The sequence below is a fragment of the Camelus dromedarius genome, chromosome 4 (genome assembly GCF_036321535.1).
Source record: "Camelus dromedarius isolate mCamDro1 chromosome 4, mCamDro1.pat, whole genome shotgun sequence".
Lineage (NCBI taxonomy): Eukaryota > Metazoa > Chordata > Mammalia > Artiodactyla > Camelidae > Camelus > Camelus dromedarius.
Window position 1 is genome coordinate 13,671,285 of NC_087439.1, and position 72,089 is coordinate 13,743,373.

The window sequence follows — 72,089 nt, forward strand, 5'->3', positions numbered from 1 at the left end:
GGGCAGAACATCTCATTGAGAGAGCATCTCCCATCCCCCTAGTCAGGGATACAGAGATGTTAACAGAGGAATGAGATAGACATTCTTCTTTTGTTGTTCTCTTAGGAGAAACCCAACTTGGGTTCCTTGTAACCATGAGCATCTTACATAGAAAAGAAGACAATAGGAGCAAGCTTTGTAGCGAGTGGCAGGGACCCCTTTTTCTAATGGAGCACTGTCTTGTAAAATGCAAGGTGAAAACAGAAAGCTTGACTTTTTTTTTTCCATTTGCAGAAAACACTCCAGGGACTAAGAAAAAAAAATAGCCTCTCATTTTTTAGTGTTCAATTTTTGACAAAATAACAATTGTAGAAAATCTACTTTCCTTCCCTGGATGTTCTATTTCAGTTTGCAGCTCCCTGGCAAGCTTATTATGACAAGATAGACCTGGAGATGGCTGACATTCTTATGAAAAATACACACCTTAATGATACATTTTGCGGTGTATGATTTGAGATGCTCATCGTTGAGTGTGCATAATGCTTGGAATCATCATTGTTTTGGCATCAAGATATGATTGATATTAGATGTTATACCTACTACTTTACGTCTAAGAGGCAACTTTTAAAATTGGATTCTTTCGAACATTTACCAACTGTACATTATTATCTCTGGAGGAATGAATATTTGGATAATTGGGAACGCTAAATCGTTGTTGTAGGGATTTATGATTTGGATAAAATTGCCTTCTGCAACATGAATTTTTGAGAGACTGGAAAAATTCTTACATCCCAGAAAGACTCAGAACTTATGAAGTGTATCAAGATATATTCATATTTATACCGAGGCTTTATTGCATTTTTCATTTAACAGATTTGTGCCTCCTTTGATCTCTGATCCCAAAAGACTCAACCCAGCACACTACCATATCAAATTGAAACACGTGTATTTTCATGCTCCACGAAATGCAACTTTTAAACACAGAACACTGTTTTACAAAATGTCTCCTGTGAACTTAAAAGATTTTCATAGCAGAGGGCTTGAAACCTCATTTCTACATTTCAAGCCCCTTCATTGCTTCGTGTTTTTCACTGCACTTACAATACCACCGTTTCTGCCTCAATCTGTTACCATAGCTCAGGCTGCACTACTAGAAAAATAGACGAGTTTAACTTTCAGTGGTAGGAGTTCATTCCTCATCATTGTACTTTCTGGCACTCATTCACCTGCTATAGTCTTTCATGGTCTAGATCACATTGCTGAGTTCCAGATAAATTTAGGTATAAACCAAAAGGTTAGAAATCCCGCACAGAAGTTCTGTCAGTCATGATGCCTTCTCATCTCTTGTTCCAACAAAGACAGATATTGATGGAGCTCATTTTATACGTGAGATATTACTCTAAATACTGTATTGAATTCAAATAAGAAAGAGGTATAACACCTGACATCAGTAAGTTTCATGAAGCATCTTGCCTCATAAGGGCAATGTGTATTTGGGGTTTGCCCGAGTGACTCAGTCAATACTTGAAAAAAGGAAATCAGAGGTGAGAGGATTTCTGGGGAACAAAAGAGTCTTTTGCTAAATAGGTCTGGTGTTGAAATTCATCTTGCCTGTGATTTCAGAATCAAAAATATAGACTTCTAGGGAGACCAAGAGTTTTATCTTTGAAGTTCTGATCTTTGAGCTTATTTATCTGAAATGGCTTCTAAAACAATAGAAATTGTTATTTATGTTGTTATAAAAATGCAATAAATACCTGGGTCCTAGAGAATTTTATATAAATGGCTATATACAGTAATGAGAATTACTGGTGGATTTAGTTATCAGAAGCTTCCCCCACCCCAAAAAAAAAATGGTGGAAAGAGGCATGAACAAGCACTTTCATATTTTTCTATTTCCATTGGTGGCAAGTTCTCTCTTTTCCCCAAAACTAACCACTCTGTCAGAGCATTATATAAATTACGAGGCTGAAGCATCCTTAGACGCAATGTATGTGAGCAGTTTTCCCCAGCACTCAAAGGTTCAGGGGGGTGAAGCTGCCATTTGAAGTGAGGTGAAGGCTGACACCAGTCTCCTTCGGGCTCCACGTCACAGGGCTTCTACCAGAGATGCTCAACTTTTATCTGATTTTTTTTCGAAACATTGAGCTTTTGTTTAATATTGTTTTTAACAAAAAGTTTTTGAAAAAAATTCTTTTAACTACCACAGTATTCCAATTAGGCAATTTTAAAAAATGAGAAGTATGCAAATGCATAGAGATTAAACAATTTCAAAACATCACAGGTGAGGATTTGAAAAAAAAAATTAGGAAGAAATTTTAAATTAAATTTTGACAGTAGAAAAATCATTTTGAATAATCCCTGTTAGGGCTTATCATTGATTTTGCTTTTTCATGTATCCAGACCATCAGAAGGATGGAAATTGTGTTTTTACCTTGCAGCTCAACACTCATTAGAATAACTACACCTTTATGTACAAGACTCCAAGATGGATCAGTGTAAGAAAACCCAACTGAAACAAGTAAATTGCAATAATCAGCTACTTAGATATTATCTGAGCCAATGTTTTTAGAAAACACATCCATAAAATACTCTCAAAATAAGTGAAAGTTTTAATAAGATTTACAGCATTGGGGAAACAAACATAAAGTTGTCTTAGAACTTTGTGTCTGACACCTTACAGAATTCTGTTTGTCAGTAATTGGAATATTCAGGTTAGTTAAATATAGTTCTGCCTTGCATTTTATCTTACAATTCAGGTGTGAAAGATTTCCCACAGAGAATATATTTCCAGTTTGTTGGTGTTTGATATAAACGTAGTCCAGGTAAAACATAAAAAGAAAATGTCACTACAAAGAAAACTATAATAACATCCGGAAAAAAAGCTAGATTAACAGATGTCCTTTATTTTATTTTTTTCAAATGATGTCATTTAGTATGCCACAAATTGCAAACAAACCAGCAAACCTATAAACACCACCTGCTGGAAAGCAGAGAGTAACTGTAGCCTAACATAATAGGATGCTTATGAACTTTGTGGTCATCGATAGAATGAATTACAAATTCAAGCTCTGAAAGATATTTTTCTGAACCTCCATTTCCTTGTATATTGAATGGAGACAATGATACCTGTAAAGATAAGGTGATAATGATGTAAAATGATGAAATACACAAATCTCATAACCAGGTCCTTGTCACAAGGTCTTGTAGACAATACTGGGTCAATTGCATGCTAATAGTACTACCAAAACTAGAATCAGTAGTAGGAATGACAGAGATGGTAGTAGTTGTGCATTTCTAGAAGTAAAACAAGGCAGATAGAAATAACATCCCAGAATCTCTCTCTCTCATATTCCATAAAATGATAATAAATTTATTTTTAAAAGACAGATTGCAAATTGTCAAATAAAATAAGAAGTCTGTGAAGATTTTCTTCCAAAGAAAGAAAGTCCATATTATCAGATCTTCCTCTGTTCCGCCTATGCCATTTGTGATTAATGGTTGTATAAAATGGAAACCTCAGTAACTCTAATAGCTATTAAAAAACACTACGGATGCTCAAAAAATGGCATAAACCTATAACAGAAAGAATGGGAACAGAGTGATCCATGGACAGAAAATTCCAACAAGTGCTGGAAGATGGAAAGGGTGTGAAGTAACATTGAGGGATGCAGTCTCAACCTTTGCCATGAGCACAGGGGCTACGGTCAAAGAGGGTGTTGTTGGCAGATCTTCAGAGACACTTTGTATTTAGAAGTCAGGCTACCCAGGGGACCAGAATAAATTGCGGGTCTAATAGAGCCCACAAGGGTGGAAGTAATTCATTCCTTGTGAGCACACGGAACAAACCCTGAAGTCTGATATCTAAGTCTAGATAAAATGTTCACCTGCACAGGTGTGTATTTAATGTCTGGGCAGAGCAAAGGCCTCTTGAGGAGAGCTCTCCCTAACCTGATGCTAAGAGCTCTCCCAGCACAGCAGCCAGCTTCACCCCTGGGTTTGCCTGTTAACTGCCTATTTTTAAATAGTGAGCAACTTGACCTTTCTATTGCTCCACACATCCATGTGCATCCAAAGCTAAGGATCCATACACTTTTCAAGAAATCCTATAAGATGAAAGAGGCTGATAATTAAACAGAAGGAAAGAAAAAGAGCCAAAGAAAGTAGCTTCAGGGAAATGGACACGTTTTATATAGAGACAATTTCAGGATCTTATGAAACAGAAAAATCACAGAACTAGATATTAAAAGTTCCATTGCCAAAATGAAATAAACAGTAGATGAGACCAAAGACTAAGGTGAAGAAAGGTACCAGAGAACAGAACAAAAATCATATAGAAAATGAAAGAAGAGATTGAAAAAAACCCAAAGAGGACCAGAGGATGAACATATATGGCTGTTCCAGAAAAAGAGAATAGAAAAAAAAAAAACTGGGGGAGAAAATTATTAAAGAAACAATTTAAGAACAACTTCCACATTGGAGAGAATACATGGGCATTCAAATGAAAATTATATAGTGAGTGCTAAGCAAACTGTCTGAAAATAAAATCAGACATCTAGATGTGCCAATTTTAAATTGCAGGATAAAGTGAAGGCCCTGAAAGTGTCAAAATAGAAAACAAAATAAGTCTGTAACAAAGCTATAAACTAGACAGTGGCCTCAGCCTTTCTCTTAGCAACAATGAATGTAGGAAGACAAGGAAAAAAAATACCTTCAGAATTATGAAAGGAAAAGATTTTCAACCCAGAGTAGAATACTTTGGCAAGCTATAATAAAGTGAGAATCCAGGGTAAAGACATTTCATCTTGAAAAGACTCAGAGAATTATCTTTACTCACAGTTAGGAAATTACTCAAGGATATATTCTAATAAATTACTCAAGGATGTATTCTGGTAAGATAAGAGGTTGATCTAATTAAAAGGAAGATCTAGACTCCAAAGAGCAAGAAAAGTCCTGTGATGACAGCTGTGTAACAGACTTGAAAGTCTAAGTTGGACCATAAGGAAGAGAGTCTGGGAGGGATTTTCCTTGAAGAAAAGGGGATTCTAGGAATGGTGATCTTGAAAATGTTAAAGAACTGGAGAGACAGCAGTTTAAGTACCTTGCTTGAAGTTGCACATGTGACCAAAATAGAACCATGAGTCAAAAACAAAACAAGAGAAACAGAAACCTTTCTAGGAGGATGGGGATGAAGGATGGGGAGGTCACACAGGAGCAGCATGTGAGCTACTTCCTAATCTTTTTTCTAATTTCTGGGAAGTTAATCATAACTAAATCCTGGTATATAAAGTAAAAGCAGTAACTATGTAGTGATGTGAAATAAGACACCGTGAAATCAAGCCTAAAACAAAATGGTAGCCATTGTGTCCAGGAGGAGGGGTCACACTACTTTTCAATATGAGCTTGTTCTGTTGTGGTGGTCTTCATGTGAGAATAATTTGGATTAAAAAAAAACAATAAATTTAAATGGCCATTTAATGTCTCCAAGATGGATTTCCCATCAGCACCTTGAGACGTATTTCATGTGCAAATGCTTTATGACTGAAGGGTTCCTGGAAGAAACCAATAGCAGAGTTATCTGTGCTGGACAAGGAAAGAAGAGTCAAATGGGATGATTTTAGGTGAAAGTCTTGGCCTCAGGCTGGTCCTCTAAGATCTTGTCCTGACTAAAGGCCAGGGGGCTGGGCTTTCCCACCCTGGTCCAGTTCCCAGTCTATCTCTGCTAAGGGCTGTACTGGAGGAAGATGAGAGGGTCACATCCTTCCCATGTTTTGTGTGTCTGGTAATACAGGCAGAGTAGCCCTGAAACAGTTACCTGAAGAGGGGCAGCTGCAGGCCTTTAGAAACACACAATAGTAAACGGGAGGGATACACAGAAATGGAAAGCAGCTCTGCAGAGATCTGAGTGGAACACTGACAGTGTCCACTACAGAATGTAGTTCAAGATCATTGGATTTGACATTCCAGCCAGTCTTAGCTAATTTTAGTGGTAATGGGTCATTCCCCCATCCTCCCAACACATTGTAATAAGCATCTATTGAGTTCTTACCTTCCCTGCCTTCCAAAAGCAGAAACGAATAAATTATACACAATTTATTAAATGTGACCACAAAAATACACTGTAAGAAAGGCAGGCATTGGACCCAGTGAATGTGACTGAGTGGTGCTTTGGAAAGTAAGGGCAGAGTAGTGTTCCAGGAAACGTTTCTAAGGTATTGAAATAGGGATAAGTCTCATCCAAGCAAATAAGTGAGGAAAGGTCTTTCCAAAGAGAAGTCACAGATGGGAGCCCAGTGCAGAGAGGGAGGTCCGACTGAGCCTGGCACATTCTGAGAACTGCAGGTACTTCAGTGTGGACGTAGCATCCCCTCATCAACCACTTTTAACAGGCTATTTGCTAAAAGCAAAAAGTTAGATCTGATCATGAAAGTAGACCCAGTAAGATCCCAAATGTGTTAATCTTTTCACATTATTTTGATCTTCTACATATACTTAAAAGTAATCAAATTTTGTAATAAATCACTCAATAGATTACCTTCAGACCTGCAATCAAGTTGCCCTTTAAAAGCTCGGTCTACTTCTTAACAGAAAACACACTGTGAAAGCATCAGTTCACCGTAACAGCAGAGTGAAGAACAGATAAGCAAGTCCACTTCAGTCTAGCACTAGTGTTACCATTCACTTTGGGTGTTTGATTCTTTCTACTGGTTTTGCTGCTAATTCTATAACTTCTCTATCCTTACTACTTAATGCCATATCACTTTGGGCAAGTCGTTTCACCTTTCAGAGACCTATATTTTCATCACTATAAAATAAGAATATACATGGTTAACTCACAAAGTTATCATGTGAATTGAAGAAGTGAAATTATACACACAACACAGATAACCAAGGACATGACCCATACGAGGTGCTAGGCAGTAATTGCAGTCTCCTTCCTTTTCCAGATTCTGAACCCTACCTACCTACTATAGCTTCTGGAAAAGACTATTTCTTGACTGAGTTCTATGTTCCAGATACCTTGATTGCATTATATACATTATCCATCTTCAAAAGAAAAATGTAAGATGGCTTTATAATTGTTCCATTTTACACGTGAGGGAGTTAAGGAAAAAAGAGATTAAGTAGGTTTCCTAAGGTCACATGCTGGTTAGGAAACAAATCCAGGGTTCAACCTAGGTGATTCTCACTAAGAACTTCAGTTCTTTTCACCCAAATAAAGATTATTGTAGCATGTGAGGTAACTCAGAATCAGCCTTAAGTGATGCTTGGATGTGAAAATTTATTTTAAATATTCTCAAGAAGTACTTTCAAAAAATCAGAGGAAAAGAAAACATCAGCACATATTTGGGCATTGGCAATGCTGTCCATGTTGGCTGGCAAATGCGATCCTTTTCTATTTTTACTGGGTGGCTAGCATATATAAACATTATATGCTGGACACTTGAAATAAACATAATGCTTCTATGCTGATGCAAGGTGAGTCACCCTAAATTCTTTAAGTTGTAGGGAGCATTTGATGATCATGTTAAATTGTTTGCAGCCTAAACCAAGGCACAAGATCAGAATTTGTGGCACTCTAACAGGAATTGCAATTTCTCAGTAGATGGGATTATCTTATTCTAACTCATGCACTGCTTGTGGAAATTTTCTTTAGAAAGAAAAAGAAAAAAGGAGTTCAGTGGTATGTCGATGGGGTCCTATAGGAGCTATCCTGAGATACTGTTAGGACAGCAACAAGTTTAGAATGGAGTAACATCTATGAATGCAAAAGGGAGGAGCGGAATGGGGCAAAGGCTGTCAAGAGAGTGTGATGCTAATCCAACAGAATCTCAGTGGGCTGAGTCGGGGCTAAGGAACAGATATTAGAGTCATCCTGAAGTGAGTAGATATCACTACACCCTTATAGCATGGTCCTGCCCAGTCACTGGCTGAGGCCACCCCAGGAGAGCATGACCTCAACCCAAAGTTGAGGCATACTTGAAGAAATTAACAGCAGGAAGCTATCAGTTAGTCCCACTCCCCTTAGTTGGGCAATAAGTCTTTCCTTGAAGGGAGATTTAAGGGTTCCATCTCTCTGTGTCTGCTGCAATCCATCTCTTGTACCCTGTGGATTCACTTTTCCATGTTCTTTTGGAGAACAGCTACTTGTGAGGAAAAATATAGGAAAATAAGGTAATGACTGGAATTGCATCCCCCTTCCTTCCCTGTTCCTACCTCATGGCTGCAACTGGTACCCATCCATCTCTTTCCTCCTTCACCCTTGTGAGTCCCCATTCCCTCTAGCTGTCACTTCTGCTGGTCTCATTGGGTAGTCCCAAACCCTCCTTCTTGAGGGATCCGAGTTCTTGGCAACCATATTCTTTTCAGGTTAACGTCCTGCACTTGTTCATTCACAGTTGCAGTTGCGCGAGGAAGTATCAAGAGGCACCCAGCTGGGTAACTTGTATCCACAGCTGTTCTGCCTTCACCACGAATCAGGTTCAGTGGTCTATTATGATGGTGACTCCCTTTCTGCCCTGCTCATCCCTGGACCCAGGAGTCCAGGATACAAGGTGGTTGTCATAGCTTTTAGTTCAATAGGATTCTTGTTCTTTCTACCCTCTTTGTGGACCGGGATCTCCAATCCTGTAGAGCCAAGAGTTAAGGGAATAAGAAGCATAGTCTCCTACTGTGTCAAGGGATTGGGAATGGTATTAATTGGGGCCACTTCTGCTTCCATCCCCTAATTCCTAGACCTATGTGTTCTTCCTATTGGAGACACCATGCCATAGAGAGGCTGTGAGTCCTGGAAGACAGGACTCCAGACTCCCAGAGTATTGCCTTCCAGCTGGTACTTCAGTTGCACCTTCACAGGCAATTATGATGCTGCTTCTGATGAGACAACTGGTGAATCCCAAGCTCATGGACCCACTCCTGGTCCTCCTCTGCTGTGAGGTGGGACCAGTCAGGAGTACCTACCCAATCCCATCATAAAAACAAGTCATGCTGTGTATTTAGTTGGTAGTGTCTCTCTGGTTGATGCTCTCTCTTGGGTTCTGATAGGTAAAATAAAGACCTTCACAGTTTGTGTCTACTCCCCTAGGTCCATTCATGTGTCTCTACTCCAGTCCTTTTTGTCTCTCATCTTCCGATCTTTGTACTTTAGGTCCCTGTCCAGCCAACCTGGACATTTGTAACTTTCCATAAGTCTGAATACATTCCAATCCTGGGCCACTTATTTACATAAAGTGGGTGCCTATGTGTAGCACCAAAAGCTCTTCCCTTTGGAAAGATTTTCCCTTGCCACTGTACATCATGGCCACTTCTGAGTGACTACAGCTCAGAAGGTGAGGTGGACCTGGGGATGATAATTAATAACTAGTCACTAGTTGCCAACACACTCCTCAGCTGGGCAATGAGCCCTTACCTGACGGAGAAGCAATCTGCACATCTTCATATCTGCCACAAGTGGCTATTTATATTTTAATTTACTCATCATTCTTTTCTAATTCTTTTGGTAACACGGTCAATAATATTCTCTCCAGAGAATTTGAAACTAGAGTTATGAATAAAGAAGGGAAACATTAGCTCTTGGCTAATGCAGTTATCCACTTTTTTTCCCCTCCGTTGCAGTGGGGCACTGGTGCCTGTCTTTCTAAAAGTCTTAGCGTTCCATGATTCTACAAGTTACCACTGTATCTTTACAACAGATTCCTTTTCTGTTTCATAAGTTAACCAGAGTAAATTTCTATTACTTGCAATAAAAATCCCTAAACTAGAGATAATGGAACTCTTATAAATTGCACAACTAGACCTGAAACTCTAGGAGAAGGGATATTTCTGTAACCGGAAAAAGGCATTTCATTCTGGACAGATGCAAATCTACTGATGCACAGCTTGGCGAGCAGATGGCCCCTTTGTACTAATGAGGAAAAGAAATCCCTTCAAGTGGCCTTCTTGGTGGCTCCCTTGTGCAGGATTCAACCTTGAATACCTTTGCTGAGTCAATGCTTCAGGTAATTCCTGTCAGGTAACAGAGACAGAAGGAACATAACATAGGATGGAAACATTTTTGAAATAGAGAAATATAATGTTTGTTATGATCCATGCCTAAGATGGACCCCACTGATGGTGACTTTCAGCCGACAGGATCAAGTAGCAAAAATGAAGTCACTCATTTTCTTGGATATGGTAGAAAACAAATTATTTCAAAATGAGGGAGCAGGGAAAAAGCTACATAAGAACAAGATTTGCTTTTGAAAAAAAAAGAAAAAAATACTTTAAACAGTTGGCTTTAACACAGAAGTGCAAAAGTTAACCAAAGCAATTATCCCAGTTTCATCATGGAGAGAACCGTTAAAGAGAAGAAAGACTCCATCTCAGAAAGACACAACTTTAGCATACACTTTCAAAGGGGTTCACTCCAATTTTTATTTTAAAAGCATTTTAAAATGCACAACTTTATAAAATGGAAAGCTTTGCACAATTCCTTAGAAGAATCTATTTGATGAAAGAAAAGCAGCTTGAATTAAAATGTTATGACTCAAAATGAAAAGTTATCATAGGAAAGCACAGAAGACAACTTTTTTCATGCATTAGTGGATAATATGGATGGTAATATCCATGTCCCTAAATGGACAAGAAAGACCTCAAGGTCATCCACTCAATTTCCTAGCACAGTCTTGTCTGTCTGCAGGCAGATGGGATGTTTTTGTCAACAAGCATTAAGAAAAATCCCATGGCCCCCTAGAAGCCACTTCAGGACAGGACCACAGTGAGGGTCCGGCTAAGCACAGGTTGAGCCCAGGTAATTAAACACTGGTAAGAAAGTGAGAGATGAGTAATATCCCATGACACTGAACATGCTAATTGAATAAATGTTTACATTCTGGAAATGTACTACCTTCTTATTGGACACATTTTTTATTGAGTACCTGCTACAGTAGATAGCCACTGGCTACTTCCTCAATTTCTATTTGAGATTATATCATTCCCAGCTTATACAGAATGAATCCTGGAAGTGTAGTGTTGCAAGACTATCCTCAACCCAGATGTACAGGAGAGAGGTCTAGGAGATTTCCTCTACACCATGTGAGAAATTGATAATGATTGTTGTAGATTAGTCAAGTCGCTGTTAACTTGTGGCCAGTCTCATGTTTGAACATGGATCCTTTGCTTAGCAAGGCTGCAGCATTAGAGACATGGCTAAAAGATCAGGCAGGTGTTACTTGATTGCTTTTTCTTGTAACAGGAAGTTCATTCATCACAGGAATAAGCTGTTCTGTCTTCTGAAAGAAGAGGAAGACCTGCACTGTTGTTATGAGAGGCCCTTTCTGCCCAAGGAGTTCAATCCCTGTGGAGGAAACTTCATTATTATGAATCATTTCAAAATTGCAAGAGTTAGATTTGCTACCTCAAGCTCTAACATTCATTCAGGCAGAGGTAGTGAAATGAAAACCTGGGCAGCTTGAAGACTGGGACACTGGAGAAGTCTGATCTCCCAAACCTTCCTCACACAACTCCAGGAGAACAGTCATTGTTTGCCAAGTCGGGCGATCACTTCAATGTAGAGCTGGGATGCAGCCTGGGATAAAAGGACCGTTAATTTTCACCTGGTGTCCCTGGTCCACTTTGGTCAGTCTACCCAAGGAGGATTTTAAGTTGAGGGTTAAAAAGTTAGAAATACCTATTAGGAATGGACAGAAAAGCTCAAGCTCATTACTAGCCACAAACATAGACAAGATGCCATGACCTCTGGGACATGAAATTAGTAGAAGATACAAACTTTGAAAATGAAAACAGACTCCATTTTTAAAAATATGAGACTGCAGACATCTTTTAAGCCTTATCTCTCCTTGTTTCCATCCTGCTCCACATCTGGGCAAGCTACTAAGTCTGGGCGTTCCCTCCATTAAAGCCAGTGGAGATTCAAACCACACAAGCCCTCACCCATGTGTGGGAATCCTCACCCCACCTGCAACCCCTAACTGCAAACACCTCAAGCCAGTGAAGGAGTATAAAGCAAACTAACAAACTGACTTCCCTGGTGGGAAACTGTCTACTGATTCATTCTTTACTGAGAATGACTTTAACCCAGAGGCTGTGCTCCAGGAAGGAGACAACAGGCTGATTGTCTCAGAAGAATGGACAGACCTTCTGGAGTTCCTCCTGAAGATTCATTGAGGTTAAGAGGAACGTAGCACCCATAAAATGCCCTGATTACTATCACCTTTTCTGTTCCATCCAGTTTTTCTATAAACCCTCAAGACCCCAGCCCCAAGATAGGCTCACAGTCCTTCAGGCACCAGCCTGCTATGACTCCCTTTGCCAGGCAAAGCAATAAAGCTGCTCTTTTCTTTGTGCCCAAAGCTCTGCCTCCAAGTCCAAATTTGCTTTTTGGAGTGCAGAGGCTGAGTTTTCAGCAACACCAGTCCCTTTTTTGGCTTTCTCAAGGTATGTATCAATCATCTTGGGCTATCTGCCCACCTGTCCCCAGAGAAGCCCCATTATTATATAAGTGATAAACCTTTTCATACCTTCCAGGTGTGTGTGTGTGGCATCATCAGTCTCAAAATGCAACTGAAGTTTTGGAGCAGGGGACTTTCCTGCCTTTGGAAAGTGACCCAAACAGACCTGCAGCCTACTGAGACTTTAAGGAAGATGTATTGCCCGTGAACCTCAAGTCTGACTCCCAGTGGCTCATAATGTGGGACAAGTCCAGACCCCTGAGTTTATACCACATGGAAACGGGCTGTTTTTCAATATTTGCTACTTTGAAGGACTACTTCCCCAAAGGAAGGTTACATGTGACCATGGAGAAGAGATAAGTGGGCATGAACCATTTACTATGAAGAACAAAACCAGGTTTCAGCTGGTGGACTGAGAACTCACTTCTCCAACAAGACAGGAGGACTTTGTTACTGTGGTCCAGGGGATACTCTGTGCTGTGGACCAGTTGACCATCATTTCTCCTTCCTAAGTGTTCCTTCTGCAAGTGGTATTTTTTTAAATTTCTTTGAGATATTTTATTTATTTTATTTGCTTATTTGTATTCAGGTAAGATGGATTTATAATGTGATATAAGGTTCATGTGTACAACATTGTATTTCTACAGCATACACCAAAAATGTAGTTTCCCTCTGTCACCATACTGTTGATCCCTTTTACCTGTTTCACCCCTCACCCCTCTGATAACTACCACTCTGTTTTCTGTATCTAGCTGTTTGTTTTTGCTTGGCTTTGTTTGTTCATTTACTTTATTTATTAGTTTTTTTAGTATTCCACATATGAGTGAAACCATATGGTATTTGTCTTTCTTCATCAGACTTATTATACTCAGCATAATACCTTCAAGATCCATCTATGTTGTGGCAAATGGCAAGATTTCACCTTTTTATGGCTGAGTAGTATTCCACTGTGTATACATACCACATTCTTATCTATTCATCTGTTAATGGACATTTAAATTGTTTCCATATTTTGGTTATTGTAAGTAATTCCTCATAAACATAAGGGTGCCTATATCTTTCTGAATTAGTGTTTTTGTATTCCTTGAATAAATACTCAGAAACATGAGAGCTAGATCATATGGTAGTTAAGCAAAGGAATCATTCCTTATAGCTAAATTAGTTGTCTTATCTTCACCAGAAATCTGCTCTTATTCCCATAATACCAGTGATTGTTACCACCAACCTTAAGTAGACTGGACATTGTGATGTCATCCTTAATTCCTTCAATTATGTCATTCTCCACAAATAATATTGTAGATTGACCATCCAGATGGCTCTCACTTTTTCCTCACCACTACTTCAAGACACAACAGCCTTCCTTCTAACCTTCCATTCATGATCAACACTTGCTTCTTCTAATCTGACTTCTCCAGATCAGGCACAGTGACCCTTCCACCACTCAAATCTGCTCTCACTTCCTGCCTTACTCCCTCCCTTATCATTTTCTTCTTCTTCCTCTTCTTCCTCTTCTTCTTCTTCTTCCTCTTCTTCCTCTTCTTCTTCCTCTTCTTCCTCTTCTTCCTCTTCTTCTTCTTCTTCTTCTTCCGCTTCTTCCTCTTCTTCTTCTCCTCCTCCTCCTCCTTCTCCTTCTCCTCCTTCTCCTCCTCCTCCTCCTCCTTCTTTCTTCTTCTTTCTTCTTTCTTCTTCTTATAAATAAAGGCAAAGCTGCTTAACATACCATGACATATAAGAGAAGGCCTGGCAATGATGCATTTCCTGCGTCAGTGGTCACTTTGCATCACTGTCCCCCTTGCTGGCCATACTCCAGCCCATCAGCCTGCTTGTCTCCATAGTGACCTGTGGCTCCTAGGAGACATTGGTTTCTCATGCTGTGGCCTCTCCCTGAAAAGATTCCTGACTTTGTTTTCTCTCCCACTAGAAGCCTTTTCTGACCTTAACAACAAAGCCAAATCTTCCTGGTATTTGCTCTAAAAGTATCATGTACCTATTCTTCTTAGCCTTTTTATTATTATTATTATTATTAAAGTACAGTCAACTACAATCTGTCAATTTCTGGTGTGCAGCACAATGTCTCAGTCATGCATATACATACATATATTTGTTTTCATATTTTTTCATTAAAGGTTATTACAAGATATTGAACATAGTTCCCTGTGCTATACAGAAGAAATTTTTTAAAATCTATTTTAATATACAGTGGCTAACATTTGTAAATCTCAAGCTTCCAAATCTATCCCGTCCCACTCCCTTTCCCTAGTAACCATAAGATTGTTTACTATGCCTGTAAGTCTGTCTCAGTTTTGTAGATGAGCTCATCAGTGTCCTTTATTCTTTTTCTTTTTAAATACAACGTATGAGTGCTATCATATGGTATTTTTCTTTCTATTTCTGGCTTATTTCACTTAGAATGATGATCTTCAGGTTCATCTATGTTGCTGCAAATGGCATTATTTTATTCTTTTTTATGGCTGAGTAGTATTCCATTATATAAATATACCACATCTTCTTTATCCAGTCATCTGTCATTGGACATTTAGGTTGCTTCCATGTCTTGGCTATTGTAAATAGTGCTGCTATGAACATTGGGGTGCATGTATCTTTTTAAATTAGACTAGGTCTATTTTCAGTTTTTTGAGGAATCTGCATACTGTTTTCCGTAATGGCTGCAGCAAACTACATTCCCACCAGTACTGTAGGAGGATTCCCTTTTCACACCCTCTCCAGTATTTATCATTCATGGACTTTTGAATGATGGCCATTCTGACTGGTGTGAGGTGATACCTCATTGTAGTTTTGATTTGCATTTCTCTGATAATTAGCGATATTGAGCATTTTTTCATGACTTTTGGCCACTTGTATGTCTTCATTGGAGAATTGCTTGTTTAGGTCCTCTGCCCATTTTTTGATTGGGTTGTTTGCTTTTTTGTTATTAAGTAGTAATGAGCTATTTATATATGCTGGAAATTAAGCCCTTGCCATTTGCATCATTTGCAAATATTTTCTCCCATTCCATAGGTTGTCGTTTTGTTTTGCTTATGGTTTCCTTCGCTGTGCAAAAGCTTATAAGTTTAGTTAGATCCCATTTGTTAATTTTTGCTTTTATTTCTATTGCCTGGGTAGACTGCCCTAAGAGAACACTGCTAAGATTTACATCAGAGAATGTTTTGCCTATGTTCTTCCAGGAGGTTTATCTTGTATTTGTCTTGTATTTAAGTCTTAAAGCCATTTTGAGTTTATTTTTGTGTATGGAGTGAGGGAGTGCTCTAACTTCATTGATTTACATGCTGCTGTCCAGTTTTCCCAACACCACTTGCTGAAGAGAATGTCTTTTCTCCATTTGTCAAAGCTTAATTGACCATAGGTCAGTGGATTTATTTGTGGGCTCTCTATTCTGTTCCATTGATCCATATATCTCTTTTTATGCTAATACCATGCTGTTTTGATTACTGTAGCTCTGTAGTATTGTCTGAAATCTGGGAGGCTTATTCCTCCAGCTTTGTTCCTTTTCTTCAATATTGCTTTGGCAATTCTGGGTCTTTTGTGAGTCCGTATAAATTTTAGGATTATTTGTTCTAGTTCTGTGAAAAATGTCCTGGGTAATTTGATAGGGATCACATTAAATCTGTAGATTGCCTTGGGCAGTATGGCCATTTTAACGATATTGATTCTTCCAATCTAAGAATATGGGCTATTTTTCCATTTCTTTAAGTCATCTTTAATTTCCTTAATATTTTGTAGCTCTCCATCTTCCTAGCCTTTATTATATTTTATAATTATGATTTTTTCACTTAACTGTGAGCTAATTTGATTAATATATATCAACTCCAGTATATTTTAAGCTTCTTGAAGACCAGTTGCATGTCTGGTTTTGGACAGGATTCCCTGAAGTACAGAGGATTTGCAATAAATATTTTTTAAAAGAATGAACGAAAATATTCCAGGATGGTGCTCATAGTAACAATTATTCTTTGATTAATTAACAAAAACATTAACCTTGTCCACCTGCCTCACAGCTTCATTATAAATTTTATTACAAACTTTGTAGAGAAGTACATAATGGAGTAACTGTATGTGTTCAGTTTTGGCAAAACCACAATACAATTGGCTGTATCTTAGAGGAAGAATATGAGATGTTATGCATAACAGAAGGGAGATTGCTAATTTAGAAGTCAGGACAGCAAAGTCTTAGATGTCTTGTTGTACCACAAATTAGTTTAGTAGTATCAGAGAAAAACCAGAGCTGGACAGTAGTTAAAGTGGTAAAAATAGATTTTACTCAGGAGCTATTACAGTAGGGGAAAAGAGATCTAAGAACAAAACTGGGCTCAACTCCAAATACTGCATGGAGAAGTAGGGATTTATAGCCAAGGAGCAGGATGGGGGTCAGTGTATAGAAAATTACTAAGAGGAAATATGAGGGCTAAAGGAAGTGTTCTGGCTAAACTGATTAGTCAGGGATCTTGACGAAGGCAGGCCAGGATGATCAGACATCACCTGGGGACATTGTGGATGATGAGAAATTCGACCAAATATCAAAGGCTGAGGTTCTTTCTAAACTGACTTAATATGATGCTTGCTTAAACTGGGTGATACAGGCCAGACAGGGACAGACACTGAAGGTCAAGGCCAGAGGGCTTAAGAGGCATCTGATTAAAGTTTAGTTAAGGAGAGACCCTTGTCAATAGCTTAGGAAAATGCATAACCCTCCAAAGCCTCAGTTTCTTCTTCTGTAAAGTGGTCATAATAAACCCATCAAACTCACTCCATGGGATTATTTAGAAGCTCATATGTGTGTCCACCATTAAAACTTTCAGACATTTTTCCAAACAGACTTCAGATTCTTCATCTTCTTCCTGGATGCCCCAATCAGAGAGTTTTTCTTTGGAACCCAAGAAGCATGTTGTTCTTAATTGCAGTGACATTTTCTATATTTCCTCCTGTTACATTCACACGTTTTCTTCCTGGAAAACTCTTGTGAACTTAATTCACCAGATACTATGGAAAGCGACTTATACGCAAGTCAACCATGATGTTGCCATGAATGACGGCAATGCTGTGGAGAATGGACAACACTTCTGTATGGAAACTCAAGAATTTGGGGCGTGCTAGAGAGAGATACCGGCTTTGAAGAAATGCAGTTCTGTCCAAATCCTGTTTCTACCACTTATCTGTGACCTTGAGTAATTTTATGATTTTCAAGTTCATGAAGATACCAGGAGGGTTAAAAATAATGAGTATAGAACCTGGTATAGTTCCTGACAGTTCCTGGTATCTAGTTAGTGGATAATAAATATGAACCATTGTCATTGCTATTGTTACCATTGGACAATGTCACCTTCATGAGATTCATGACATAGAAAAAGCCATAAATCCTAAGTCTGATGTAACCATGTTGCATAATTCTTTATGAATACTTGTGTATATAATTTACTGACTCATTCAAAATTGAATAAAGACCTCTGTTTTAGATAGTTAATATATGTACGCCTCATAATCATTTTCAGAGAAAGATACTTTATTATTTTTTCTTTACTAATGAGGACGTAGTCGTTCAATTCAACACAAAGTATATGAAAGAACTGGGACCCCCAAATATCTTGGCAACTATGCTTACCATCTTACAACTCTTGATACATATCCCTTTACAAAAATTAATCGTATTTTAGGTCTTGATTCATATTCCACAGAGTCCACAAAGATGAATGACAAACATGCAGACATATGCTATTTTTCCATAGAGATGAATGAAACACAGTCCTTGTCACCAACTCTCTTCCCAGCCAAACAAGATACATTGTATTGTATTGATAAAACATGTATACACAATGCATTGGAAATATAGAGTAGAAAACCTCTATTTTTTGTCATTTATTATTTTAATATTTTCTCAGAGCCACACCATAGGTCTGGGATTAGACCTGTAAATTGCTGGTTTAACAACTTCTTTCAGTGGCTTTTTAAATCAGCAGATCCCTGGGTAATAGTTTGACAAACAGTACAGTTGGCCCAGCACACATTAGGAGTTCTATAAACAATTATTGAATTTGATTGCCATTTAAATTTAATGGAAGCTTTAGCTATATGAACGTACAGATAGGTTAAAGCATTATGAACAAGGTTAATTTAAGGTACAGTGGAAATAAGGTATAATAAAATGATGATCAGTTTAAATTGGACATTAATAAATGCAACAATCAGAGCAGCAAATGTTTTAATGTCTTAAGGAGGTGACCTGAAGTTCCAAATTCAAATTATCAATGTTTGAACTGTGGGTGAGATAGTAAATGAACCTTGGAGATATTAGCCTGGCTCTACTAGTAATAAGTAAAATTTCGCATGAATAATCACTGGTTTCAAAAAAGATATCATTTCATTATATCAAAAATTTTATAAAAGAGAAAGCAAGAGTGAAAATGAGAGAGAGAGGGGAGGGAGGGGATAAAGGTGGGAGGGTATAGTGAATTGAATTGTAGCCCTTCAAAAGATAGGTCAACCTGGAGTCTATTAATGCAGTCTTACTTGGAAAAGTTTTTGTGCGTGTAATTACATTAAAGAGCTTGAGATTTTCCTGGATTTAGGGTTGGATAGACATTCCTATAGAACAGGAGAAACAGAGATAAAGAGATGGCCAAGTGAAAATGGAGGCAGAGATTAAAGATCTGCAGCTACAAGCTCAGGAACTTGCTGAGGAATTGTGAGAATCATTAAGTTTGTAACCAACTCAGACAGATGTGCAGGTAGCTTGCAGATCCCTCGTGGCTGGCATCTGAAGTAAGGGCAGTCTTGTTGAGGACCTTGCCCTCTAACTTGTGAGATCTGACACCAACTCTGAGAAGTGAGTTGGAAATGATGGATTTTCACCTTGATTTGTGGGTCTACATGAATTCTGGGTAGTTAGTGTCAAGAATGGAATTAAATTATGGGACATCTAGTTTGTATCAGAGAATTAGTGTCAGAACACATTGGGAGAGCCTCTGTTCAGAGAGTGCACTATGATGAGAAAGCCAGTGGTGTGACTGGACTACATTTTGTTCAAGGGACCAGGAATAGAGATGAGATTATGCAGCAGAGACCTGATGAGGACTCCTCTGATGACACGGACCCTGAGATATACACAGGAGACCAACATGGCTATTGACAATATTATATCAGCAGAAACACTACCATCTTGGACTGTAAGGGACAGAAAAAGGACACAATGACAGAAGGCTGTTGGACCTCTAAAATTCTATAGGCAGGAATGGAATCATAGGGCTACTTGGCCGTAAATATATACTGTTGTACAAGAAGAAGGACGAATGACTCTGAGGACAGCACAAACACCAGGGTTGGAGGTGAGAGATTGCCAACAGCTCAGAGGACAAACCTTCAAGGCACAGAGGATTATTCTCAGACCTTGAATCTTAATGAAATTTTCTCTGATGGGTTTTGAACTTGCTGGGATTTGAATGACCCCTTTGTTCCTTCCTTTTTCACTCTTTGGCATAGGAATGACAATACTATGCCTGTCCCCCTGTTATATTTTAGAAGAAGTAGGTAACTTGTATTCTAGTTTCACAGGCCCACTGATAGAGAAAGATTTTGCTCCAGGATGGACCATACTGTTCAAGCAGAGCCCAACCCAACAATTACACCTCCAGTGTCTTGCCATTGCTCACAGAAATAGTTGCTTTTCACCTTATACCTTGAAAAAGTTGAAATTCATATTTATCTCTTCATTTTACAGCAAACAGTCAACTTAGATGCCATAACAGAGCACCAAATTACTTATTGGAAAGGACAGAATCTGTGGTATTACTGGCACTGATATGAATAAACATTGACAAAGAGAATAGAAGAGGTAGAGAAAAATAATGAAGGTTTGAAAAGTACATAAGTAAGGTTTGAAAACCAAAGGGATGGAATGGGAAAGTTAAGATATGGTTGATAATAAATTTAAAGTAAAACATTCCACTTTCTACATAAATATATAGTGTAGATAAATCCAGACAACAATGTACAAAATTCCTATTCAGACAGAATCACATTCTGAATTCAAATTTGGTATCTTAATTTCCAATTACATATACATTTTTCTCTATAGCACAACATTAAGCATAAAGAAGAAAGAAAAAAATATGAAATGCATGAAATGTAAGTAATATTTTTAAGACCATAATGCATACCTCAAAACCCAAAGGCTATTTGTTGTGAATATAACTAACACATGCATATCCAGCAAGGGTAATAAATGTTGCAAATTAAATTGAATAATGACTGCACTGTCTAGTTGGTTTCTGCATGAGAGATACACATGGGGTTTGAAGCAAGTCAGTATTTATAATGCAATATAGAGTATAAGTCATACTCCAAGATGGGATTTCTGAAATGTCACCAATATACTAATTTACTGCTATTTTCAGGAGAAAAATAAAAGCATTGAACACATCCAGTACAGACTGAAGGTTAACAGAAATCTCAATTACAAATCATATTTTTCCTTTAAACTTTACTTTGCTCTAAGGACAGCTTGAGAGGTTTCAAAGAAAGAGAGAAATAATATTCACCGTTTACTTAGAAGAATACCATTTGACATATTTATAACTGGATCGGAAATTGATGACTTCAGATATGCTTCAATCTATAAAGTTCTTAAATCGTCAGAAATCCTGTAAAGGAATGTTGTTTGTCAAACCCCCAGCGATATATTGTTTGTCAGAAAGAGAACTACTGAAGATAGATATCAGTCACTTTTATAAAAACGAAGCTACAAATCTAAGACTCAAAGGAATTTCTAAGCCGTTGAGAATTAAATCAACTCGAGTTATGTCAAGAGAAATTCAGTTTCAGGGATTTGTGCCACTCTAAAAAGATCCCATAACAAAGTGATGGTTCCACACTGGTTCCTTATGCTAATATGCAATGTGTTTGCTATGTTAGTGCAACTGGGTAGTGATGGTTGGAGCAGAAGACAGAGATAAAGAGAATAAAAGAAAGCAATGTTCGACAGTTCCAGATAGCAATTCCTAATCAGCGTTAACATTTACTTAAACAATGGAATGTTGACACTTGTTACTTGAGTAGATGGTATAAATAAAATAAAATTTTTTTGCACTATGGTAAAGAGGATTAAAACAAAATAGATTATGACAAGGGTATGTTACTTATTAAATTTAAATAAGGAAAAAATAGTTAAGCATACACATACTATCTTCTATGGGAGTTTCTGGTAACATATTCCATTAATAAAATACTAAAATACACAATTAAAATACTATATATCATCTCTGCAGACATTGTTTTAGACAAAACCAGATGCACCAAGGCAATGTACGTTCTGTACTATAGAAAAGAGATGGTATGATATTACATGGAATTGTTATTTTGCAAGGGGATTATTTGTGACGAATTTCTATAATTGACTATCAGGAAGCTTCTTTTTTTTTCAAGAAGTGGTATTAAATGACTTTTACTTTTAATGGCAAATATCTTTTTTTATTGTAATCATTAGGTAGATTGGGGTAGACTTATATAAGCATAGTAATGGGGCAGGAGAGGTCGTGCTTTGTAAAAGGCAATTAGACTTCATGACTCTTGTTATGCAAATTGACATCAAAAAATCACCTACTCTGTGTGATGGTTAATTTTCTGTGTCTACTTGACTGAACCATGGGATGCCCAGATAGCAAACATAATTCTGAGTGATTTTGTTAGGATGTTTTTAGATGACTTTATCATTTAAATTGATAGACTGAGGAAAACAAATTGCCCTTACAAATAAGGGTGGGTCTCACCCAATCAGTTGAAGGCCTAAATAGAATAACAGGGCTGACCCTCCCTAGAATAAAATGGAATTCCTCTTGCCTGACTGTCTTTGAGCTGGGAAATTAGATTTTTTTCCCTGTCTTCGAGCTCAAACAGAACCGTCAGTTTTTTCTGGGTCTCAAGCTTGCTAACCTTTGGATTGAATCACATCATTGGTTCTTCTGGTTCTCAGGCCTTGGAACTCAGATGAGAACTAGACCATTGGCTCACCTGGGTCTCCAGCCTGCCACCTATTTTTGTAAATAAAATTGTATAAAGCACAGCATGGCTATTCCTCTCTCTGTGGCTGCTTTGGGCTGCTTTTGTGCTATAGGATAAAGTTGAGCAGTTGAGTCAAAGATTGTACAGCCCACAAAGCCCAAAATATTTACTATCTAGCCCCTCATGGGAAAAGTTTACTGATCCCTGATTAAATCAATCTCTAGTTGGTTCGTTTAAGCCTCTTCATAACATTATGCATACTTTTTGAGAGAAACTGCTCCATCTTCTGAGCATCCTGCATTTCCATGAGCCCCTAGTGGTGCTCATGCCATGGCAGTTGCTAAAAATGGGTGATGATCTGGTTTCTTGAGTTGGAGATGAAAAAGAAAAAAAAAGCAAGTAGAGGACAAAGAAGAGTCCAGATATGGAAGAGATATGTTTTCTGGGATGCTAAGAACCTGCTGCATTGGTTATAGTGGAGTTTTTGTTGTTCTTTGAAAGGATTTCCCTTTACTAAATGATGAGCTTTTTTTTTTTTTTTTTAAAGCAGAAGCAATATTTTCATTTTTTAAATTTCTAAACACCAAGCACAGTGTCTTGCTTAGAGTAGGTGTTCAATAAATGTGTTTAATGGATGAATGAAAATGAATAACCTCTGCAAATGACCAAAAGCTAGAAACACCCCGGCTAAGAGCTTAGTCCTCTTGGAGCATAAAAGGTGAGGGAGGGGATGGTAAGAAATCAGGTCAGAAAACTAATAATCATCGTATCATGAAAGGCCTAGCGAGGTAAATTAAGGCCTTCGGTTGTATCATTTAGGTGATGGAGGGACCACTAGAGAATAATAATTATGGAAACTAGGGGTCTAGTTTTGTTTAGATAGATCACCTCCAAAGGTTAATATTAGAGTATTAGAATAAACATTATCAAATAAGGAGTGGAGAATCAGTTAGAGGAATATTATGTGGCTCTTGAAGCAAATCAAAACATACTACACGTTCCACAAAACAAATCCATTTAAAATTTTTGAAGTACATTTTAAAGCCATTCATAAATGTATTTATGTATAACCCACCAACATAGCTAAAACGTATCTGGGCAGCTGAATCACTTTATTGGAAGTTTTGGAAATGGTTATGTGATTCGAAACAAGTACCTATCTCTATAACCTCTACCCAGAGATCGTATTTTGTTCAGATAAGTTGCAACTTCCCGACAAGATGTCCCCATAGGAACCTTCATTAACTGCCATTTTGTACAGTATACAGAACTATCAATCACCAAATTAATAGGGCATACTGATCCAATTTTGCTTTACATTTAGAATTTCCTGAAGATCAGTTTGATCCCATAACAATGAAATGCAGCAGATGAGCACGATGCCAAATGATTGAGCGCTGACATAAAGACTTTCCTTAACTTATCAAATTTTTATGTAATGCAGTTTTTTCCATGTATGCACATTTTACTTCCAGGAAAATGTACTTCTTACACAAAAGTTTCATTCATATGTCAGATAAAAAATAATACAGCAGAAAGATAAGGGGCTTTGAAATCAGAGAGTTGGATGCAACTTTCAGTCCCATCAAAGTCAATCTGTGTGATTTTGGGTAAATCATGAATGTTTCTGTGCCTCAGTTTTCTCATCTGTAAACTGATAATATCATACCTACTCAACTATATTCTTGTATAAATTACAGATAATTTATGTAAAAACCAGTGTAACTAAATAGTTTCATATAGATTATTTGAAAGCATATTTTAACATCTGTTCGGGTAAATGTAATGACACATCAAGATACAGACAGTTACATTGGCAATAAAAAATACACATCTATGCAATACATAGATAAATCAATGTTTACGTGACCTTGTGTGTTTCAATAGGAATACATTTTCAGTGCAGTCAGACAGCATGTGCCTCTTTCCTTTCAAAGACTCTTAAGTTCTTTTCTAACATTATCTACAACTATATTAAGTAAAAAAAAGAACGTGTTAAAAATGATGTTTCAAATACTACTTATGTCTTGTTTTTTTTGTGTGTTCTCAAAAGGAAGCAAAAACATGGGTTCTCTGAAAGTCATTGTCATATCCTTTCCTTTTTTTAACTTCACTTTGCCACACACATACAGAACAACTACTGTTTCCCATGACACATGCTCTGTGCTTTAGCCTTTGTGATTTACTACCACTCACTAGAATTAGTTGGTTTTATTTCTAGCCTTTTGGGTCATCCATTGTATTGTATGCTTTCTGTGACTGCCTTCACATGAACTGTTGAGAGAACCTGGGATATATTTTAAAAGTAAAAATAAATGACTAAAATTTTTATCATAATCTCATTAGCAATGTTCCAATATCCACATAAGAATGAAACTCTCCTGAGATGTTTACTCACACTACCTTAAAAGTCACTCTGTGATTACTTCCATTTTGTTGGAGTCCAATTAGCTGAGTAGCTTGAATCACTGGACTGATAATGAAATCTGATTACCCATTCAATCCTTGTGTAGACCTGCTAACCCTAGTCCAACACTACATCACTATTCCCCACCAACTGATTTCCAAACAAATGCCAGATTACATTTTTCACTACTGAGGTAAATAAGAATTAAAGGGAAAAAATGCCATTATAGTGATTTGCTTTACATAAGGGAAAAGTTGTTAAACCCTCCTTGCATGCACATAGTCCACTAATAATATAAACAGGAGTCAAATGATATATGTCATTTCTTCTCAAATTTCATTAGGAAAAAAAGGCAGTTGCAAAGTAATATTGTCCTTGTCCTATTAAAGATGTAGATATCATATGATATTAGTACATTTAAATTTGTGATTTGGGAAGTAGATTATTTTATTCTGTAGAGAAGAGAGATTATAGAGAAGTAGGGGATGGGAAAACTCTACTAATATGCACAGAAATAGCTATTTTTAAAAAGATTGGTCTTCATTGATTTTATTTTCAATTGCAACTAGAATTTCTTATTTCCTTTCATTTCTTTTTTTGACTCACATGATTGACTTGTACTCAGTTGACGTGTACGCACATGATTGACAAGTACTCACATATGCTGGGTAGCTTTTAGGGCATATATGTGAATTTATGTTGGAGTGAGAGAGAAGGTGATGTTTTGTAAAAGGGCGTTTTACTCTCTCAGCACCTGTTATACCATGTTGATTTCAGAGCATCAGCAAACTCTACAGGGTACACATTGGTAATTATCTATATTTAACTCTTTCTAAGGGCTACTGTGTCATTCACGTAACTGTCTCTAAGCTCGTCTTATTATTCTACCCTGATCACAGTTTCTCCACCAAGTTTCTCTGTACCATCTAGAAGTGTCTGTTTAGTGGTTAGAATTGCATTTTAGACAGGCTACTTTGGCAGCTCTACTACTAGAATGAATTTAAGTAGGAAGCCAGAGAGACCAACTAGAGCAGGACTATAAGATACACATATAATGAGATCCACCTAGTTTTACTGAATTTTTCTAGTAGCCACATTAGAAAAATAAAACTAAAGAAGTAAATTTAATTTCAAGAATACATTTTATCTAATGTAATATATTCAAAATACTGTCTTTTTAATATAAAATCATTATAAAATATTAGTGAAATAGTCTACATTCTTTTTTTTTATTGAACTATAGTCAGCTTACAAGGTTGTGTTTATCTCTGGTGTATAGTATGATGATTCAGTTATATATACATATTTCTTTTCATATTCTTTTTCATTATAGACCATTAGAAAGTATTGGATATAGTTCCCTGTGCTATACAGTAGGACCTTGTTGTTTATCTATTTTATATATAATAGTGTGTATCTTCAGTTTTTCTTTAATACTAGCCACAACTCCAGTGTGTAGTTTATACTTCCAGCTAGTCGCTATATGCACCAGCCAGATTCCAAGTGCTCCCTAGTCCCATGTGGCTAGAGGCTACTTACACTGGACAATCAGAACTAAAATCTTGCTCTTATATTTCAAGGGAAAGAATACAACCCCAGCAGATAAGCAGTAGCAAGGTGAAATTGGTGGGTCCTGAAGACTTACTGGAGGTCACGAATGAGTGGGAAGGAAGAACCAACATACCTTCTTATTTATTGGCTTATAATAAATATTATGGGACAAGAAAGGGGAAATCAGTTGCAAAGTATCACTTGGTTCTTGAGACAATGGAAAATATATTAGATATTCCACAAGCAGCTGCCTCATCTTAGGAGAGGGAAAATTACATAAATAGAAGATATATGGAAAATAGAATCATTTCACAAGTAGTTTGAGAAATGATTTCTTAATCATTTGGTCACAGAACAATCACATACCTTGATAACCTTTATCCAGAGATCACTTTTCATTCATACAAATTACTGCTTTGGAAAACATGTCCCCTTGAAGAGTTTTGTAACTGCCAGTTTGTTTCAAGACTGCAGACTGAAATATAAACTGTCCAAGTAGCATTTTATGTAACATATTTCATTTAAAAATAGCAGTTTTATAACAGCTTCAATGAAACACACACACACACACACACACACACACACACACACACAATTCCAAATAATCAAGTTTAAATGGAAAGTTTTCTTCATTTAGTAATTTTAACCTAATAGTTTTTTTTTTCAGTTTATGCATTTTTTGCTTTCATATAAAGCTACTCGTGAAATGTCTGGGAATTCATGTTGTGACCAAATAATAGAGTGGAAAGGGAATCAAAATGAGTTGGGTTTAAATTTCATCACCAACATCATTCACTTTAGTGGATTTGGGCATATTATTTAACTTTCCTGGGACTCAATTTTTCTATCTGCAGAATGACAATATACTACTCATTCTGCAGAATTCTTGTGTAAACTAAAGAAAATACACACAAAAATGTATAACGCATGCAATAGTTTAACAAATGTGAAATGCATAACGTATAAAAAGCTCTCAAAATATTTTAATAATTAGTTACATGGATAATGATTTCTGATTCAGTATAATTTTTGTATATGAAAATATATAGGATTAGCATCAAAAGAAAAACTAGATGAGCATTCTCATGGATAATTAGAGCATTTTTACCAACCTTTTATCTAAATTCAAAAGTACGTCAGTGTTAATGTCTTCATTAGTCCGAGAGAAATACCAATCTCTAAAGTACACAGAAGAATCCATTTTTCTACATCACCACTGAATAATTTCAGTGGAAAAGAAAACTATTTCAAGGCAAACAGATGAAATCTATATCTTTTCTTCTAAAGCACCAAAGTTCTTTACTAGCATTATTGGCAAAGCCATTATGCAAAAATGAGAGAAAACTGAAGGTGTTCTTTGAAATCCTCCTTATTTTCTCATTCTTCTTTATGATGTGAAAGACAGAAAATAAAGGGTCTCCATACTTCGCCTCCATAGCCTGTTTTGTTTTGTTTTGTTTTCATTCTTCCCCAGAAACACGCATGACTTTCTAGTCAGGTGTCCTCCGCTTGTCAAAAGTTCACTTTATACACTTTGCTTTTATGAAGGACCTACATTAGTACCTGTTTTTCCAACCCAGAGAAATCCAAGGAGAATTTTCACTTTAATGAAAAAAGGTGAAAGGCAAAAATTGGACTCAGTGTTTGTTCTGCAGCAAGACGTTAGGGAGGGGACCAGGGGAGTGGTCCCACCAAGTTCTTCCTGGGAACTTCATTCAGCATCTCAGCATAAAGCCCACATAGCTCTGAACTGTGTCTGTGAGCCTCTGCACTTTCTCTCAACTTATTTTGTGCATCTTTTAGCAAGATGTGTTCTAAAGTAATTGTTTCTTTGCTTTACACCATTTCAGCTTCTAAAGGTCTCATAGGAACACTTTACTTTCAAATAGTGGAGGAAACCTGTATTGAACTCAATCCATGACTGCTTTTCTGTGGGTCCCAAGCTGAAGTATTTGTAATAAACTTGTAATTAACTTAACTAAAATCCACTAGATCAGCATTTATCAACCTATCTTTGACCAAAAAATAAAAAATATTTTAAATTCCAATGCATCAAAGTCCCAACACTTAAAATTAGAATGAGTTACTAAACAAATAAAAAGACGTATAATATACAGGCCCAAGGTTTTTCATCCATTAAAGTCAACAGGCATATTAAATTTTAATACAATCAGAACATGCATAGCATAAGGAAATAATTAAATACATGCATTATTCATTGCAGTGGTGAGTAACAATTAATACAAAAATAGTATACACTTTTGTTATTCTACATTTATAACTAAATGGAAATGTATGAGGGATGTAATGATTCTTTGTATTAAATACCTTTAAGCACACTTTAAAAAATATCTATATTAACAATCAAATATTAATATGAGAAATGATCTTGCAGTTCATTTATTAATTTATCTAATGGAGGTTGCATTGATGATACTGTACTAACAGAAAATAATGTATATCTTAACTGCCTCAATGTCTCATTTTGACAACACTTCTAGTAGAGAACCAGTGTCATAGTGGTGTGTTAATGGGAACAGAAGAGATTTTAAAGCAAGTTCAGTGAGCTCAGATTATTCTTTTAAACTCTTATCCAAAACGTAGCAAGTAATGCTATATTTTTAAAATTCACTTTCAACATGTCATTAGTAGCTAATCCCAATAATTTGTCTTATAAATTTAGATTTAAATTTAAGTTGTCTTTTGACTAAAGAAATAGATTTTGATCATAAACCTTCTGTGCGTGGATCTTTTCTTGGTAGAAATGTATTTTTAAATGTTCTATCAAATTTTTAAGGTGTTTGGTGATAACTCTTCACAGATTTACACTATCAAAATCACCTAATTAACAGATAATTCTTTTTAAATTGTGGACTATCATGATAATAAATTTTAAACCTGCTTTCTTACAGTTTTCTAAACTTTGTTTTGGCCCTTTTATCTCGCATGCTATTGAAAAAAAAGTTTTTCTTTCTTCGCATGGAAATATTAAAATGATTTTAAAATAATGATAATAAACAAATAATCAGTGGCTGCTCCAAAGTATGTTTATATCAGGACTAAACTGATCTTCTGCCTCACAGTAACACAGGAAAGTGTTAGCCCGTATTTCAAATATCACTGAAATAACTCCCTTTATTAGCTATTGTACCTCAGCATGCAATAAACTTATATTTTGATATTATTCTGTAAAAAGAGAATAATATTAAATATAATAAATATTCTTTGGGTAACTCACAGTTCTTATTAAATCACTAAGAATACTATTTAGTGTAGCTGAGGTTTTAGGGTTTTTTTGTGTGTTGTTTTATTTTGGGTTTTGTAGCAATACTTCACTGAAGGAAGCAGTGAGTGATTTACATTTTAGTCAACTTCCTAATCTGGGTGTAGCTAGCTTTCAGTATGGCCCCCAACACACCACACCTCCTAGTAGCATCACTCTTGGGTAGTTCCCTTTGTGCTAGGGTTGATCTGTGACCAATAGCCTGTGGTGAGATGATTGTATGTAATTATACTCAAGTGAAATTACAAGACTGCAGCTTCCGTCTTGAGGGTGTCCATTTTCTCTCATTTTGTTTTGGATCACTTTCCCTGAAAGAAGCAATTCTTCAAGCATTGCTTTGAAGAGGCCACCAGGCCAGTCAAATGGCCAAACTTAGAGACAAGTGAGGCCTGTCAACAACCATGTGAGTTGTTAGAAGCTGATCTCGCAGCACCATTTGAGTCATCAGATGATTGCAGCTCTGGTCACCAGTTTGACTAGAACCTCATGAATTATCCTGAGCCAGATGACCCACTCAGATACTCCACATTCTTGACCCATGGAAATGATGAGAAGATAAATGTTTGATATTTTAAGTTATTAAGTTCTGGGTGATTTGTTATGAGCCACAGATAGCTGATAAACTGGGTAACTAAACCATAATGTTTTACCGTCTCTGTAGCTGGATCATTGGAACTGGTGACTCATATAATGTTCCATTACAATGTTATGCCCTTTAGAGCTGGTTGGTTGTGTTTGAGAGCAATCAAGTTAAGCAAAGGAATCATTCCTTCTTTTCATCACATTTAAAGAACTGCTGTTCTTACGCTATCTGGGCATTTTGTCAGATGAAATAAAAAATACTTCTATAACTTTACGTTGTTCTAAGAGTTGGTTTCCATGTCATTAACCATTAAAAATGTCAAGCTATGTTATAACAGTAAGTTGATACTTGACCTACGTTTATTGCCATCAATTTACCCAACATTTACAGGTGCACATCTTTGCTACAGTCTTTCACTAATGTCTCAGCAATTTTATACAGTCCTTTAGTCTTCAACTCGATCTGTTACTTTATAAGAAGTCCTTTAAGAACCAACATTTATAGTTGAATTATTAAACATCAGCTTCTTTTGAGTTTTTAATTCAGCAAAAGAATTCATACTAACCCTTGTCAAAAAGTAACAAACTTGTTTTATAATATTAAAACTAAATTGAAAAAATAAATAACACAAAATATACTTTCCTAATTTAACAATACATAAAACTATAGTTCTTGCCTTCTTTGTCAAAGGTTAATTGACCATAAGTGTGTGGGTTTATTTCTGGGCTCTGTATTCTGTTCTGTTGATCCATATGTCTGTTTTTGTGCCAATACTATACTGCTTTGATTACTGTAGCTCTGTAGTATTATCTGAAGTCTGGGAGGGTTATTCCTCTAGCTTTGTTCTTCTTCTTCAATATTGTTTTGGTAATTCTGGGTCTTTTGTGATTCCAAATAAATTTGAGGGTTATTTGTTCTAGTTCTGTAAAAAAATATAGGACATAATGTTTTCATTAGCAATTCCTTGGTCATGGTGGCAAAAATCACCTAAAAAGCAAACAAATAATTGAGGAAACTTTCACTGAGAAGTGAGGGGAGAACTTTTAAATTTGAAAATTTAGATGAAGACTCTTATTTCTAGGATTACAGCAAATTAAATATTCTTCTTGCTGCAAAAATAACCTGAAATCCCAGATAAAATGCAACAAATATCCTCATGAATTCTTAGCTGAGATAGCAGGAAGGTATAAAGACCAAAAATGACAGAGGACCTGAAACTAGCAAAGTAAACAAAACGTGAGATAAAAGCTTTCTTACATGAATTATTTTTGAGGCACTTGTAAACTTAGTGCCTTGGAGTTTTAAGACCTCTTAAGGAGACAGAAAAGAGTCATTGAGTTTATGCCAAGAGAAAAGTTAAGTAAGACCACTTCAAGAAGTTAGGGACCTCACCTCCATGAAAGGTTGTGATTAAAAAAAAATTTGCCTTCACACCATGTTGAAGGTTTGATTTTCAATGAACTTCATAGTCTGGAAGTACTCAAGTAGATAATTTTTTAGTATATTTTTAGACGAATCTTACCCTCGATCCCTGATACTCAAAGTGTGGTCCACAAACACCCAACAGCATCTAGATTACCTGAAAATTTCCTAGAAATACAGAAACTCACTTTTTCCAAGGCCAACCAGCAGATTCTTTTGTTTAACAAGATCCCGAGGTGATTTGCATGTGCGTTGCCTTTTGTACATGTCCTATTGAAGCTGTTTATATGTACAACAAATAATTGTTGTAACCACAAAGTTAGTGGGAAAAAACACACATTTATTATCTTACTGGAGATCAGAAGTTCTAATATCGAGATGTTGGAAGTCCACATTCCTTTTGGAGGCTCTGTGGTGGAATCTGTCCCCTTGCCTTTCTAGGTTCCCTGAGGCTGCCTGCATTTCTTGGCTTGTTGCCCCTTCTCCATCTTTGGAGCCAGCAGTGTAATGCTTTAAATCTCCCTCTCTCACTCTTGCTGTTTCTCTCTCTATGTTATTCTCCCCGTCCAGTTTCCATCATCACATCTCCTTCTCTCACTATGCCCACCTGTCTTTGTTTTACAAAAGCCCTTGTGATTACATTAAGCCCCAGAAGCCAATATTATTAATTAAACTCCATCTTCAAAGCTCCTGTTGCATAGGAGGTACTCAATTTCTGGGAATTAAAACATGAGCATCTTTCAAGGGCTTTCATTGTGTCTACTACATACAGTAAGCACTGAGAAGCACTATCTTGGAGAGCCTGAAAGAAGCAAATGGAGGTATTCTCTAAAGAAACTCAAGTTCAGCCTAGAGACTGTGGGATTTCCACTAAACACAATCTGCTGAATAGGAGCTCACAAACAGAAATTACAAATCAGTGGGAACAATACAGCACATGGGAGATTCAGTAGAAAGAGCAAGCAACAGAGAAAACAAAATGCAGTATTAAGACTGCAGATGCTTATAAATATGTATTTAAAGAAGTAATATTCTGTATAAAAACATGAATATGACTTTCAAAAGCAAGTTAGCAAATTTGAAAAACAACTAATATGTTACAAAGCAAATTAAAGATGAAGTTAAAAAAGAGAATGGATGCACTGGAAAATACATCTGGACACATGATCTGGAATACAACACAGAGAAACAAAAAGAAGCTATGAAGGAAGGTTTCTACTGTATGGCACAGGGAACTGTATCCAATATCTTATAGTAACTTATAATGGAAAAGAATACGAAAACAAATATATGTATGTATATGTATTACTGAAACATTATACTGCACACCAGAAATGGATGCAGCATTGCAAATTGACTATACTTCAATTAAAAAATACTTTGTATCCTAAATAATGGTTAATGGTAGTTTTGAGGAGTAAAAATAAATAGCAGAGAAATTAGGTGGTTAATACAATTAATGTGTATATGGATTGTTTTAGACATTCAGACTAAAGAAAGGAAGATGGTGGGTAAATAGGAAAATCTACATTTTCTGTTAAGTTTCAATCTCTAGCTTAAATCTCTGTAGTTGCTGTGAGCCATGGACTTTATATACATTAATTTGTTTATTTAATCTTCACAACACTTTTATAGAGTAAAAATTATCCTGATTTTAGACATAAGAAAACTCAGACTCAGAAGGAAAATAAACTTCTAGAGAACCTTCCTAGAAATATAAGAATGTATATATTTAAGAATAACACTGATATTTATTATGTACCTAGGCATACCAAGATTAGAAGGACATAATATCCTGTAGCTTGAAAAGCTAAGAGTCTGTAGTGGAATCCAGGAGTTTCTCAGACCAAGCTTATGCTCTTTCCGTTGTGGGTCTAAAGTTGTTCAAAACAGAGATTTGCAACTGATTTTGGATACTTTATGAAATTCTATGTAAACTTTACTTATACAGTGAGATAGTCTCATTCATATGCTGCCAGTTGAAAGCCAGTTGGGATAAATATTTGTGGAGAATTTTGGCCAAAGCAAAAATACATTACTTATGTATATGAGCAAATAATCACATCATGGAAACATACAGACACACACAAAAACACAAATACTCTACTACTAATATATGATATCATGTATTAATGGATCACAAATTCCTGCCCTAAGCTCCTCAATGTATTCTACGTCTAATGTCTCCAAAGAGCCTTACATTTTCTCCCACTTCATCAATCTCATTAGATGACTTCACTTCATTGAGAAGATTTAAGTCATTAAGCATGAAATTCTTTGATTTCCCCTGCCTCGTTTTACATACTTTATACTTCCAAAAACTTCCTCCAGTCAAAAATTCCATCTTCATTCCAAAGCCAGTCCTTCCAGATGGGTTCTTAAGCCCAGCACTTTCTGTGTCCCAGAGATGGAGTCTGCTGATTATTACTGCATCTCTTTTACATTTAACGACTCCTCTGACAATTTTTTCCTTTATTCATCACTCTTAAAGCTCCCTTTCCCTAAAAACTAAAATCCGTTGCCTTCTATGTTATGTGTCCTGCAACATACTGTCTCATCTTTTTCTCTTTTCACTTAAACTTCACAAAGAACAAACTACCCTCTGTCATCTCACTGAGCATTTACTTCTTAAGTCAGGATAATTTAGTTCCTATTCTCACTAAAGAACTGAAATTTTTCTTAATATAATCAAATTGCCAAATTTAATAGACATTTTCCCGACCTTATATTAATAACATTTCCTGTTATATTTAGCATCACTAATCACTCCATACTTGAGAAAATGTCTGCTTTCTGCTAATGGCTACTTCTAAGCTATTCTTGGGAATTATTACATATTAACTTCCCATAGATCTCTGTCCTTGAGCCTCTGCTTTTATCATTCATCATAATTTGGTAGTTTAGGTGACCACTTCCACTCTCATAATCTCCACTTCATCTTGAATGCTAATAACTCACAAATCTATATCTTCTATCTGTCCTCTTTCCACCAAACTTCAGTTATTCTGTCTCACTGCATGAAGGTCAGTTACCTCTGAACTCCTTACAATTACTTCACATTGTCCAGATTCAGAATGGAATTGATTTCCTCTCCTTACTTGTACCTACTTCCTGTATCAGTCAAAAATGCCACCATTAATCCGTCCATTCTCTTCTTCACTCTCACAATTAATTCATCAGTGTTCTTTATCAATTAAAATCCAATCAGGAGACAGAAACCATACAGCAATTTGAAATAATAAATCTTAATGTAAAGACTACATCAGGAGACTGATTATCAACCATATCAGAGGTAGGTCTAAAAAACTCCTGATGCTGAAGGACAGTATCCAAAGGGAAAAACAAACTTGGAAGCAGAGTTTTTTTTTTTTTCAAGACTGGGTTTCAGACCTTGTTGGAACAGATATGGTGGCAGACCACTTGTTGGTTGAAAAATTCTTGGGCTTGAACTGAGTCAGAGCTAGTTTATAGTTTCCAAGCAGACAGGAAACACCCATCCAAGGTATAGGTGGGTAAAATTGTAGCTGGGATTTTCAAGTGGAAACAACCCTCTGGGGTGCAGGTGACCAAGCCTGGTGGGAAGGTCCACTAAAGGTCAGGGCTTTAGGAGCTGCCAAGTGGCTAGGTGGTGGCCTGAGGTATGTGGTGTCTGTGTTAGGTGTTTCTTGACATCCCTATGATATTCGGGTTGACCCAAACTCATAGATCAGTGCATAGCGGGAGTCAAGACCTCAGGATCCTGCTCACCAAATGGATAGTAGTGTAAGGCCTGGGCAACACAGTGTCCCTATTGGGAAGACTATGGTAAGGTGATAGCCAGGCCAGAGTTTGGGCTGCAAACTTATGAAGGGATTGCATGTCCTGGGTGTGCAGCTGTATAGCAGGAGAAAGAAAAGGCCAAAAGAAGCACACTCAAACCAGGAAGAGAGAGAACTTCCTTTTTCAGTTTCCTTCCTGTATACTCTACAAATAATGCTTAACACTGTGCCAGCTATAAATGAGAATTTTTCACAGGGCCCCAGTCTGTTATTATAGAGCAGATAATAAAGGGTGAATTTGGAGTTATGAGGCAATACATTTATAAGCTCCAATAACATTCAAATACATATTGTTTTAAGTATATGTTGCATTTGTGTATTTATACTCTTTATCGCTGTCATTTTTTTAACCTTTAACTACCACCCAAATTAAAAATCTATCTGATCCAATTCAGTAACCTACTCAAATGGGAATTCTAAGTCGCTCTTCTTCATAAGAGTCTTCAAAAAACACTTGTTTCTTATAAACTCTGAAATTATTTATACAGAAAATAAGCTCCTTTCCCTATTTTTATGGCCAGATCGCTTAGAATTCATTGGCTGTGTTTGTCATTGAGTGAACATGAAACAAAACAAAATCTCACTGGCATACAACAATAAGGTTTGTTTTTCCCTCAAGCGTTTGTGGGTCAACTGATGTTGCATCTTTGGTGGGCATGGTTAGGTGATTTTGAGCAGCTACTTGGGGCCAGTTCTACTCCAAATATTTCTTTTTCCAATGGCAGGCTAGTGAGAACACCTCAAACTCATGATGAGGGCAGAGGTGTTAGAGAAAATATCAAAGTGGACAGCATTTTTCAGCCCCTGTGTTCATCTTCTGATATCCTCGTCCTAAGCAGGTTGTAAGACAAATATGAAATCAAAGAGATGGGAAGTAGAAGCTTCCCATGAATGTGGCAGAGGGAGGGAGAAAATCATTTTGAAAAACCTCATCTAAACCTCTTACATTACTTCCCACCCTCACCAGTCTGCTAAAATGATGTTCTGATTAGTTACCTGTAAGATGAATTGCCATACTGTCCTAATGTAATTCCAAAGAAAGCAAAAAGACTTGGGATTGTAGTTAATGTGCACAAACTTGCCATCACTAAATGTGTGATTTGTTAGGGTTTTTGAAGTGGTGCAGATAACTCACAGAGCTTTCAATGATTTCATGTTGCCTGTTGATCTCAGTTCAAGAACTTCTGTTATAGAGGGTATCAATCAAATTTATTCTTTCATGGTATCTTGTTGTCCTTATTGTTCTTTGGAGAAACTATTTATCGTTTAAGACTCTAGTGATCTTTTTGCATGCTTGCCATGTTCATCACACCAACCATAGCAGTCATTAGTCATCTTTCTCTTTTTACTCCATGTGTCTCCCTCTGAAGCTTCTGAATAATTCTCAGAATCAGGTGTTTACTTTGCAGTCCTCGTTCTTCTCTCTTCTCCATTTGTCCTCTGTTAGTAGTGGGTCCATGTGCTTCATTTTCCTACCCATACATTCTTGAATGCTTAGATGCTCATCTTTTAAGGAATCAGGGACTTAATTACCTGTATTGAATACAAAATATTTATGTAAGTGTATGTTACTTTCTTGCTAATTACTGCTTACAAATAGCTACTAAAAGGAATTGTCCTTACATAAGAAACCAAGAGGAAAAGACTCAAAAAATTAAATAGGACTTGAAATGTTGGATTACATATGCATTGCCCATTTTTCACAAAGTATAATTTAGCCAGAAAAAAAAAATAAAGAAGTACAAATGGAAGTAAAGATGAAAAGCCTGAAGGAAACAAATAAAGAGCATGGTATCCTGACATTTAAGGGCAGTATCCTGACAAAAGGGTTTAGAAAGATGCTTTCTGAACAAGGAGTGGAAAGATACATGATGAACACTTCAGACTGGACAGGTGTCTACCTGTCAAGAATCCTCTCTGACGACGAAAATCTGTATCATTTTGTCTTCCAGCCGGCTATATAGTCTGTCTCGGGGAGCTCTCACCCACACTCTCATCCATCCCTTCTCTGAAAGAAGACTCATTTGCTCTATTTGGTCTTGCTCCAAGGAAACTACGATAGTGTTAAATGGAGGCTTCTGGAAAAATGGTATGGAGACTAATTCAAATTGTAGTTCCTAGGGCCAGAACAGGCATTAGATAAATAGGAACAATGAAGAAGACTTACAATCATTGTCAGTCAGTTGTATTTCTTAGCACCTACTGTGTAAAAAGCCATAAGAGGATAGAAGGTTAACATCCCCCCTTAATAGGTTTAGATTCTTTTTAACAGTATGTAACAGATGAGTTTTCACTGGGTCTTAATAATTTCATGAATCTTGCCCCTTTTCTGGTGTACTCAGGGTCATACGTGCTCCAAAGGTTTTGGACGAATTGGCCCCCCTCCTGTTCCCCTTAGGCTCACACTGAGGCTCTGCTCATTTACTAGCTCAGGGTCTTGTTATTCTCATTCCAATTCACTGTATTCTCAGGTAGATTCTGCCTAAAAGTAGTATCTGCCTGGGTCTGCTACGACCACAAATATAAACAAATAGAAATATTTATCGAAGTACATAGTTACTTCATGTGGCAAACAACCCCTTTGTATCATTCATCATCAAATTATAAATTACATGGGAAATGAAAATATAAATCTCATGCTCATCTGATCTATGATGCAATTTCAGGAGATGCAGACCTCTTTTTAGATGTAAATGTTATGTAGAAGTATATAGCCATCAATCATTTATAAGAGGTTTCTTTGTGGTAGCTATTTTCAATTACTAAATTAAACATTATGTTAGCAGACATTGGGCAGTTTAATGATATATCCAAATGATAAGTTTTATTTAACTGAAACCCTTTAGCATTTATAATAAAAAATTGTCATAATGAGCCCTGAGTATTTGAGTACTATCAAGATAAAAAAATAAGATCATTGAAATATTGAGTCAATTTAGTAAAAGAAACACATCCCTGCTCAGACAGCAGGAAGGTATATATTAAAAGCCAAAGCATGCTGGTAAACTCTAACCGTTGTTCTGGGTAGCCCAGGACATGATATTCTTTTATTAAATATTATCAATCTATTTTGTATAACTTTATTGAATATTTTTTAAGAATTAAATACAAAATTTAGAATAGTGTATAATATCAACCCCAGCCCCATTTAGGTAAGACAGAAATTGGGTAATTTTATTTGCAATTTTTGTCTCTATGTTTACCAATCTGTCTCTTTGACACATGCGTGTCTGTGTGTGAAAACCATGATCTGGATTTAGGCAGATTTCCTAGGACTTGTTAATACCTTTAAGAAGTAAGAGAAAATATTTGCCTTTCTATGATAGATGCATGTTGCTGCTAATTAACTGAGATGAAATACAGAATATTTCTAACAAACATTGTCTCTGATCTCATATGCCAGACATCATAATATTTTGGGGGGGGGGTGGTCAGGTAATTCGGTTATTTATTTATTTATTTACTTATTTATTTATAATGGAGGCACAAGGGATTGAACCTAGGACTTTGTGCCTGCTAAACACACGCTCTACCACTGAGCTATCCCCTCCCTGGACATATCATTCTTTTGACTTTTATCATCTTCATATAAGACATTTGAAATTTCCAAGTTTACTTGCTTAAAGTATAGAGGGCTTTGGGATAAGAAGAAAAAGTACACAAAAAGCACTAAACTTTGCATGGTTACATGTAAAGTTTAACTTAAAACGTATGCAACTTGCATAACTGAAATTGTATACCAATTGAACAACAATTCCTCATTTCCCTCTCCCTTTAGCCCTGGCTAAACACACACACAGACACACACACACACACACAAACATACAAAAATTATTAGCCAGGCAGCTAGTACTAACTGTTTTTCTCCAACACTAAGACATGAAAAGATACCAAATACATTGAAGCTTAAAATCTGGCAGGTGGAGCCTCCAGTAATAAGCACAATGACATCTGTCAGAAGACGAACAACTACAGCTGCTTAAAAGTCTATTAATCAGGTTCTGCTTTTAGTTAGAGAAGAGAAAATTACAGTGTAAATCCCACCATTTGAAAAGACTAATATACCATGAGTAAGTGGGCTTTACATCAGAATTCAAAGGTTGGTTCAACATTCAAATATCAATCGTAATTCACCATTTGAACAGACTATAAGGTAAAACATGTGATCACCTCAATAGTTGCAGACAAAAGAATAGAAAAGAACTTTCTTAATCTAATAGCAGAGATCTAACAAACCCTATAATTAATGTTATGCTTAATGGTGAAGTATTAAATACTTTCCCCTATAGACTTCTCCCTCAATAAATCACTTTCACAAGAATTATCATCTCAGTTGCAGCATTTAGGGAATTGAAACATTTACAGACATAAATCAATTTATGATTTTTAAGAGATTAGAAGATGAACAATATAATCATAATGATACAGGATATTAGAACTGAAAATAAACACAAATTGATGAAGTATAAAGAAATGAATATTTAAATATAAATACAAACTTGTCTTTAGAAAAGATTAATAGAATAGAATAGGCTTTCTGAACTTGATTCCTTAGAAAAGAATAAAAAAACAAGATTAGGAATAAAAAAAGAAATATTTTATACTTCTCTTATATCTGTGATAATTTCTTGCATTGAAAACTCGTTTCTTAACCCAGATCATTGGAGACTCCTATTTGTTATCTTGTTGTTCGTCATTCTTGACAAGGAAAAATGGTTAGGTCTTGACAAGGAAAAAAATACCACCTAGACAGCCATGATTATGTGTATAACACATTTCTTGAGGGATTAATGCCAGTCACTTGGTCCAAACCCTGGGAACTCATTAGAAAACAAAAACATTAACACAGAGTAGATATATTATATACAAAATCTCCAGAGGAGCCATATTTGACTAAGAAGAGATTTAAAAAATGAATTAAATGGCACATGAAAAATATAGTATATAAGGAAGGTAAAGGAATGTTAAGTGCCTGTGGTTATGTTGCAGTGCAGGGTTATTAAGCAGTTTCTCATTGTGCAAATGTCATATAAGCAAAGACTTCAATGGAGGACAAGAATCATCTCATGTAGATCTATAGGGAAAAACATTCCAGACACAGAGAAGAGCGAGTGCAAAGACCCCACTGTGCCTTTGAGGAGCAGCATGAAGTGCAATGTGGCTGAAAGGAAAGTGAGCAGCAGAAAAGGAGAAAGAGGTCAAGGTCAGAAAGCTAATGGGATTCAGTTGGGGCTTATAGGCTAATGATAGGATGATGGCTTCTATTAAGAAATCAGGACCCTCTGGGGGCCTCTGAAGGGAATCTTGACCTCTCATGACCAATTTTATCATTTGAAGAGACGTAAAAGGCAACCAGGTGCCTCTCAAATATTACCTCTATCAGCATGTCATAGTGTTGTGTTAATGCCATCCTTTTAGGCTCTTCAGGAACATACTAGAATAGAATGAAGCATTGTGTTGAATAGAAGAGTAAAGGAGATTAATTCATCTGACTAAGCTTATCACGGAGCCCAGTAGTGAGCAAGCGAGGAGTGCACATAAGCAGCATTGTGGTGGTACTAGAAAGAATTCTGTATTAGCCTGACACGAATAGAACAGAAGTGCTCAACTGGACGTGTGGCTTTTAATATTTATGCTCAGAGAAATCAGCAGGCTCTCCCATATGTTAACATAGCCTCTAAGTGGTAGCTCAATTATGAGAGAATGGATGTAGAAGTGAAGCCAGAAGAGAAGCCAGAAGTGAAAGGACTACCAGTACGTGAAGGAAGTTCTGTCCCAGGCTGGAAGCCTACACGTCTTCCATGTGTGAGAAGGCATCAGAAAAACCAGGAGGACTGTTCTGAGCTGTTTCCAGCCTTTATAATTTTTCTATTTGTAGGTGGTACAAGTGATGCTTATCAACAAGAAAGATCACATGTGAAAATATTTAACAAGTAAGAAGATAATCAACTTTGGCAACACATTTGAACACACTTTACAACTTCAGACAATTAATTGCCTTTACAGGATTCTGGGTGTGGGTTTGCTCTTCATATAACTCTCAACCCACTGAACTCTCATACGGGGCTTAGAAAAGCCACCAGTAGCCTTTTTCATTTGTCAACAGTGCCCAGGCTAGTTCTTCTCTAGTGGAAGGTGTGTGTCTTACAGTCCTGGTGAATGTTGGCTTCAGTGTGTGGGCAGGAGCATTGATGTTCTTTGTTTTTAACTACTTTTAAGTTGCAGTTGTAGTTTATTTACCATGCAGCACCACAAGATGCTTCTCTGGTCTACTTAAAACTGTTCCCAGCTCTGTTGCTAGGATGGGGGATTTCCAAGAAATGGGCAGAGGAGAATATAGACTGAAGTGGCTACATAAGAGGCTTAAATTTGAATCCCACTTCTAACCTTCATGATTTTGAATTCTCAGAGCTTTATTCTCTTCATCTTTAAAATAAGTGTAACAATTTATATTTCCCTTGATTGTTAGGATGGTTAAGTAAGTGGCACAAAAAGGATTATAGTGGTCTGGAAAGTAATATACAGTTGTATGGCATAAATTGTTTCTTAACCATATAGTAATTTGTCTATGCTCCTCTAATATATCAAACTAAAACTCTATTGGAAATTCTAACCATATAGTAAATATGCTTTTTTTCCTCATCATTTTCCTATTTTTTGTATCCAATTCCAGCCCCCATCCACATTTGAAATCATTGTCTTTAGGGTTTTACCAGTGAGACATTTGTGCCTGTTTTTAAAGACAAAAGTAAAACTGAAGAATGACACTTTGCATTAAAGCATATAAAGGCTTAACAGGATGGCATAACATTCACTTGCTTTTTATAAGAGAAAAATCATGCCGAATGGAATTGCATTACTTTCCTTGCCTGTAGCCTGCAGAATGGTCTGTCAGAGATATTAATCACTCTGAGAAATGTATAGCTCAGAGAGCTCTGTTAGAGTAGACTAAATTTCATTCTTCTAGATTAAAAGAAGGAGTTTTTTGCCTTCTTACACTAAAATATTTGCATTTCATTTGACATTATCTGTTTGAGTTTTTAGGGTTCTCAGCACAGCTCTCACCAGAAAGTGGCTCCTTAACTGAGTTCTCTCTTGTTTTTAAATTGACTTACCAGTTGGGAGGATACTCTGAATGTATAGCATTGGAAGTGATTATTTGATTATTTCAGGCTGCTGTAAAGTCAAGTCTACATCATGAAATCATATGGTATTAAACCACAAAGAAGAAACATAACCACAGTCATCTTTTCCAATAATAAAAGCACTGATGGGTGGATTCTAAGAAAGTAAGCCACTGGATTGCTTCCCTTCTTCCTGCTCTGAATCCACTTGCTTGCAGGAGAAATGAGAAAATTGTCAAAAGCAAATCCACTTCAAAAATGTATCTCAAAAATTGGTCATCTGAAACCATCTGGCATGTCTACAATGCTTAGTCCTAGTTCCAAAGACTCCAGGCTCCCAAGAACCGAAAGGCAGCTCAGGTTGTATCAGTCCCAGTGCCCTCATTTCACAGGTGGAGGAAGGAGTGGAGCCTTAAGAGGTAGAACAATTTGCTCAGGATCTAGGAAGAGTGATGGCAGCATAGTGGTCCCAAATCAGGTCCCTGGTTTCTAGTTACACTGCTTTCAGTGTGTTTTCTGTATCACTAATAGCACACTGATGACATAAATTTCTTCAGGATTCCACATTTAGCAGAGGGTGAATAAGAAGGAAAGAAGGAAGAGAGGGAAGGAGGGAGGGAGGGAGGGAGGGAAGGAGGGATCTAGGATAGGCCAGTGGTTGTCAAGGGTGACCTCAGGATCAGCAACCTTAGCATCCTCTGGAATTTGTTAGAAATGTACATCTTCAGGCCCCACCAAAGACCTACTGAATTAGAAACTCTGGGGATGGGGCCCAGAGAGCTGCTTTAACAAGCCTCCAGGTGATTCTGAAGCACTCTGAAATTTGAGGACCTCTGATCTAGGCAAACACATTTACCAGTCAATTTCTTTTTATTTTTTTCCATTCAGTTTTCTGTATACTAACAATGAAAAACTGTAAGTTGTAATTTTAAAAGATCTGTTTATTATTGCACCAAAACCATGACCTACTTAAGCATAAATCTTAGAAAACCTATGCAACATCTTTATAGCAAAGCCTCAAACCATTGATAAAAAAATTAAATGTCTACGTAAATAGTGGATGTTCATGATTTAGAAGACTCAATGTTGGGAAAAATTTTTCTCCAGATCAGTCTATAGATTCAATGCAGTTTTAATAAAAAATTTCAGTAAGATATTTTTTGTAGAAATTGGCAAGCCAATTTTAAAACTTATATGGGGAAACACAAAATTTAGAGTAGCTAAAATTTAGAAAAAGAAATTTGGAAAATTTATATTACCTGAAGACTATCTTACTATAAAGCTATATGTGTATCTTTACAATAAAATTGCATATTTAATTGCATCGATATTGACCAATCGCAATTTTAATTGTGATATTGATCAATCTAACAGCATAGAGTTTACAAGTACAGAAAAACATATATGATCAATTGATGGTCAATAACATTGAAGGAAAAAGAGTAGTCTCTTCATAAGTAATGCTCTAGGCAAGAAACAAAAACAAAAGCAAAAACAAAAAAACAACCTAATTCCTACTTCACACCACATATAAAAGGTAGTTCAAAATTCATAATAGACCTATAGGGAAAACCTAAAATTGTAACACTCTATAAGAATTAAAAATAGGAGAAAAATTGTCCTTGCCTTGGGTTAATTAAAGACTTGGATGTGAAAGCAGAAGCATGACTTATAGGAGAAAAAAATATTGTCAAAATTAAGAACCATTGCATTTCAAGAGTAACGGTTAAGAGAATAAAAAGAAAAGTCATGGACTGGAAGAAAACATTTTAAAATCACTTATCTAATAAAGGACTTGGACCTAAGGAGTATAATCAATACTCAAAATGGAATAACAAGAAAAAATATTCATGAAGATATTTGTTTCTTTTTCTCAAGGGTCTCTTTCACTCTGTGTTTCATTCTGGTTAGTTTCAATTGCTGTGTCTTCAATTCACTAACGTTTCTTCTACATTGTCTAATCTACTGTCAATTCTATCTAGTGTCATTTTCATCTCAGATACTGAAGTTTTTCTGTGCCCAAAATTTGAATTTAGTCTTTCAAAATCATTGTCATGTATCTATCATCTTCTTAAGCAGATGGGATACACTTATAAAAGACTATTCTAATGTATTTGCCTAGTAATTCCATAACTTCTGTTTATTCTGTTTGGTTTTTCTCTTCATTACAGGCTTACTTTCTGTGCTTTTTTGCATGCTAGACCTTGGGAATTTGCTTTGTTGAATCATCAGTATTTTTGATTTCCTAAAAACATAATTGGAAACCATTTGATTCTTTCTTGGCTTCTCTTTTAACTTCTGTTAAACAGCACACAGTGTTTTGTCTGTGGCTAATTTCGACACTGAATGTAATTCCAAGTAATGCATTTCATAGCCCATGAATTATGAAGTTTTCTACTCTGGTCATTGGAAAGACAGACTACTCCTTGCCCTGTATGAGCTTTAAGAATAATTTCCTCTACAAAAATTAACTCGATCTGAATCAAAGATGTAAATATAAGAGCTGAAACCATTAAACCCTTAGAAGAAAACAAGGTAAACTTTGATGACCTTGGTTTTGGCAGTGGATTTTTAGATATGACACTAAAACCATGAGCAACAAAAAGAAAATTAGATTAATTGTACTTCATCAAAATAAAAAACTTTTGCACATCGAAGGACATTATTAAGAAAGTGAAAAGATAATTTACAAAATGGGAGAAAATTTTTGAAATCATATATCTGATACAGGTTTAGTAGCCAGAATGTATACTTTTCTCTCAGTATCGAGGGTGGACTAGTTCCAGGACCCCCGGTGGATACCAAATCCATAGACACTTAAGTCCCCTGTATAAAATGGTGTATTTGCATATAATTATACACACCCTCCTGTATACTTTAAATCATCTCTAGATAGCATTTATTACCTAATAGAATACAAATGCTATGTAAATAGTTGCCAGCAGGTGGCACATTCAAGTTTTGCTTTTTGGAACTTTATGGAATATTTTTTTTCTGGGTATTTTTGATTCACAGCTGGTTAAATCCAGGGATATGGAGCCCACAGACATGGAGGGTTGACTGTATAAAGTCTTACAGCTCAAAAACAAAAGGACAATTAAAAATGGGCAAGGGACTTAAGTAAATATTTTTCTAGAGAAGGTATACAAATAGCTAACAAGCACCTAAAAGCATTATTACTCATTAGAGCAATGCAAATCAAAATCAGAAGAGTTACTTACTATTTCACACCAACTATGATGGCTATTTTTTTAACAGAAAATAATAAGTACTGGAAAGGCTATAGAGAAATTGAAACTCTCGTATGTTGCTAGTACAATTGTTAAGTCTAATGAATGTAGAAAATAGTTTGGCAGACCCTCAAAAAGTAAAACAGAATTATCATATGACCCAGCAATTTCACCCCAAATAATTGAAAATGGGTACTTAAACAGTTAACATACAGAATATGGAGCAACTGCTTGATGGGTACACGGTTTCCTTTTCTGAAAATGAAAATAGTTTGGAACTTGACAGAGGTAGTGATTGGGCAACATTTTAAACATACTAAATGGCACTGAATTGTTCATACTAGAATAGTTAATTTCATGTTACATACATTTGAGCCCAATAGTGATAATAATAATAAAGAATTATTCCCTCAGAAGTTTTTGGAGTGGTTCTCCCCCCAACTTTGGTAATTTCTTTACCTGCATGCACTGATCATTACTCGGTTTAAGACTTAAGGGTAATCCTCTGCATGTCTTTCTCTCATACTATAGTGAACTCCCCTGCTTTGTCCCACCTGGACTCTCAACTCTGTGTGTTTAAATCAGGGATATTTCTGGCCTCTACCTAGTTTCCTAGTACCTCTATTTTAGCTTGCAAACTCCTTAGATAGTAAACTGGAACAATCTTGGGCTTAATCACTTATCTCCTATGTCTCACATATTACTGTCCTGCACCGCCCAGTGTTCAATGTCTGAAAACCATTGTTTTATGTGTGTTGTCTAGTTTTAAGTTGCTTCAGGATAGAAAACCCAGAGTCTGTTATCTATGGTGACCAGAAACAGAAGTTAACTGTTTATCTTTTACTGAAGTATTTCTTAGGCCAGGTTTGACATCTTTATTCTCAGGTGTTCATCTTATAAACATACGCACATGCACTTACACACATACACACAGAGATACTAATCTCTTTAGAAGATGGAAGTAAAGTGCACTATTTAAATGTGAGAAGTACAGATCTAAATATTCCTGAAGTTGGAGGAGCATCTATGCATATGCTCACTATGACACTTCAGATTATATTTTGCTCACTGTAGCAACAAGAATTTTTAGCACCATAAGGCTCTTATTTAAATGAGGACCATTGTGGTCTCTTCTTAGAGCTCAAAGGATGCTCTTTAGTTTGATTCTACTGCTAAGAGTAGGAGAAAATAAGAAGTACACCTGTACATGCAACCCATTAGTGGCACTTAGCCTTTAATCCTTATGGGCAGATGATGTCCACGGGTTCTTCCGTATTCTAAGGGGATCAGGCTTTCAAGGACGAAAGTTTTATATTGACCAGAAGCAGCAACTGACAATAAAGGAAGCACACATAGTAGAGGAAGGGATACCAATTTAAAAAAGAAAAGAATGTTCACCAGGACAAAGTATATTTGAATACCTAATTCTGTCATAGTTTAAGCAGAGAGCCATCTTTCCTCAGTTAAAGGGCCACACACAAATCTACATTCTAACTTATTTTTAAGTGATCGCTTTTGAGCAATTGACTTTGCAGGATTGCTTTGAACATGAAGAATGGCATGCCACTCCTGGAAGTATGCTTTGTGATTGTGTTATTCTTGTTCTCAAAATTATTTGCTTGGTAATCTGAATATGTTTTATTTTTAATTTTTTATGTTCCCAGAACAATTCATAGGAAAAATATATCAACAAACCAGTTTCAGAGCACCACTGTAGTAGTAATCTTTTATTAATTTGCCCCATGCAGGCATCTCTTCTGTGTCAGTCCCCCCACCAACCCCCACTGTGATAAGGGATCAAGGAGATCACAACTGCAGGTGACTCCACAGAGACTTACTCTTCCTAAATACCCTGTGTTCTTTCCTGTCTCTGTGGATTTGCAATTTCTGTGTCCCTGCCTAGAAGACATTCCATACTTTCTCCATTCTAAGTAAACTTATTCATCTTTCAAGACCTATTAAGAGTGTCATCTTTTAAATAGAATCCTCTCCAATTTTGCTAGAAAAATTGAGTAACACAACCTTCACTAAACCACTGTACCAGAGAGATAATTTCACTGCATTACAGATTTGACTTAGGGGCTGGTTCCCCCACGACCTTCTGAGCTTCTGTAAAGTCTGAGCCTTGTTTATGCATCTTCCACCTCACGGTCCTTAATAAACTTTTGAGAAATTGCTGGAATGAAGAAAGGGAGGCAAAGAGCAAAATGGATAAAAGAAGTGTAAGTGAATGAATATCTTACTGTAGAGATTAGGCAGTGCAGAGACAAGAGAATTTCCTAATTCTGACATTTACACAGTTGAACAACACAGAACACCAAAATTTGGTCACAGCTTCTGAATTGAGATGATCTTGATAAACCCATGCGTTGCAGAGAGTTCAGAACGTCAAGTAATGGGAAATTTTAACATGAGATAATCTGACAATGATTTTAAATCAATGCTATAAAACCTGACTGTTTGGAACAAATATACATAAAAATTTTTAGTATAAAAGAAGTGTTAGCTAAAGGGTCAGAGAGACTAAGAATGTTTTATGGTCTCTCCATTGATTATTCTTGTGTTGGCTGATTGTAACATTAAATGAAAATATGTAATTCTCCCACTGGGCACCAAGGAGAAATGTGAAACTCAGAAGATACTGTAACTACTTTACAGTCTAATTGAGGTGATAATATATATAATGTTAAAGAAAGATGTTGAATAATTTCTCAACTTGATATAAAGAACAACAACAACAAAAAAGACTATTTCTAGCCTTGACCCACTCATGTCTAGCTGGATAAACCATGAGGAAATCACTACCCCCCGCCATGGGACTCACTGACATTATGGAGGCCTAAGTACCCTCCAGCTAGAATATTCGTATACAAAAATACATCATCGTGACTGAAATCAAATGCAAAATTAATGAGAGGATGTTAATAAAGAAAAAATTTGACTGATAGGGGCTAAATTCGTAAAGAAACCCTGACAGGCTAGATGGCATTGTAGAAACACAAGCACAGAGGTCATGGTCATGACAGCACCCTCTAGTTAGCCATGGATAGGAACTGAAGTTGTATCACAACAAAGCAAAAGAGTTTGTTTGGACAACCAAGATAGCGGCCATCAGACTATATACAAAATATGGAGAAAAGTTGGCATATACCTGAAAATACCCTTTCATCAGATGATGTTATGTGTTATGAAGCTGAGCTATGTCTGAAAGTTAGTATCAAATTAACTTTTGCTACAGTTTTGCCCTCAAATATTTAAATAAACACTTTCTACCTATTAACAAATACTTGCCTGCTTGAAAACATGCCAATATTTCTCAAAGCAACCCCAGTCCACATCTTTGTTTTTTAAACTAATTATTGCCTGGATTAATGCTATCATTTTCTTCTCAAAAGTGTTGCACATTCAAGAGAAATGATGAGTTGCCAGGATACAGTGTTAAATGGCCTGATTTTGTTTAAAAAGAAATGACATCTAATGTTTATCTCACTAAACACTGAATTGTTTCTTGTACATATGAAATAATCTCTTTCTGATCAGGTTTCTTCATTGAACATGGTGACCGAGATGATTTAATTTGCTATTTTGAGTTCACTATGTCACAAGTTTGTAGGTTTTTCAAGTAGCAATATTTATCTTTGCCTAAAAACAAAAGAAAAATCCAGAGATTTAGATCTTAAAAGTTATATAATGGTTTGGAACAGTTGGCATTGAAACACAAATTCGTTTGTACATCTGTGGCTTACAAGGTAACTATATTTACTCAACCCAAAGTGAACATTTGCTCGTAAAAAAACTTAGCTACAGTTGAATGTCTGCCCCTTCCCCCACCCACTCTCTTAAGTATTTTCATTTCTGAACAAAATGCATTTAATTAAATTCTGATCTTTTCTGAATTCCTCAGCAAAATAAGAAGGCTCACTTGAGGAAATTACCAAAGCCTTTTTCTTTTAACTTTTTATTCTGTGATGGAATAATAGCACACTACAAGTGGTAACACCGAAGGAAAGAAATCATAGCAATTATCTGAATCATTCTTTTTTGGAAAATTAGCAAATCTATGAAATGGTAATCTTTGAACACTCATCTATTTCAAGGAAACGGTTTAATAGTTTTTTTCCTAGCCTACTGTTGTAAAAGTTCCTCCTAGTACAATTTAATCCATTTTTCCATACTCTGATTCAGAAAGCAAGCTTTTATTAAGAGAGCTCAATTTTTACCAAATTATATATAGTTTGTGACTCAGTTCAGCAAAAATTAGAAATTACTTTGCCAATTCAAATAGCAAAGATGCAAACCTCTAAAATACAGTGCTATGTCTAAATAAATCAGTTATTGGAAAATGAGGATCATTATAGTCTAATTATAAGGTAAAGGGCTAAGCCATCCATAAATGGCTGTTTCTGTTATTCATGATGATCAATAATATGTATCTGACAGAAGCTTTTCATTTATTTTGTACAGTTGTTTCCTCCCCAGTCTCTTCAGTGTACAGATGAACTCAGTGGTGAGTTCTGTAGTGGAATGTTCCAACTATATACAGAGAAATTCAGATATTTTGGAGCTTTCTTCAAGATTACTGAACTACTCTGATGATAATTTCTTGAAATGACAATGAGAAGCCAATTGGAAGAGGGTGTCTTCTGAGCAAAGAGTTTTATACCTAACGATAGCTTATCCATCAGAGAGGGAGTGAAAGGGTGAACTACCTCAGCGTTTTTGTCAACAGTATTCATTTCATAACAGAGGTGCCATCAACTTCGTATCCTCTGGTTGAGCAGGATCTTTTCATTAACCTTTGCCTCACATTCAAGATTAAATATCACTGCTTTGGTGTTTCTCTGATGGAGCATAATACACGAGGAAGAGATTCAAACTCTCCCAATCTGATTTTTGTAAAAATTTAAAACCATAATTGTTTGGGGAGATCAAACAGCGCATAAATATTTTATATGAAAGAACATCTCATGACTAGTTGTTGAACATTTTCAGGATTGGTCATGTCTGAAAAAGCAGTGATGACTATGAGGAAGGCAATTGCTGGAAATTTTATTGGTAGGACATGGAAGAGAATTATGGAAGAACACTTGGTACCACTAACTCAGGAGGTACCATTCATGTCGAGATTCATGCAGGTGGTGTCCCTGGTGCTCATGGGAAATTCCCTTTTGAGAACTCCCTAAATTCCTAAGCAAGAGAGGATCTATGCAGAGGGTTGGAGTTCCTATGAGAGCCCATGGAAATCAAAAGAGAGAAAGATTCCAATTACACTTTAAATAGCAGGTGCTTCCACACAACATTTTCATCCTAAGCTTCTGAAAACTTTCCTCATGGAGTTTATTTCATTTTCAAATGCCTGAAGGTAGATCCAGAGACATGGGGTAACACAAAGTTCTTGGGCTGTATCTGTGAAACATGTAGGTTTTTCCAATACAGCAAAAGGAAACTGAGGCTGAGGTTGGTACAGAATCCCTGAGTTTGATTTCTGATTTTGTCACAAATTCTTCATGGCCCTGGCAAATTCCTGTGACCACATCTATGTATCCATTTCCTTTCTTCTGTATAATATATGGAAATACCTTATAGTTTTGCTGCAAAATACTTATGAGATAGTAAATGCAAATCGCTATAAGCATTATAAGATGTCGTAAAATAAATGTCATTTTCCCTTTAGAAGGTCCACTTGTCAGCCAGTGGTGTGGATATTATGAATATATTGATTTGTGTCAACATATTTGTCATATGACTTCTGGTTAGGGTAATGGTGTTAGAATTCATGTAAAGGGAGGTTAAGAGCCGCTTATATTTCTACAGTATTTTATAGAATCTCTTCTAATTGTGGACTTCATCCGTAAGTGCCAATGAAAACAAATTCTTCTCATTTTTTAAGGTAATATTTAATTAAGTCAGCATTTATAAGAATACAACCAAGATTAGTGGGGAAGGTACAGCTTAAGTGTTAAAGTGCATGTCTATCATGCATGAGGCACTGGGTTCAATCCCCAGTATCTCCTTTTTTTAAAAAAAGTAAATAAACCTAATTACCTTTCTCCCAACAACAACAACAACATGAAGAACACACCCAAGATTGTATTCTGTTACAAACTGGGACTGTTGATTTGTTAATATTCCTCTTCAATATAATCTGATAAAAACTGAACTGTGAAAGTTCAGTTTATCTGAAATCTGAAGGGTGAGAAATAAAAAACTTGGATCACAAGTTTCTGACCATAAAATTTGACACAAAAGCCTTTCTCTGTGATCATAAAAATGCTTACTTCCTCTTCATTTTTATTTCTTCCATCTTTCAAGTCAGGACTATGTTTATCGTATTTCAAACATACATATGTACATATTCTGTCTCATTTTTCAACCATGGTAATGGAACATTTAGGAGATTAATCCTACCATGGAGAGAAACGTTAAAGGATGGATAAAATATGTAAACAACTATTTGAAGACACATGAAAGTAACCAGGGCAGACAGGAGCAAGGAAATACACCAAGGCGAGCCTCCCTTCACTTCTGTTTTTGCCTCAGAAAATTTGCCGATCACATTTCAGGGCAAGGAAAGCCTTGGTAGCCTAAAGATATGGGCACATCAAACTGGGGAAGGGAGACAGAGTGTGGAGTTTAGGGTTCTCAGAATGGCAAAAACTTAAGGGGCAGAAAGACCAGAGGCAGGAAACCAAAAAGAAGTGAGCCTAGAATTGTAGGTAATTTCCTTCTTCGAGCACCGGGCAATGAATTCTCACACTGTGAGTGCACGAGCTGGGACTCCTAAAAATGAAGTAAGGAGCAGTATCCAAGGAGCTAAAAAGCTGAGGATATAATTTGGCTGCTTTGCTACAAAAAAATTAAAATTCAGGACTAGATATGGAAGCAAAAAGAAAGAGAGAAAGAAAGAAACCAGGGAGGTAGGGGCATAGCTCAGAGGTAAAGCATATGCTTAGCATGCATCAAGATCCTGGATTCAATCCCCAGTACCTCCACTAGAAAAAAATAAGTAAAAACATGTTTGAGAAAAAAAAATTTTTTTTAAGAGAAATAAAGGGGGAGGCGGGAGGAAGGAAGATTTTCAGAATACATAAAAGGGTTACATTGGATGAGTGGGAGCTGCACCCTAGGAATGAGAGCAATCAAAAATCCAGCAGCCCTATTAAAACTGGAAACAAAGACTCCACTGGATTAAAGAGATTTATCCATACACCATCCACCCGCTAGAGTAAAATTAAACCCTCTCTGGGAAAAGATAACATCATCCCAAAGCATGGAATATTCCAATATTCAGTAAAAAATTAATAGGTATGTCAAGAAACAGAATCAAACGACCAAAAAAAAATTGAGTAAAAATAAATAATAGAAAAATACCTAAGACTGGTCCAGATCTTAGAGCTCTCAGGAAAGAATGCTGGATTAACTATATCTGATATGTTTAGAAAATACAGAAAAAGATTAAGAATTTCAGCAGGAAATTGAAAGAGATTCTGGAAATTTTAGAACTGAAAATACATGAACGAAATTTAAGAATTCAAGAGATAAGTTTAATAGAAGAATATAAAGAGATATCCAAGTTGAAAATGTTAACTTAAGAAACACTGATAATATGATAATAGAAATTAATGTGGGCACTGGTAGGAATGTAAACTAGTATTGTAACCATTACCCTGGAGTACTTTTGGTAGTCACTACTAATGCTAAACCCACAATTTTACTCCAAAATCTTCCAAAATTGATTTACACGAATACTGATAGCAGAATTCTTTGTAATAGCCCCAAACTGGTAATGATCCAACTGCTTGTCAATATTAGAATAAATAAATCATGGTATATTTAATAATGGAATATAATACAGCAATCGAAAAAAATTCTGATACACATACAACATGGATAAATCAGAGGGAAATAATGTTGAGTTAAAGAAACTAGACGAAAAAGTATTGCATACTGTAGAATTATTCATTTGAAGTTTGAAAACAGACAGTACCAATTTGTTGTTAAAAGTCATGGTAGAAATTACATCTACAGGATGGAAATTAACTGGGAGAAGACACAAGGGAAGCTTCTGATGTGGTTTATCTTGTTTTCTTCGATCTAGGTGATTATTATATATGTGTATGTATATTTGAAAAAATTCACAAGATTTATGCACTTAACTTTATATTATATTTCACTTTAAAAGTTTATAAAAATTATGACCATTGAATTTAGTCATATGGAAGTACTTTGAAAAAGTAAAAAAAAAAAAAAAAAAGCATAATATTATTTTTGCCAACTTGCTATTTCTGATGTTCCATTTCACATTCACAGGTTCCAAAAGAAATAAAGTAATATGTCTCCTGAGGCAGAAAAGCAGGATTTCTCTGAGGAAGGACTTGGCCTCTCATCTTTCAAGTGTCAGGTGTCCCCAAGTGGTACACTGTCAATATTGGATTTACTAAAACTAATTTTAAATTTTTAAAATGTCATTTCAATTTACCTTCTCTCAACTTAAAATTATGTGCAGAAAAAGACATTTTGTTTGCCTAAGGAGCAGGTCAGTGGAACCTTACAAAGTCCCTCTGAAAGGTGAAAAATCTCCTTATATCTGGGGAATCCAATATTTATTTGAAGCAGCAGAATAGGCTGGGGCATAACAATGAAGTATTTGGTTCAAATGGTATTAAATAAAGGAGAGAAATAACATACACATATGGAATATGGTTGAACTTTTGACTGAAGTTAAAGCCTTTCTTAGTTATTACTTCATTTATTATAGATCTTTTTCCTCTTACATTCGTGGCAAGTAATCAATGCTCTAAATGAGTAACAGCCTCTTTGTAGAATATTAAGTCACATGAACCCATGCTCCCCAGCAAATATTTTTGTTGACATTTCCCCCTAGATCTTTGATGCTGAAAACCATTTTTTTAATGTGTCAGGATTGAAATCACTGATACAATAGATTACTTCACTCTAAATAGTTTTAGGACTGGCAAGGACCTTAGACATCTTTCAGCCCCTCGTTTTGTGTGTTAAATGTCCTGAGATGGGGGAGCTGAGTTGACAGCGCTCACACAGCTTTTGGGTGCTAAAATTAGAGCCTGATTGTCTGCCCACTTTTCTGTCTTTGTTTTCTTTCCCCAGTGGGCTGTTTCCCAACTAGCATAAAAACAGCAGCAAAGTAGCACTCAAATGTGCTCTCTCTCAACTCACCCCTACAACTCCGAAGTTCCATGTTAACTTTGCATCAAGAGCTACAGCACAAACAGATAGTTCCTGTGCCAACAGAAAATCTAAATGCCACAGAGTTAAGTCACAGCCAAAGGATTTCAGAAGAGAGAGTTTGTATACAGCTCATGACAGTTAGGAGTATCTTGAAGGAATAGAATTTAGCAGCGTGATGAAATTGGAGATGGAAAATGTTAAGACTTGGTTTCAAAGGTCTTTTAATCAGGGTCAAATCATAGGGACATTTTCGTGTAAGTGCAGGATCTTAGCTTTGATACATGGGGGTGAAAGGGAAGATTTCCTGGGGTGTATCCAGCACTTTGACCAGACTCTTAGTGGTTGCGGGGAATCTGTTACCCATACCAGCAGGCCAAGGAATCCCAACAGTAACTGCCTGGCTGAATGTTAATTTCAGCAGCCAGAGAAACCTCTGACTTGCCTGGTACCTGGGTTGCACTGCTGTTTAGTCTGCTCATCTTTTTTCCACCTTTATCACCACAGATAGTATGTAACAAGTCAATACAGAAGGACTGGTAGTGAATATTGCCTGTTTTGGAAAGCAAAGCTGGGATTCACAGTGTCGAAATCACAATCACATTCTCCTATCCTATATTCATTTTCTCTCTCTCTCTCTCTCGCTCTCTCTTCCCCATCCTCCATCCTTCCCCTTCCTGCCTCCTTCCCCTCCCTCTGTCTCAGCTGAAAAACTTATTAACTTACAGATTTGAAAGTCTGTGTTCATGAGGCACATCCTCACTTCATTTCATGATCGTCTTGTCACACCCCCAGCTCCTCACTCTGCTCCTTATCCACGGATTTGATTTTCCCCGTGGAATGTGTCCTATACGTGTGGGGCCCTAACTGTACAGTTGAACAGGTCATTAGGTGTGAATGAATCAATACTCAACTATGTTTTTTTCTTCCTGCCTTCTTGCTTGCTTTCTTTCCTTTTTTTGTGAGTTAAAAACACTCTTGAGAGCCAGTGCTATTCTATGTGTGACTGTGATCAGTTCTGGAGATGTAAAGAAAGAAGGCCCATTTCCTGCTCTCCTGGAACCCCGAGCTCTCTTGGGAAGACTTTGGGAAAGCAAAACTGTGAGCACAGTCAGGAAACACAGATGAGCCTTCTGTGTTCCAGGGACCAGCAAACAGTAAACTATGGATGCAACACAGAATCTAAAGGAGGAGATGAAGGAGACAGAACCAGGCAATCAACAAATCTAACATAAGAAGACAAGTGACTTTGGGGGCAGAGGAGACAGCAGCACTGGCATACATGGGCAAGATGCAGCCGTATCCAGATGAAAAGAGTTCATCCAGGGCACTGGGGACCTGGGGGAGGCTGGCTGATGAGCCATGGCAAGATAATGGAGTCCTGGGGGACTGTGAACAGAGGTGGAGTCCAGACTCTCTGGAAAGCTCTTTTGTTGTTATTTTTTGTTTTCTTTATCACAAACCCCAGAAGATGTTCCCAGAAAAGATTAGGAGAATCATCAAAAAATCTCTCATATTTCAGAACTGGAACTGGGAACAGCAGCTGTTTCCAGAGAGCCAGAAAACTAACATGAGAATCTCAGTTGCGTTTCCTGGATGGAATGAATGCCTTCACACCTGCAGAGTAAAGGCAGTCAGTGCTGCAGAGCTGGAGGTACCAGTGAAAACCCACTGCAGCTGAGGGAGTTCAGGAAACATCCTTCTAAACCTGAAGGGGACCCAAGAATAGCTTCTGGAATCAGAATTATGGGGAAGGAGGGGAGCACTGAAAAGACTACATCCTCAAGGTCCAGAGACATGACAGGGGATATGTCTGAGGCTGAGATTTTGGTCAGAACAACAGAAGATATCCACACACTGAACACTACCACTGCATGCTAAAGAATACCTCATAACATGTAACTTGCAAAAGACAGACACCTGCTAAGGTGGGGCACAAAGGAAAATCCTAAATCTGAGAACAGAAAGGCATTGGGAAAAAAACGTCTGGCAAACGAGCCCCCACACAAAACACAAAGTGTCTCCCGGATAATTTCACATCTGTGGCATACATGATAATAACAACGACAATGAAGGTCAAACTCAGTCCAAGTTCTAGTTAGATTAGCTCAAACTCCTGCCTTAAAGACCCAGTAAGAGGAAAAGTGCTCCCCTTTCTACGTTGCAGAATCTCTCAGCCTCAACTCTGCAACACAATGTAACCGGCTTTCAGAAAAGAAAAATTAAGCATACGGAAAGGCAAGAAAAAAATAAAGCACCCGTCTGAGAGACAAAGCAATCTTCAGAACTAGATTCATATACGTCAAGAGATGTAGAAACTATCTGGTAGGTGATGTGAAGTAATTGTGATCAATATGTTAGAGTAATAAACAGTAATAAGACTTTGACACTATGTATCATCTGATATAGACTAGAAATGGCACATAACCAAAAATGGATAACCTCAGTCTAAGAATAAGAAAACACCAGGCACACATGAATCAAGGAATAGTCTACAAAATACCTGAAGAGTATTCTTCAAAGTATTAAGATTATGAAAGGCAAGGGAATACTCAGGAACCATCACCATTCTTGAGTAGACTAGGAAAACACATAACAATTAATGCAATTTGACTTCCTGGATTGGATCCTGAGATGGATCAAGAACATTAGTGGAAATCTGGTTAAATACAAATGAAGTCGGTAGTTTAGTTAATAGTGTGCCAATGCTAATTTCTTAGTTGTGATCATTGTACTACGTAAGATCTTAACATTAAGAGAAGCTGGGTAAAGAGTATCTAGGAACTCTGTACTATTTCCACAGCTCTTCTTAAGTCTGAAAGATTTTGAAATAAAAAAGTTCCTAATTGCCTTCTAATATTCACCTATGTAGTCAATAAATATTTATTGAATGCCTCGTATATCCTGGGTATTCTAGGAAGCACTAAAGAAATATGTCATGGCTTCATGGTATTTGCATTGTATCAAGAAATAAACCAGGGGAGGCTATATATAGCTCAGTGGTAGAGTGCATGCTTAGCATGCATGAGGTCCTGGGTTCAATTCCCCAGTACCTCCAATAAGTAAATAAACCTAATTCCTCCCCCCACCAAAAAAACCCAGAAACAAAACAAATAAAAACAAAAAAATTTAAAGAAATAAACAGATAGTTTGTTATAAACCTTGAATGAAAGCTAGATTATAGCATGAGAAGCCATCATATGGGACATTACCTTGGGGCAACGTTCTACAAGCATATTACTATGCAAGCAATCCAAGAGATCAAAGAACAGAAATGTGCTTGGATCACATGGTGTATTAAAATGAATTTAGGGCACACGGGGATAAGCAGTGGGAAAGAGACGGGGTAAAGGAATATTCACAGGACACAGGTGGGATGGAAGGACCACACTGTCCACACTACCTGCATCTTGTGTACCCATCATTTCTGTGTTCTGTCTGTCACTTCACCACATTACCTTTCCCACTAATGACATTTTTAGGAGAACGAGAGTTGAGGTTCAAGCAAAGGAGTCCACAGACAGAAGGCAGCCAGAGCCAATAATATTCTTGTTCTATCTGAGAGATCCACGGACAAGTATGTTTGGTCACATAAGCTGTACCTTGCCAGGCAATTCTTTGAACAGCCATGGGCTTTATTTTTGTGCTTGGGCAGAGAACATATGGGAGCAAAGTGGATGTGACCAATAGGTGGCCAAATTAAGACCCCATTTAGAATATTCAGAATAAGTACCTCTTGTATACGTAGTATCTACCAAGTATCATGCATATTTAGAGTATAATGAATATTTAATATCCAAGTGCCTCATGAATATTAGGTATCTTTCAGCCCATCCATCACTTCTTGTCCATGTGCACCCTTCATAACCCTCTCCTTCCTCTGCTACATTTGGCTTCTCCAGAATTGAAGGGAAGGCAAGTTTTAGAAACGATTTCATTGGGAGAGTTGTAATGTGGCATTGCTGCATTTAGGATACAAAGTTCCTCAAATGCTATCTCCCGTAAGAAACTGTTGGGAGTCCTCCAAAGATCCTCCTCCCTTATTACTAGGTGACTATTACCCGTAGTTGCCCGTCACGAGTGATGCATAGGTTGGAGGACTGCTTATAACAGCCGGTAAGCCACGAGCTCAGGGAACTCTAGTGGAGGACACCTCACTCCTCCACATGATCCTCTTGAGTACAGACCCTTCTGAGATGGGATCTTCTCATAGGATCAATGCCTAAACCATGAGAAACAAGATGTTAGCTCATTTCTTGGTAGAAGAACAGGTTGACTCCACTCTGACCTATTTCTTCTGTTTTACAAGCAGAGGCTGTTTCAGGAGTGAACGAAGTACAAGTTTCTGTGTTGATATATTCATGCTCAAATTCAACTGGCTGGAAGTGACCCAATTTAGTCCCATTCTCCCTGAAATTGTCCTCTCCAGAGGATTTCTCATGGCTGAAATCTATCCAGAAACAGAATCAAATAAGGGTTGGAAAAGTTGCTTAATGATCTCTTGACCTCCCCTTTGTTAATGGTTAGACCTCTGCTAATATTCCCAATTTAAGAAAAAAAAAGTTGAATATTCTGTTCCTTTTTTAACATCAACACACTTTTACTATTTTTAATTACCATTAATCTACACACTGATGAATTTACTGCTTACATGGTTGATCAATAGTTGTTTTCCCAGATTGCCAGTTAAAAAGAAAAGTATACCCTAATGAAAAAAAATACAATTATTTGTATTTGTTGTCTCTAAATATTTTATTTATGTTCAGATAAACTGTATTGCCATGATTCCTATTTGCTTCCAAATCATTTTTAATAAGGAAAAAATCTCTAAATCTACCCACATTCCCCACACTCACAGAGATAAATCCAAAAGGTCAGTAGTAATACTGAGAATGTGTTTTTTTTTTCATGTTACAGTCCTCTTGAGATATTATTCAGGATAAGTTCCCAATGATGAGGATGTCTGTGTCTCCACTGAGACAAAGCCGGAAGGTAATATGACAACATAATTTTACCCAATTATGCTCCAAGAGTTTAAATAACCCATTCATTTGAAGAAGTGACAGAAATTCTACTTAGGGCACTTAATCGAGGATTTTTCAAGGCTTTTATAATTTAGTGCTGGACAGGTGAGTTTTACAAGCAGGGCATGTGGCAAGTGATCGTGTCCTTAAGAATAGCCTAGAAATTGGCAACTTTCCTGTCGCTCGTTTTTCAGCCTTCTTTATGATAGAGTATAGAATAGTCCATCAAGCTGCATAAGGTTCATCTGATTTCGTCACAGGAAGCTGGGGGGAAATTCAACTGAAAAATGGCCAATTTAAAGGCGCTATAAAGACCAAACAAGCTCACTTCCCCAGGAGGCCAACCGTGGAGGAGGAAAAGCGATGAAGTGGCAAACAGCAAAAGAAAAAAAAGATTGGCTCAGCTTCCAGGCAGCTGGAGCTGGCCAGGCACTGCTTCAGTCCTGGCCGAGCAAACATGCAGAAATTAATGTGATCATCTGATTTTGCCTACCTGAGTTCTCTCAGGCCCTTCTCCTGGGATGCCTTTCTTCAACTTTCCGATCCTAACATCTCTAATACTCATCTCTAATACTCGTAAAATTGACACCCACTGTATTTCTGGTTCAGCTGACATTCAAAGTTATACTCTGAGGCTCTTCCTCATCTTGAAAGACGATAATAATAATAATAGTGAATAGTAGATAAAAGACATAGTTTAGAAGTAATCGTCATGCTCTCAAATTAAATAAATAAATGTCTCTGAAAACCAGAAAACAAAGCACAGAGCGGAGCTGAAGCCCTGAGCCCTCCGACTCCAGATCTAGAAGCTGGTGGAAGCAGCTGAGATTTTTTTTTTGTCTTGTGTGGGATTACAAGGAATAAACATTTTCCACTGTGTTAAAAGCCGGGCGCGATAAAGCACCTTTGCTTATACACGTGAAAATGCAGAAAAAAATGTTTCTGCCTGCCACCGCCTGGCAACCCGGCTCACAAACGTCTTTCTTCGGAAGCAGCAGGGGAGAGACGTACCTGCTGGTTTAGTTACGGGATCAGCAATACCTGCAGTCACCGCGGGGTCGGAGCCACACACAGGAGGCCCCGCTTCTCAACGGGGAGCCCTGGGGAGCTCCACGCCAGCAATCAGAAATCCACAGGACGGGGAGGGTCTGATGGGGAGAGAGACCTTCCCCTAAAGACCAGCAAACCAAACTCAGGCTATTTAAAGGACAATTGAACTGTAGAAATTCCCAGTAAAATCAGCATCACGGGTTGATGAGTTCCCTTAGCTAAAATGAAAGTGACAAAGCCGTCGGACAGAAAACTTCAACACGATTATGTTTGGAGACCTCTAAATGATTAGTGAGTAAATAATATACATGAGAAAAAAGCTTACGAAATTAAAATGTGGGGAAATAAAGTTTGAAGATATGTATCCTCTACATCTTACTTAGCATTGCCTCTGCTATCTATATAAGTCAGAAAAATTGAAGTAAACTTAGCAAAATATTAAAATGATTAAAGTCTGTATCTGAAGATTTCTTCCATGATACTTTTACATAACAATTACTTATTTAACAAAGTTAACTCCATTGTTAAAAATCCGTAAAATTTTTCTAGCACCTTCGCATCTTTTTCAAATTTACTGATGCTAAATATTTGGTAAGGCAGATGTTATCTCTGTTTTATTGAAGATGGAGTGAAGCAGAGAATTTTAATCAGTTGTCATCTAGCTAGTGCCAGAATTTTACTCAAATTCAGGTCTTCTGATACAAAAGTCTGTTAATTTCTTTGCAATCCCAATTTCCTCGCTTGTAATTTATTAGGATGTTGGAAAAATGAAATGCCATGTATAAAGCACCAAATGGGTCTTCAGTTTTATTTATCCCTTCCTGCGACTTCTTGCTTCTCTTTGCTTTTCTTATTTCTTATTTGACTTTTGCTTCTAAGTAGCTTGAAAAATCTGTGCAGTCGCAACCAAGTCTAAGTTTCATATTTCTTTACCCACTCTATCGGCCATTACCAAGTATATATTTCCACGACTAACAAAAATAACTCGGCTCCTTACAGCTGACATATAAAGCAGATAAGGAAGGTATTAGTATTCATTTCAGCATTTTTTCTGTTAAGACATCTGAGGCTCAGGGTTACATGCTTCACCCCAGCTCACAGAAGTAAGAGGGACTTGAGCTACAATTTGTACTTTGATTTTCTGATTTCAAATCTACACTTTTTCCGATAAATGTAAGGTTTTCCTAGTTACTTACATACGTATCTTTATTTATTCACTGTTGCTCTCAGAACTCGGGGGCAAAAACATGGGTGGAAACTGTAAAATAAATGACAGTGAATCTGCTACTGTTGTGAGGATGCAGTGGAGCATTTGTGATGGCAAAACGCCAAAGTTTCTAACGGAGTAGGTCTAGGGTTAGGTGGAAGAATTTGCATTTTTCGTTTCCCAAGTGAAGCTGGTGCTGCGGGCCTGGGAACCAGAGAATCGCCGTTCTAATTTCTTGCTACTCACTCCATGGTCTGCTGAATAGTGGCTTCAGCTTCCTTTGGGAGCTTGTTAGAAATGCCAGAATTTCAGACCCCACCCCCAGATCTGTTGAATCATAATTTGTATTTCACTATGATCCGTCTGCACATAAATGAGACGCTCCAGTTTGATACACGAGGTCGCAGTCTTAGATGCACACTCGCATAATATGGGGACATATAAAAACAGATATGCTCAGGTCTCTCCCCAGTTTCAATGTAATTGATCTAGGGTACAGGCAGGCATGAGTGGTTTTTCAAATGCTTCCCAGGTGACTCAAATGTGCCGACAGAGAGTGCAGACAGACCTGAGAGCCACTGGCCCAGAATACACAATTTTCCACACTTAAGATTAGGTCAAGAAAGATGTGACAACTTGATTTTTTAAAAAAAGCCAATTCTCAGGTTTATAAAAATGTTCAGTAGACCATGGAGAGGCAAAGCATATATAATTTTAACAAGAATTCTAAGCAATTCTAATGGTCAAATAATTTTGAGAACCTCTGCTCTAGAATTCTACACATCTTAAAATAAATGAACTGCATTCTGATAACATTCTTACCTATTGTAACATTTTAAAAGTGCCTTAGTCAACATTTTGAATTTCATAGAAAAATTTCAAGACTTATAAAAATATATCGATTTCCTCAGAGAGGGCATAATTTTAATGGAATGGAATAATTAATTCTGAAAGTTGGGAGATTGTGATTCTAGCCTTGGCTATATCTTTAATTCCATGGATCAGTGGCAATTATTCATTTACCATCTTGAGATGTCAGTTTCCTCATTCCTATGTAGAAAGGAGCATACCGAATGAATGACTGTGGCTCTAAAAAGTGTTATCATTTAGTTAATGGTGATCAGATATTTATTAGCAATCAGAAAGTTAATTGCCAACCTAAGAACACTTGATTTTAACATTTTAACATGTGATGCCTTCTAACCAATCTCCTCAAATGTCTTTATTGATGTACTTAAATCTCAACTCCTCAAAAGGCCTCTAGTAAAATCTCTTATTCAAGCAAAGCTGAGCAGTAAGGAGAACACCATCCTGACCACTCCTTAACAGTGTCTCAAAATGGGAAAATTGGGCGAGTCTTTATCAGGTTTGTAGCCTGGGCTGGGTCATTTTAAGGTGACTTGAAAGTGAAGATAAAGTTGAGATGATGCAGGGATAGTGTATCACCTAATAATTTTGAATGGATGGACACAGTAAAGTGGAGTGAGTGTCTTGAAAGTGAGTCTTGATGAGAAAACTGTTGATTTTGATAAATAAGCTTTTTATAACTGCAAAGAGTCATATAATTCCTGGAGTAAGGGGCTAAATTATTTTTGCCTGATCCAGTGTTATTTAGCACAAAAGGACAATACATTCCTTCCTAGAATGGCTTAGCACAAGAATAAAGAGTATATTGGTTTCAGTTCTGGGTATTTAATGAAAATAGTTTACTTGTTCTGTTGGAATAATCATTCATGTATTCTAGTGTTTTGCGGTGAATCGTGGCCCTCTATTTGACCAGCTCCTCTCTAATCTGACCCTGGGAGTTCTCCAGCTAGATTACCCCTGAAGTAAGGATATTTTGCCTCCATCCATGAGTAGGCCATTCACCAGTTTCTTCCCATATGGCTTTCAGGATATGGTTATTGTAAGTCATTTACAGTATTCAGTATAGTACAGCATTAAACCCCAAAAACTGTTGGCACATTCAACATGGCCACCCATCAGTTCTGATCCAGCACTCCTGCAATTCCCAGCAGGAGCTCCCTCCCTCAGGCTTGACCTCCAGGATTCTTTGTTAATGATCCTTTGTAGGGAGTGCAGAGGCTGCCCACCGTGAAGCAGCCTGGTGTGGCATGAACTTTCACTCTGGAAAATAAGAATTCAGAAGTACTTCAAATAAAGACAACTGCTGGGTTAGAAAATAGAAACTGAGCATGTCAGCAAGCACTTAAGCTGAGAAAAAGGTCAGAATAGCAGGGGCAGTAAAGAGCACAAGGCGGAGCATCTGCAAGTGAAGGGGGAGAGGGAATTAACATGTATATTAACCAAGAGCTGTGATTCCAGAAAGATGAGGAGTCCTTTGTGTTTAAACCTCATTGAATTCTCACAACAACCCTGGGGATACGCTTCCTTATTTCTATTTTATACAAACACAAGGAACTCAGCTCTAAAGAAAGACAGGGCTTGTCCTGTGTCGCAGAGGATTAGGGGACAGAACCAGGCTGCAAACGCAATGGTACTCTTTCGTCCCTGCCCTGTTGCCTCTCTGTGCGTTGAGATTGAAGTACCTGTTGCAGAACTTTTGCTGTAGTGAATTCAGGGACTAGTCTCCTTTGCAGTAAAACAAAGGATTCAACTAATTGTAACATTTGTCTCAAAGAAGCCTGAAAGATTATTGGGATTGAAAGGGAGCAGGAACCTGGGACACCCCCATACACACACCCCACCTCTTTATAGAAAAGCTGACGTCTCCCAGGCCTCCCTGAGTCATGGAAGAGCAGGCTCAAGTGGTCGATTAGGACAAGCCTGCAGGCACTCGGGGATGGCAATGACTCGGACCACCTTCTCTCAGCTGTTAACTGAGATTGCTCCTTTTCCCTTTAGAACTTCCAGGGCCGAGCAGAATCTTTGAAGATGGTTTTTAGGAGGGGATGCTGGGTGCACCAGATTGCAGCCATTCTGGTTAAAAGCATCTTTCCTTTTTGTTACCAAGATTGTTGCCTCCAAGATCATACTCTCCCTGGACTAGAAACCAATTACTCTTATCTAAGTCTCAGGAGGCAGCCACACAATAAAAACAGGAACTGGTTAGAACTGACAGAGTCCAAGATGGTGGAGGATTTGACTTCCAGTGGACCTTGAGCCTCATTATACGCTCATTGTAATGTATTAACATGCTAAGTGACACACCAGTGCCATGACAGTTGACGATTGCCATGAGAACAACCAGAAAAGCCCACACAAAGACTGAAAAGCCCATGCAAGGACTGACAGGCTCCATCACACCCGGAGCAGGGACATGATGGCAAAAGCCTTCCACGTGGCCCAGCCTGGGCCGGAGCTGTCTCCACTGCCCGTCTTGGCTGACAGCTCCCGGCTCCAGCACCTCTTCCTCACATGAGCTCTTTTTCTTCCCTTCTCCCTACTTGAGTATTTTCCTTCCATTTCCCCTTCTGAGCAATAAAGTAGCCGTTCACTTCGTCCCTCTGTCTCTGCTGTGCAAAATCTTTCACAGCCAGTGGCGAGGACCCACACTTTAGTGGGCTTCCTATTTTAGGGGTCCCTCCATCCTCTAATAGGATAATAAACTTGAAATTGTTGGATTCTACCTTGTGGAGAAAGTCCATCTGAGACTAAGACAACAAAGAAAAGCACAGCTAAGAAGGAAAGGGCGCTTTTATCCTAATGGTATCATTTGAGCCCTGGGTTTAGCTAGACTGTGTCTAGGACATTTTCAGAACATGAGCTAAATAGATCCCTCTTCTTACTTAATTCTGTTTAAGTTGGATGTCTAAAAAAAGCCCGGGCTGATTACAATCATGTAAAAATTATGTTCTTTGGAATTATATAAGGAAGAATGATTTTCTTTAATTTTTTCTGCAAATTCTCTAAATTTGTCTAAATATACAATAAAGATGTTATACCAGTTCCAGATTGAATAATTCACTTTGGTGGCATAAGTTTGATGTGATTTCCTTTTACTTATCCAAACTCAAAACTTCTATTTCTCCATTAAGCCAAAGCTCAAAAGCTGCATTTTATTAAAAACATCTCTCATTTCCCTATAAGGACATTTTCTTACCAGACCCCTCCCTTAGTAAACTATAAAGATTTTGTGAGCAGAGTGTGTCTTTTAATAACATCACCCTATGCTGTTTTTTAAAATACTGAATGTTCAGGGGAAAATATTTCAAACACAAATGCTACTACAATTCAGTATAAACTATCACCCAGCAAAAATCATACATTCGGCTCCTAAGAAATTATATTCTTAGGAGTTGTCTATCTTCTCCAAAAAATTTCTTTATATAAATATAATCTACTTACTTTTTAAAAATAATAACAGATGGAAGTCAACTGTATCCATAGTACTAAAACTTTTTTTTTTTCCTCTCAAAAAAGCACCTTGGCGAAACTCTCCATTTTGGCATAGGTCTATCAATCTAATTTCTTTTCTTTTTCTTTTTTAATTACTTACTCCATTGTATGCATTTACCGTATCTCATTTAGCCTAGTTCTTATTAATGGGGACACACACACACACAGAGGTCTAGATTTTGCTGTTACAATGCAGTGCTACAATAAACATCCTCTTAGGTATCTTGCTTACCTGTGAAAAATGTATCTGTGCAATAAAGCTTCTAAGTGGATTCCACCTTGTGGAGAAAGTCTGTCTGAGGGATCAAAAGAGAAAAGCTGAGTTAATTGTATGATTCAGACCCAGATCTAAGCTGGTCTATCTCCAGGACATTTTCAGAATCTGAGCTCATAGATCTTTCTTTTTGCTTAATTATGTTTAGGTTGGAGGTCAAAAACTTTGATCTACATTGGATCAAAGAGTATGGTTATTTACATTTTGTGTTAGATACTGCAAAATTGTTCCCCAAATTACTTTCACTAATCTTTCCTCCTACTCACAGTTAATAAACATTTAGTTTTTTTCCTTTGTAAGCTCAGCAATATCACATAATAATGTTATTTTTGTTAATCTAATGTGATATGAGTTTATAATTTGCTTTATTTTATTTATGAGTCAGTTTATTCTAATTATGAGTGAATGGTATTATATATTTATGCTGCATTTGACTTTTAATTTTTATAACTCCCTGTTTAATGTTCTCCAGAGAAAAACCAATGGGGTATATATATATAGAGAGAGAGAGAGAGAGAAGATATTTATTACTGAAATTGGCTCAAGTAATCATGGAAGCTGAGAGCCCCACAGTGTGCCATCTGCCAGGTGGAGAATCAGGAAATCCACTGTTATGATTCAGTCGTATTCCAAAGGACTGAGGACCAGGGGAATCTGTGATGTAAGTTCCAGTCTGAGATCAAAAGCCTGAGAACCAGGGGGCAGCTAGGTTAAGTTCTAGAGTCCAAAGGTTGGAGAAGCAGAAGCTCCAGTGTCCATGGGCAGAGGAAGGTGAATCTCCCAAATCAAGGAGAGAGAGAATTCACCCTTCCTTGGCTGTTTTGCTCCACTTCATCCCCAGTGGCTAGGCTGATACCCACACTGGTGAGGCCAGACCTCTTTATTCACTCTACTAAGTCAAGTGCTAATCTTTTCCAGAAACACCCTCACAGACAAACCCAAAAGCAATGTTTTACCAGCTCTCTGGGCATTTCTCAGGCCCATCAAGTTGACAGTTAAAATTAACCCTTGCCTTCCCCATTCACATCCTTTGCCGATTCTATTTCCAATCAGATTATGTTGTCTTTCTCATTGATTCTTAATTGCTTATTATGTGTTTCTCAGTTTGTCTTTAATATTTTCATTTCTGGTATTTCTTAGCCATGCATACATTTTTAATTTTACATAATCAAGTTTATTAAATGTGTTTTATGAATTCTGGATTCTTCTTTTTTATTTAGAAAAAGCTTTTCTTCTCCAAGATTATTAAAAACAAATTCTTCTATATTGTCCTCTAACTTTATTTTGGGGGGAAGAATTTGATGTAAAAAATGTTGTAGAGATCTAGCATTATTTTATTTTGACTTAGATTATCAATTGTTCAATAGCTGTTTATTGAGTAATCTGTGGCTTTCTCATTGTTTTAAAATGATAGCTTTATTGTATGCTTAGTATATTTATGAACTCTTCAGTCCACTTTATTTATATATATATAAATAAATATAATACACACACACACACGACTGGACATCTACTGATGTCTATGCCAACATCAAAAGTTTTTATTACTTTGTTTTTGCAATATATTTTAATATCTGTAGAAATTTTACTATTAATTAAGATTATTGTTTATCATAATGTATCATTATTATCATTTTTATCATTATTATTTATGCCTACTCTGGCATGTTTTTATACATGAAGTTTAGCAGCAACTAGAGAAGCCACCCCAAAGAGGGAATTTATGGCACTTGTCATTTCTCAGAAGTTTCTGCTTTTAGTCAGATAGGAGAAACCCTGAGAAGACTTCTTTCTGCATCTGTTCAATCCCAAATGTCTTCAAGCTGAAAATAATTTGTATTCCAATTTTCTCAGGCATGGAGTGAGTCCCTACAAGTTCTAAGTTTAGGCTTCAAATAACCTTGTGGTTTATACATTTAGTGTCCCGGAACATGGCTGCCTTCCTAAGAATAAGCCTAGTCTGGCTTCCTAGAGGATGAGATATGGTCAAGGTCAACACCACCACCTGGGGCAGAGAGAACTTGATCTGGCCCAAACTGCCAACCAGCGAAACAGGAGCAAATATATTACCTACCGTTGTTTTAAGCCACTAAGTTTTGAGGTAGTTAATTACATAGTAATAAGCAAGATGGATATTTAACATTTCTTTCACTAGATCCTGGACCTTTCTTGTAAGGTTTATTTCTTTAATTTATTTGTATGTATTTACGATTGTAGGTAAAATCTCTATTTTCAAGAAGTTGTTGTTTATAAATACAAAAGCTGAGTATATTAATTTTGTACTTATACTGGTAAATTTATTTAGTTTCTAATAGATTTTAAATTTCAATATGTGGGATAACCAGCTATATGATCTCATCATCTTTATTTTTTTTTAACATTTTTTATTGATTTATAATCATTTTACAATGTTGTATCAAATTCCAGTGCAGAGCACAATTTTTCAGTTATACATGAACATATATATATTCATTGTCACATTTTTTTCTCCATGAGCTACCATAAGATCTTGTATATATTTCCCTGTGCTATACAGTATAATCTTGTTTATCTATTCTACAATTTTGAAATCCCAGTCTATCCCTTCCCACCCTCCACCCCCTTGGCAACCACAAGTTTGTATTCTATGTCTATGAGTCTATTTCTGCTTTGTGTTTATGCTTTGTTTGTGTTTTTTTATTTTTTTAGATTCCACATATGAGCAATCTCATATGGTGTTTTTCTTTCTCTTTCTGGCTTACTTCACTTAGAATGACATTCTCCAGGAGCATCCATGTTGCTGCAAATGGCGTTATGTTGTCAGTTTTTATGGCTGAGTAGTATTCCATTATATAAATATACCACATCTTCTTTATCCAGTCATCCGCTGATGGACATTTAGGCTGTCTCCATGTCTTGGCTATTGTAAATAGTGCTGCTATGAGCATTGGAGTGCAGGTGTCATCCTGAAGTAGGGTTCCTTCTGGATATATGCCCAGGAGCAGGATTCCTGGGTCATACGGTAAGTCTATTCTAGTCTTTTGAGGAACCTCCATACTGTTTTCCATAGTGGCTGCACCAAACTGCATTCCTACCAGCAGTGTAGGAGGGTTCCCCTTTCTCCACAGCCTCTCCAGCATTTGTCATTTGTGGATTTTTGAATGATGGCCATTCTGTGAGGTGATACCTCATTGTAGTTTTGATTTACATTTCTCTGGTAATTAGTGATATTGAGCATTTTTTCATGGGCCTATTGATCATTTGAAAGTCTTCCTTGGAGAATTGCTTGTTTAGGTCTTTTGCCCATTTTTGGATTGGGTTGTTTGGTTGTTTCTTATTAAGTCGTATGAGCTGCTTATATATTCTGGAGATCAAGCCTTTGTCGGTTTCATTTGCAAAAATTTTCTCCCATTCCGTAGGTTGTCTTTTTGTTTTCCTTATGGTTTCCTTTGCTGTGCAGAAGCTTGTAAGTTTCATTAGGTCCCATTTGTTTATCTTGCTTTTATTTCTATTGCTTGAGTAGACTGTTCTAGGAGAACATTTTTGAGATGTAGGTCAGATAATGTTTTGTCTATGTTTTCTTCTAGGAGGTTTATTGTATCTTGTCTTATGTTTAAGTCTTTGATCCATTTTGAGTTTATTTTTGTGTATGGTGTAAGGGAGTGTTCTAGCTTCATTGCTTTACATGCTGCTGTCCAGTTTTCCCAACACCATTTGCTAAAGAGACTGTCTTTACTCCATTGTATATTCTTTCCTCCTTTGTCAAAGATTAGTTGACCAAAAGTTTGTGGGTTCATTTCTGGGCTCTTTATTCTGTTCCATTGGTCTATATGTCTGTTTTTGTACCAGTACCATGCTGTCTTGATGACTGTAGCTCTATAGTATTGTCTGAAGTCTGGGAGAGTTATTCCTCCAGCTTCATTCTTTTTCTTCAGTAATGCTTTGGCAATTCTAGGTCTTTTGTGGTTCCATATAAATTTTACTATGATTTGTTCTAGTTGTGTGAAATATGTCCTGGGTAATTTGATAGGGATTGCATTAAATCTGTAGATTGCCTTTTGATAGGGATTGCATTAAATCTGTAGATTGCCTTGGGCAATGTGACCATTTTAACAATATTGATCCTTCCAATCCAAGAGCATGGGATATCTTACATTTTTTAAAGTCTTCTTTTATGTCCTTCATCAATGGCTTATAGTTTTCTGTGTATAATTCTTTCACCTCCTTGGTTAGATTTATTTCTAGATATTTTATTACTTTGGGTGCTATTTTAAAGGCCATTGTTTCTTTATTTTCTTTTTCTGTTGATTCATCATTAGTGTAAAGAAATGCAACTGATTGTTGAACGTTAATCTTGTAACCTGCTACCTTGATGAATTCTTCGATCAGCTCTAGTAGTTTTTGTGTGGACCTTTTAGGGTTTTCTATATATAGTAACATGTCATCGGCATATAGTGACACTTTTACCTCTTCTTTTCCAATTTGGATCCCTTTTATTTCTCTCTCTTGTCTGATTGCTGTGGCTAGGACTTCCAAGACTTTGTTGAATAGGAATGGTGATAGTGGGCATCCTTATCTTGTCCCAGATTTTAGTGGGAAGCTTTTGAGTTTTTCACCATTGAGTACTATGCTGGCTGTAGGTTTGTCATATATAGCTTTTATTATGTTGAGATATGTTCCCTCTATACCCACTTTGGTGAGAGTTTTTATCATAAATGGGTGTTGAATTTTATCAAATGCTTTTTCTGCATCTGTTGAGATGATCATGTGGTTTTTGTCCTTTCTCTTGTTGATGTGATGATCTCATCATCTTTAAATAAGGATCATGTTGCTTCTTCCTTTTACAGAGATGTTTTATCCACATATATTTTTCCCTTGTGTATTTACTTTGACTAGTATTCCTGGAATAATAGTGATGGTAATAATACACATCGTTTATATTTTCTGAATGTAATGATAATTTTTTTCTTGTTCCACTATTAAACATTACTCTGAAAGTATCCACCAATTACAATTTTATTGAAAGTTAGGTGATTTTAATACAGAATGTATTTTAAATTTTATTATGGAACTTCTTACCAACAATTTAGTTTTAGCATGTTTTTGTACTAGTTATATGTGTTTGTTTTTATACTAAT